Below are 72,089 nucleotides of genomic sequence, written 5' to 3'. Positions count from 1 at the left end.
ATTAAAAGAAACGACACAAATGTAAAAAAATATAAAAAAAAATGAAAAACTATATACTAATTTATTGATTTCGGTTAGTGTACTTTTGTATTTGATTTTCATTCGATTTTTCACATTTTTCGTGCTTTTCACGTTTTTCATGTTTTTCGTTGATTTTAATTATGTAAATAAAATTTTATGATTGCATTTAATTAGGAAAATATAAGTATTGTAATGGTTATTACATTCCATCATAATTGTCAACCAAACATGGTAATAGAATCACTATTCCATTCCATTACATTACAACTTTGATTACATTACGACATTGATTACATTACAGCATACCAAACGGATCCTTACAAATTAAGTGTTTTCTAAAAAAATAAACTAATAAGTGTTAGAAATATAATATTTTAAATGTTAGTAAATATTATTATTATCAAATTTGAAAGTATTTAATTATAAGTGCACACTTTAAAAACATGGATAATTTTGAAAAAAATCATGTGATTATATTGATTTAACATAAGTTTCTATGTTTTTTTTAAATAGTGATTGTCTGTTAGTAAATCACACGAAATTAAGAAATTCCGCATAACAAAGGATAAAATCATCCAAAAAATATGACCCTATAAAAGGTCCAAGTGGTTGAAATTTATCCCTAATTTTGTTTGCTCTTCCTTTCCAATTTGCAATAATTCTTTAAACCTTAAGGGCGGTTTGTTTTGGGGGTTTTAGAAAAGGGCAAGGGAATGAAGATGTTCTATTCATTTTGTTGGTGTTTATTTCATCAATTCAATCATTTTTTATACCATATGTTAGTTTTGAGTTTACTCCTAACTCATCTAATTTCATTCCCTCCAACCCCCTAAAGTTTTCCATTCCATTTTTCCTCTCTCTCACTAAGAGGACGTTTGGTTCACAAGGGGTAAGGGAAAAGGAATCAAGAAATGGAAACTAAAAGAAAGGAAAGGAATAACCATTAATTCCCCTATGTGTTTGGATATGTTTAGGAAATGGAATGGGGTAAAGGGAATCCAATTCCCTAGAGGGCATGGGGTAATCACTTAACCTAAAGTGAGATAATGGCTTAACCTAAAGTGGGTAAAAGGAATAAGTTTTTTTTTTTTTTTTTTGTAAACAAACAAGAAAAAAGGGAAAGAAACCCTCACATTCTCATTCCTAAAGACCTCAAACCAAACGCCCCCTAATTTAAATATCTACTTTTCTTATAAAATTTCATTCTAGTCTCTACTTTGTTTTTAAATTTTTTTTGGTCCATATATTTATTTATACTTTTTTAATCCTTAGATTAATTTCACTTTTGATCCTTATACTTATATATTATTTATTTATTTATTCTCAAAAAATATTTTTGACTAATTTTTATTTTTATCCTTATATTTTTTTATTTATATTTTTTATCCCTAAACTAATCTCACTTTTGATCCTTTTACTTATTTATTTTTATTTTTTATCCTAAAAAATATTTTTGACAAATATTTTTATTTTATCATATTATTCGGTTTTGGTATTTATTTTTAATTATTTTAAAATAATTATTTTATTTTTAAAATAGAATATTTATGCATTTTCTTTGATTTATTTTATTTCTGTTTCTTCAGTTTCTTGCATTAATCTCGACAGCCTTTCTGATAAGGTTTTCAGCAGTACGGATAACCTCCTTACAAGCTCTCCATACTAGATTCTTAATTTTGTTAGGTACCTTCAAACACCATAGTTTTTTCCAATCCCCAAACCCTCCATTCTCTCTTCTATGCAGCAGCATTTTATAACAACTTCTCACAGAATATTCACCATGATGCTCATGTGCCCAATACCAGTCATGATTAGCTGCAACCTCAGACAATAGAATACTCAGTATATTATTTGCATCCTGAGTATTAAACACAACCCGAACAACCTCAACATCCCAAGCCCGCCTTCCTACAAGAAAAAGAGCAGATACAGGTTCGTATGCCAGATTACCTGGTAGTATTGACGTTGGCCTGCCATCAGGATTCTTTGTAATCCACTCATCTTTCCCAATTAGCAACGATTCTCCATTGCCAATACATCATCTGCAACTCTGAAACATCAATTGAGCCGCTTCCCAAATACTGCTCCAGATATAACTCGGATTACTTCCCTTAGGAGCCTGTCGAAAATCACAATTACGGAAATATTTCACCTTCAGCAATCTCGAAACCAAAGCATTAGGATCAGATAAAATTCTCCACCCCTGTTTACTAAGCATTACCAAATTAAATTCCCTAAGCCTCTTAAACCCCATACCACCCTCTTCCTTAGGTTCACACAGCCTATCCCAAGCCAACCACTGAATTCCAGAACTTCCATTACGCCACCAGAATTAATTAAACATTCTCTCCAGCTCTCTACAAACCCCAATTGGTAAAAAAAACACATTCATAGCATAATTCGGCAAAGCCTGTAGACTGGTCTTTAACAAAACTTCCTTTCCAGCTCTAGATAAGAACTTATTATGCCATGATTGAATCCTATCCCATGCTTTGTTCTTAATAAATCGTAAACTGCTGATTTATTACGCCCCACCATTGACGGAAGTCCCAAATACCGACCTTGATCTCTCGTCTCCTGCACCCCCAAGACCTGACAGATTGCATTCCGCACATGATCCACCACACTACAACTAAACAAGATGGCAGATTTATCAAAGTTAACAACCTGTCCGGATGCAAGCTCATATTCATTCAAAACTTCCTGGACCGTATTACATTCTGTCACCGTTGCACGGAAGAACAGATAGCAATCATCTGTAAAAAAAATAGATGGCTAATCATAGGGGCACCTCTAGCAATCTTACAACCATTCCACAATCCCTCACGCTCATTTCTTCGAATCAGCGCACTTAATCCTTCTGCACAGATAATAAATAAATACGGTGAAAAAGGATCCCCCTGCCTAACCCCCCCTATACGGTACAATTGGCCAATTTCTTGCCCTTTAGTAACAACTCTATATCCCACAGTAGTTAAACACATCAGAATTAAATTGATCCAGGCATCCGCAAACCCAAATCGGATTAGCATGGCTCGCACAAAGCTCCACTCAAGATGGTCATACGTCTTGCTCATATCAATCTTTAATGCAGTAGTACCAAATCTCCCATGTGTCTGTCTACTAAGATAATGTGTTGTTTCAAAAGCAATTATGATATTATCAGTTATCAAGCGCCCCGGAATGAAAGCACTTTGAGATTCATAAATTAAGAGATGAAGCAACGGCTATAAACGATTAGCAATGACCTTAGCTAGAATCATGTACAGAACATTACAAAGAGAAATTGGTCTAAAATCCTTCATCGTTTCCGGTTGCTTCTTCTTCGGGATCAAAACAATATTCGTATCATTTACATGAGGTGGAAGACGGCTTGAACTAAAGAAATTCCGATAGAATTGAACCACATCATCACTAATTAGGGACTAGAAAGTCTGATAAAATACAGGATTTATACCATCAGGCCCCAAAGCTTTGTCCAGATGCATTCCGAACATGAATTTCTTCACTTCTTGATGAGTGACTTCACGCACGAGTTCAGCATTCTGCTCCTCATTAATAACAGTTTGAATATTCTCCAACATATCCAACGAAAACGAATTCGCAGATTGAAAAAGTTCCTGAAAATAACTTTTCATAACATTGTTAAGCCCATTATCCCAATCATGCCACCTTCCATCTCATCCCGCAACTTCTCAACATGATTCTGCTTTCTTCTCCCATTCACATAACTATGAAAAAACCTCGTGTTAGAATATCCCAACTTCAGCCAATGTGCCTTAGAACGTTTCTTCCAGAATATCTCCAGGCGGCCTAGAGTTTGGAAATAGATGTCCTGCTGCTCCTTAAAATGTCGCAGCCCTTCCTGATCCCGTTGGCTTCTAAGGCGAGCCATATACGACTTGGCTTGACTTAATTATTTCCACAATGAACTGATATAGTCCTTGCCCCACTTCCATAACTCCTTACTACATACCTCAATTTTATCATGTACATGCACATTGCCACTTTTCCGTCAAGGCTCCTCTATAATTGATCGACATCCACTATCCTTCAGCCATAAATTCTCAAATTTAAACTTTTTAACCCAAACTTTCTTACTACGATGTTGAAGTGACAATAAAAGTGGTAAATGATTAGACGAAGTAAAGTTCAAAACCTTTACCATAACATTCAGGAACAACTCAAGCCACCCAGAAGACGCCAGAGCACGGTCCAAACGCTCTTCCACCCAGTAAGACGTTCCTTGACCCTGCTCCCATGTAAACGGATAGCCAATAAAGCCAAGATCCACAAGACCACTCTGAACAACCACGTCACGGAATCCATCTATCAACCCTTGAGGGTGCGACCTCCATCCCCTCTTTTCCTTCTGGGAAAGAAGATCATTAAAATCCCCCATACAGCACCAGAGTAGATTCGACTGCCCAACAAGTCTACGTAGTCTACACCAAGACTCTTGTCTTTGTGCCCTCTCTAAAACCCCATAAAAGCCAGAAAAACGCTACTCGGATTGAGAGGCCAACAACATACAAACATCAATAAAATTCTTGTGCATGTCAATTATCTGAACCATATCAGCATCTCTCTAAATAAGGCCAAGCCCACCACTTCGGCCTACCGAATCCACACTAAAACACTTTGCAAAATTCAACCTTCTTCTAACGGCATCCAAACGATTACTGCTAATCTTTGTTTCTAAAAGAAAAATAACATCCGGTTTATGTTGACGGAAAAGATCCACCAGAACGCCCACTGCACGTGAGTTGCCCATCCCACGGCAGTTCCAGGCCAAGATGCTCATAATACTTGGCGGGCCTGTCTAGTAGAGCCCGCCCCAAGCCTGTTTGTTAGGCCCAATGGAATATCAGCACTTAATTTCTCACTCTCCCCATCTTTGGGGCTCCCATCCATCCTCATTCTCTTCACTTCAGCCACTACCATTCCCTCCAAATTGTCCTTATCACACCCTTGTCCATTATGGAAAGTTATCTTCAGAATAGGTCCACTACCCTCTCCACTATTCTTATCAACCACCATAACCGTCACCCCCACTATCTGATTTCTCCCGATTACCACTCTCCCCCATATTATGGTGCTCCGCCCCATGAGCCACCCCTGAACTGCTGCCAGTTTCCACCTCCTTACCGGCATAAAAACCCTGAATGGGAACCATAGAGTTAACAAGCCATCAAGCACCTTTGGTGAGTTTCTTTTTACTATTTTGAGCAAGCATATATGACCCATAAGGTTTTTCAAGAACACCATTTGCTGATCCGTACATCCTCGGGCAAGCATACTCAGTGTGATCCAACAAACCACACGCAAAACAGAACCTTCGAATACGTTAATACCGGAAATCAACCCAAAGCCACTCACCCCCTAGGCCTTTTTAACTTCATGCGACACATAAGCGGTCGACTCACATCTAACGATACCCTGATACGAAGAAACTCCCTCTAGATACCTTGAAAATTATTCGGATTAGAAGAAATAAAACCGCCAACATAATTCCCAATCATAGTAGCAACCTTCTCAGACATAAATCCATGCAGTAAATTAAATACCTGGATCTAAATATCAATATAAAACAAAGGAACAAGAGACGGTGAATCGTTCGGACTCATACGGTGCACCAGCAACAACTTATTGTCAAATGCCCAAGGACCATTCTTTAAGATTCGACGAATATCAATCTCATGGGAGAATTGAAAAAGAAAGATGTTGGGATTAATCGAACGGATATAAACCCCTTTCCCTGGCTTCCACAATGCAACCAACAGATCCTTCATAGCCGGAAAATCAACTGGTTTAACTGTTAGAAATCTCCCTACTAAGCACCATCGCAAATCCAACTGCTCCGCACTGAGATCCCCATCATCCACAGTGAGGCCGCCCTCCTCCTCGGCCAGATTCAGATTTGCATAAGCAGTTTCCAAATTACTCGTTAGCGCCATCAAAAATCTTAGCAACAAAACAATCTTGCTATAGAGAAACAAGACAGAGCAAACTTGTCATATAAACAAGACCATGTAGCGAAATTAGTATTAATTGTCCCTATTATTTTTAAACTTCTTGCTTTTTAATTTAAATTAGTATTTTTCAATCATTTCAAGAAACAACTAGCTCCATTTTATGTTTTAAATTACCAATATCACATAAAAAAAATTAGAATTTTATGTTAATTTTTAATTAAAATTTATTATTCAAACTAAATTCATTACATATTAATGGTTGTTGTTTTTAAGAAACTTATATGGTTGTTTGATAACACTTACAAATTAAGTGTTCTCTAAAAAAATAAAATAATAAGTGTTAGAAATATAATATTTTAAATGTTAGTAAATATTATTATTATAAAATTTGAAAGCATTTAATTATAAGTGCACACTTTAAAAATATGGATAATTTTAAAAAAAAAATCATGTGATTATATCTATGTTTTTTTAAATGGTGATTGTCTGTTAGTAAATCACAGGAAATTAAGAAAATCGTCTAAATTGATGACGTAACAAAAGGTAAAATCGTCCAAAAATTATGACCCTATAAAAAGGTCCAAGTGGTCGAAATTTGTCCCTAATTTTGTTTGCTCTTCCTTCCCAATTTGCAATAATTCTTTAAACCTTAAAATTGATTGAAACTGAATCGATTTATCCTTAATCTCTAACCCCTAATTTCGTCTGTTGTTCTTTTCCAATTTACAATAATTCTTGTTGAATGAAATTTAAACTCGTCATCTCATAATTCTCACTTGTCGATTAGTTAGTGACATGAAGTTCACTATTATTCCAACTAGAGAACTCGGAGTATAACATCACGAACGAAGGTGAAGATGGGGTTTGTAAGATGTGCTAGATATCTGAACTTGTATGCTTGTAGATTCCTCAAGTGGATTGACCCACCAACATGCGTTAGAGAAAGCGAAATATTGCAAGAGCACAAAATGGATGATCACGAGGGGTGAAATTTGTGAATGTCGGATTCGTGAGACTAAAATGCATTGTGAAGTAAAAGACCTTACAAAGAAATACGAAGTTGGAGATTCTGACAATACGAAACAAGAAAGAAATAGTTGTCCTGCGGAAGGAAATGGATAATTACAGGAACGAAGAAATTATTTGGGTTGCAAAATTATTTAGGGTTTATTGTACTGTGCCTATTAATAGTTATGTGTGGTTTATTGAATAGTGATGGTGGTAAGAATTTGGGAAGAAAAACTTAGTTTTGCATGAATGAAAATGGAAGTGTTTGTTTGGGGAAGGTTTGTTTGTGAAGAAGTGCTGGTTAGCGAAAAAGGTTTAGTTATATATTGTAGTTCTTTTTTGTAATTGAAAAGAAAATTTGAAAAATATAATGGTTATTTATTTTGTTGAATGATAATTTATTTTGTTATTTTTGGTTGAAATTGGTATATATTGTATATTGACTCAAATTGGTATAAATTTCTATACATTGCACTATGTCTCAAATTGGTGTTTGAAAATTGGATTCATAACTTGGTATATATATAAATTTGTATAGATTGCAATATACCTCAAATTTGTGGAAATTGGATTCATGACTTGGTCCGTTTCTTAGAATTCCACAAAACAACGCCACCAACTATACTAAAATATAGCCACTAATTGCATTGGAATCAACTGACAATGTGTTTTAGTCAGCATTGTTATATCCCTCAAGGACGGTTGGAAACTTTGGTAATGTAATCCAAGTTTCATGGTTCTTTTAAGGTATCTCATGACCCTTTCTATAACATTCCAATATTCAACACTAGGTTTATTATTTAATTTGCACAATAATACCCATGACATAAGCTATGTCGGGTCTAGTACAATAAGTGGCATAGTGGAGGCTATCAGTCATGCTAGCATACTCTGATTGTCTCACACTATCTCCAATGTTCTTAAAAAACTTTACACTAGGATCATAAGGTGTGCATGCAGAATCTTCTCAATATAGCGAGATTGATCTAAAAAGACTCCATTTTCAGACCTAGTTATCTTGATGCCAAGTATGACATTTGCTTCTACTAGATCTTTTATGTTAAAGTTTTCACATAGCGTATACTTCACAACATGAATATTAAATCCAAATATCAACAATTTATCAACATATAAACATATAATAGTGCAAACACCATTTTCATATTTATAGTAGATGCATTTATCATTGACCTTGAAGCCATTTGAAATAATCACATTGTCAAATTTTTCATGCCATTGCTTAAATGCTTATTTTAGATCATACAAATATTTATCTAACTTACGCACTTTATGGGCTCGATCATAAACTACAGAGCCCTCGGGTTGATCCATATAGATTTATTCTTCCAATTCACTATTCGAAAAAAGCAGTTTTAATATCCATTTGGTGCACAACAGGATTGTGTACAGAAGCAATAACAATCAAAATATGAATAGATATAATTCTAGTGACAGAGCCCTCAGATTGATCCATATAGATTTATTCTTCCAATTCACCATTCGAAAAAACAGTTTTAATATCCATTTGGTGCACAACAAGATTATGTATAGAAGCAATAACAATCAAAATATGTATAGATGTAATTCTAGTGACATGTGAATAGGTGTCAAAGAAATCTACATTCTCTCTTTGTCGAACGCCTTTAGCTACAATGTATGCCTTATACTTATCAATTGAACCATCAAGTTTCAGTTTCTTTTTTAGGACCTATTTACAACCTATTGGTTTGTAGCTTGGTGGTAAGTCTACCACGTGCCAAGTTCTGTTTGACTCTACTGAGTCCATTTCATCATTGATGGCTTCTTGCCATAAATCAACATCTAAAAAGATCAGAGCTTATTGGAGGGTAAGTGGATCCTCCTATATTGGGAATGCATAAAAGTCAGTACCAAAGTCTTTAGAGACTATAGGTCTTTTAATTCTTCTAGGTTTGGATTCCACATTCTCATTATGCACTATATATCTAACAACATGCATGTTACTAGATGATGCACCCCCACTATTTGTCAAGTTAAAAGGAAATATATCTTCATAAAAATCAGGATCATTTGATTTCAAAATAATATGTGCATTCAAATCATAGAACCTGTATGCTTCATTATTCACAGGATACCTAATACATATACACATTCACAAGTCCTACTAGCAAGTTTGACTCTCTTAGGGTCAAGAATTCTAACATAAGCCAAACATCCCCAGTTTCTAAAATAGACAAGTTTGGTATTCTATTTTTTCAAAATCTCATAAAGAGATGTTTTATTTATTTTTTTACTTAGAGACTCTATTAAGCACATAGCAAATAGTCAACAAAAATTTCCCCCACCAATGGGACGCAACACCTTAAACTAAGCATAATAACTGTTGGTCCCTTGTAAGGTTGAAAATATAGTTCCAAGGGGGGGTTAGGAACTATTTTACCTTTTTTTAAAATAATTTGGGCAGATTTCTTTTCTTTAAGAAAAGTTTATATAACAGCGGCTCTTAACACTCAGCAAGACACTGGCTTAGTCAACTGGTGACTAGGACAGCTTCGTTGCTTAGGTCAGGAAATAGCACTTAGAGTCTATTCCTGAACCAACTTGTTGGTAGCGCACAACTCAGCTTGACCTCTCTTACTTGGTCAGTTTTAGTTTATTTTAAGCAAGCAATATAAATAAGGAGTTAAGGTTTAGAAATACTTCACTCAGCAGATTTATCCAGGTTCGGCTTCTTCTAAGCCTACGTCCTGTCCCCGGAACACTTCTGAGATTTCAAATCCTCTACTGAGCTCTTTAAAGGTAGAGCCTCAAACCTTTTACAAAATCAGAAACTGAGTATAACAAGAGTACCTTCCTCTATACCTCTACTCACTTCTATTCTAATTCACTAAGTACTAAAACCGAGTACTCAGCTTCTCCTTTCTACTTCTAGAAATGATAAAGATTTTGTCCTAAACAACAATTGCTAAAACACCTTAGATGATTGAAAAACAATCACTCTAGACTTTTACACAAATGAATAGACTTTGTAGTGTAAGAATTTGCTTTGCTTTTGATGGAGAACTTTTGTATACGTTTGGTCAGCGAAACGACTTTTGCTCAAAGTTCTCTGTTGAATGTGGATTCTGAATGCTCTATTTATAGAGAGCTGTGAGAGCTTCTGGTTATTTCGAATTTCGAAATAACCGTTGGAGGGAAACGGCTACAGGTCGTTTTCACTCAGTCTGCCAGTAGTTCTCTTAGCCAATCAGATTCCAGCGTCTTCTGTTCTTCGGTCAGTGTGACAGTATGTTCCTCCATTTTGGGTAACGTCAACCAGACAGCTTGCTGTGTCTTCTGATCTTTACTTAAAGAGGAAATACTTTGTCTGGAAGCTGTCTTATGGTCAGCGGCTGTCTTGTACGTTTTGTCGAGACAGCTCAGCAGCTTCATACCGAAGTTGTCTACGTGGATCTTCTCGATCCTTCTTTACTCAGCATGCGTTTCATTACTTCAACGGCGACGTTTTGGGAATACGCGGGCTGAGTGATCTTGGTCTTGTTTGACTTGGGCCTTGACTTCCGTATAGGGCTTGAGCCTTATGATCTTTATGTCTTATGATAAATTATAAACTCAACATTGAACAAACACATTAGTGACAATAAATCAAAGCATTTAAACTTAGTGTGTTGTAGAATATTTATTTTCACTTAATTAATTTTGTCAAATCAAAATCTTGTGGAAAGGTGTTTCAACAAACTCCCCCATTTTGATGTTGGCAAAACTAATCAGCAAGGAATTCAGTATGAGCTCCCCCATGATAGTTGACCTTTTTAATTAAGTGAACTCCCCCGTAAGGGCAGAACTACTGACTTAGTTTTATTCTAAACATTCTAAGGTTTAACTGAATAAGTCTAAGATCAGTTTTCAGGTATAGGTCAGCTTATGGGTCATATTCTATTTTACTCAGTATTCAGCGGAAGTAATGTATAGTGACAGAGCGCTGAGTAATTTATTTGTTCAATGGTTTATATTTGACAAGTTCACACATTTATATGCAGCATGCATTCATATAATACTTAGCATTTAAAGGATGAATAATCAAAAGTTAAATCCGAATGCAAGTACTGTAGAAATAACAGAAGTTAGGCATATTGTTTAAAACAAGAAAAACAAACAGGATAAACAAGACAGGGCAAAAAAAAAAACAATTCTTCTTCCTAACTTCTAACTCTCTAGATTCTAACTTAGAGTTCCTTCTCCTTAGTTGCCACTTTTCTCCCCCGTTTTGCCAGCATCAACAGTAGGCAAATTGACGGTAGGGGCAGGAGACTTGGCCTGATCTTGCAGCAGACGAATTTGACCTTCCAAGGAATTCATGTGGTTGACCATAGTCAACATGAGTTCGGTCATTCTGGTCATTTGAGCCTGTGTTGGTTGCTGCGTCTGAACAGAGGAGAAGTGATTGATCAAGGCATGGATTTCATGCAGAATATGGTGAGTGACAGGTGGATGAGAGGACTGGTCATGAGTAGCTGGAGGATGAGCTTGTTCTTGAAGCAGATTGTTAGCTGAGGCGATGACACGCCGTCCTGACTCAGTAGCACCTAGGTGTGCAAATTTTGCAGGAGTGGGCTCGCACTGAGTGCCTTGTGTAGTAACAAGACTACGAGGCGTGTTGACCTCAGGTGCTGAGTTGCTTTGAGTTTGAGGTGGGAGTGGAGCTTCTTTTGGACTCGCAGGGGTTTTGGCTTGTTTCTCACTTGGAGGAACAGAGGCTTGTTTTTGTGGAGACCTCTCTTGGGTAATGTGGGGCTCAAGAAAAGGTTCTTCTTCTGTTCTCAGTTTCTTCTCAGCTGACTCAGCTAGGTCCTGATCAGCTTTCCTCTTGTTTCTTTCCATTAGCCTTACCTTTCTCGGGACAGTACGAATATCCTTCGAGCAGGCTCCCTTTTTCTTCTTCTTCTCAGCTTCAGCAACCTCAGATGGCACAGTAGAAGTATACTCAGTTTGAGGTTCATTGGTCGGTTATGTACCCTCATCAGGTTGAGCAGCTTCAGCCATAACATCATCTACTATATTCTTCAGATTTGTCAGATTTTCCATTTCTCCAATGGGTTGCTCAAACTCAGCCATAAGATCCTCCTCCTCAGTGGTTTCATTTTCGTCATATCCTTTCAGGGGTTGGCTATGTGATAGTCCATTTAGCAGACGTGCAGTGATAACAGTTCCTGTTGAACTTATTTCACCAACAGTCTCTATGTTCTTGTCCTGTATTATCCTTGTGATGAGAGAACCTAAACGGAGCTTCCTTCCACTTCTTTGAAAAGCACCGACCAGAAATACAAGCATATTGAAAGGAGTGCTGGTCAGCATATGCCAGATGAAACATTGTTCAAAATTAGAGGCGTATGAGGGAGAGCTGAGTTTAGGGAAGATGAAGTTGGTCAGCAAGAAATGGACCATCTTCTGATTTTTGCCCATGCAGGTGTTGGGTACTTCTCCTTTGTAGTCTTTGGGCTTACAGAACCCCTTCATCTTTTCTGCGATGGCTTTTGGTATCGGCTCCTTTGTTGTCCTGAACTGGATCCCTGTATTTGGTATTTCTAGCAGTGTTGCTAGATATTCAGGGGTTGTCACTATCTTTTGACCTTTAATTGTGGTTTCTAGGTAGTCAGAGTCATCTGCATCAACGTGCAGGTTGGAGTGGAACTCTCTTACCATCGTAGGATAGGTTTGTCCGGAAAGAGAGAAGAGACCCTTCCAGTTGTTCTTTTTGATCCATTCACAGAATGGTGTCTCTGAAGAGATGAAATCGGAGTGGAAGTATCGACTCCTTAGTACCTCTTGATTCTTGGCGCAAGAAGGTACCTTGATCATCTTTCTCATGATGCTGGTTGAAGGACCAGCCTGGTCAGAGGATTTGAGAGTTGGAGAGAAAGTGCTTTCGTTGAAAGACATTTTTGGAGTTCTAAAGCTCTTAGGTGTTAAAGGAAAAATTCTGAAGCTTTCTTAAAGTTCAGTGCGCATGTAAAGAGGGTAGTGGGTTAGTATCCACTATTTATGGATTTTTAGTTTAGGGTGCCGTTTGAATTTAAGCCGGTTTTGCCCTTGGGTTGTCCAATCGGCAGAAACCCTGACACTTATGACGCTTTTAAGACGTATTCGGCGCATGCGCAGTACAGGTGTCATTTCACGTGTGGTGGCATTAAATGCTAATAAGTGCTTTTACTCAGCGTTTGTTGATATAAACGTTTCATATTCTGAGTAGTCAGTTTTGGTTCAATGGATAGTTTTAAGTTCAAGTTCTAAACTAATTTACTCAGTGTGCAAGATTACTCAGTATTGTATATTCAGTCAGCTTCAATGACATACTCAGCAAACAATAAATCATTCAGCATGTAATTCACTCAGCATTCAATATTCATTTAGCGCAGAAGTTTACTGAAGAGGATTAAACATACCGATTGCTTCTCTCAGTATGCTAAATTGCTCTCGTGCTAGAGGCTTTGTAAAGATATCAGCAAGCTGCTCATCTGTTGGCACATGAGTCAGCTTAATTTCTTTCTTGAGTACATGATCTCTGATGAAGTGATGTCTTATGCTGACATGCTTCATCCTGCTGTGCTGGATTGGGTTCTTTGAGAGGTCAATTGCACTTTTGTTATCGCATTTGACTTCAATTGTCTTTGTTTGAACACCATAATCTTCAAGCTGTTGCTTAATCTAAAGGACTTGAGCAACACAGCTTCCAGCAGCAATGTACTCAGCTTTAGTTGTGGACAGGGCTACTGACGCCTGCTTCTTGCTGAACCAGGATACAAGACAGCTTCCTAGGAAATGGCATCCTCCAGAGGTGCTTTTTCTTTCCAGCTTGTCTCGTCCATAGTCAGCGTCAGTGTATCCAATGAGTGTGAAGTCATGAGTATTTGGATACCACAAACCTGCATTTACTGAGCTTTGCAAATATCTAAGGATCCTTTTTACAGCTATGTAATGGGATTCCTTAGGGTTAGCTTGATATCTAGCACAATAACATACTGAGAACTGAATGTCCGGTCTACTTGCTATTAAGTAAAGTAAAGAGCCAATCATACCTCGGTATAACTTGCTGTCTACTGACTTACCATTTTCATCAGCACAAAGGACAGTGTCAGTGCCTATAGGAGTGGATATTGGCTTACAATGTTCTAGTTCATATTTCTTCAATATCTCCTTGGCATATTTAGCTTGACTGATGAATATGCCATTCTTTCCTTGCTTAATCTGAAGTCCGAGGAAGAAGTTGAGTTCTCCCATCATTGACATTTCGAATTCAGTCTGCATTTGTTTGCTAAATTCCTTGCACATAGATTCATTAGTAGCACCAAATATAATGTCATCTACATATATTTGTGCCAGCAGGGTATCTTTACCCTTTCTCTTAATGAATAAGGTTGTATCAGCTTGACCCCTGACGTAATCTCTAGTCAGTAAGAAATTGGTCAGCCTCTCATACCAAGCACGTGGTGCTTGCTTGAGGCCATACAGAGCCTTTTTGAGTTTGTAAACGTGGTTTGGGAACTTAGAATCCTCAAACCCTAGAGGCTGATTGACGTAGACCTCCTCGTTTATTACTCCATTAAGAAATGCACTTTTAACATCCATTTGAAACAGTTTAAAGTTCATATATGATGCATATGCGCATAAAATCCTAATTGCTTCTAGCCTTGCCACTGGGGCAAAGGTCTCACCGTAGTCAATACCTTCTTGCTGACTGTAGCCCTGAGCTACAAGTCTTGCCTTGTTTCTGACTACGTTTCCTTGCTCATCTAGCTTGTTCCTGAAGACCCATCTCGTTCCAATGGTCTTTTGGCTCCTAGGATGTGGCACTAGCTCCCATACATTATTCCTCCTGAACTGATTGAGTTCCTCTTGCATGGCATTCATCCAGAATTCGTCATCCTCAGCTTCGGCAAAGTTCTTCGGCTCCAGTACTGAGACAAAAGCTACATTACCGAGATACTTCCTTAGTTGATTTCTTATCATCAGCGTATTTCCAGCTGAGTCAAGAATTGCATTTTCTGAATGCCCTCTTGGGACTCTTATCTCCTTTGGTAGATTTATGTCTTGTTCTATCTGTGTTTCAACATTCTCTGCAGAAGTAGATGGGTCAGTGAAAGTAATTTTAGGTTCACTCTTACTCTTGGTCAGCCGTTTTATGAAGGACTCAGTAGCTGGTTCTTGATCAGCAGGTGCTGAGTTTGGTTCATCTTCTGTCAGCGGCTGGTATCTTCCTGCAGGGTCAGTTTCATCGAATTGCACATGTATAGATTCTTCTAATACTTGAGTTCTCTTATTAAAAACTCTGTATGCTTTGCTGTTTGTTGAGTAGCCTAGAAAGATAGCCTCATCAGCTTTTGAATCAAATTTGGCTAAGCTATCTTTGGTATTTAAAATAAAACACCTATAGCCAAAGGCACGAAAGTATCCAATGTTGGGCTTTCGTCCTTTCCAAAGTTCATATGGGGTTTTCTTAAGTATAGGTCTAACTAGAGCCCTATTCAGAATATAGCATGCTGTGTTGACAACTTCTCCCCAAAAATACTTTGGAAGCCTATGCTCATCCAGCATTGTCCTGGCAATCTCAACCAGAGTTCTGTTCTTCCTTTCAACAACCCCATTTTGCTGAGGCGTTCTAGGAGCAGAGAAATTGTGGTCAATGCCGCTGGCTTCACAGAATTCAACAAACTTTTGGTTCTTGAATTCTCCACCGTTATCACTACGGATATGAGCTAATTTTAGGTCTTTCTCATTTTCAATTTTTCTAACCAAGTTTGAAAATGTCTCAAAGGTCTCATCCTTACTGGTCAGTAGGATAACCCATGTGTACCGAGAGAAATCATCTACAATAACCAAGGAAAACCTTCTTCCACCCAGACTCAGCGGCTGGACTGGACCAAAGAGATCCAAGTGTAGCATTTCTAACGGACGCTTAGTTGAGACAATATTTTTACTTTGAAAAGATTGCTTGGTTTGTTTTCCAGCTTGGCAGGCATGGCATAATTGATCTTTTTGAAATTTAAGTTCAGGCAGTCCCTCAACCAATTGCTTTCTTGCTAATTTGGCCAGGAGGTCCATGCTTACATGACCAAGTCTCCTGTGCCATAGCCAGGAATTTTCTTCCTTTGTGACTAAGCATACAGTTTTTGAAAACTTCTTTTCTAGGTTTAGCATGAAGACATTGTCTATCCGAGGGGCAGTTAAGATTAACGCATTTGTTTTTCCCTCATATATTTTACATCCAGTATCGTCAAATATAACTTTTCTCCCATTATCACATAGCTGAGCTACGCTGAGTAAGTTATATTTGAGTCCGCTGACTAGGGAGACAGATTCAATAGTGGGATTACCTCCAACGGTGCCTGATCCTACTATCTTACCCTTTTTGTTGTCTCCAAAACTTACGCTTCCTCCTCGTTTACGTTCAAACATGATGAATTGAGTTTCATCACTCGTCATATGCCTTGAGCATGCGCTGTCAATATACCACATTTTTTACTTCTCAGCACATCTCAGGCTTACCTGCATTGTGATCAGTTTCCTTTAGGTACCCAATTCTTTTTGGGTCCTGACTTGTTAGGTTCAACAGGTAAAGCATCATATTTTATTTTGTGGCGGCATATATTAACAGTATGGCCACTTTTTCCACAGAAGTCACAACTGACTTTCTGTTTAGGACTCTTTACTGACTTGTCAGCACCCCAGTGCTGAGCGTGCCAGCACACCTTAGTGGTGTGTCCTAACTTCCCACAAAAGTCACACTGGACTCTTCGCTGGGGATTTCATCTCTGCTGAGTACCTTGGTACTGAGTACCTTGATACTGAGTTCTCAGAGGAAAATTGTTTTTGTTTGGAACCTTTAGTTGGTTCTGAATGGTTGTGACATCCTTCCTCAGTTTCTTGGAAACTGACTGGACTTCAACGACAAACTCATGAATGGTTTTCATATTTTCATGCAAAACTGAGTTGTCTTGAAGAAGGTATCTGAGGTCACTTAGTTTGACCTCTTCCACCTCATCACAACGCCGGCTGAGTGTTTTAATCTTTTTGTTACACTTTTTGACAAGTGTATAAAGATCACTCAGGGCATTAACCATTTCATTTCTGAGTTGAGAGAGTGAGATTACCTCATTTGATTGCTCTTCATTATCTGTCTCATCAGATTGATTAGCATGCTCGGAAATGCATGGCTCAGCAAGTTCGTCAGCCATGAAACATATCTTTGCTGACTCTGTGGCCTCAACTTCAGTTGATGAAGAATCATCGCTGTCACTCCATGTCGCCACCATTGCCTTCTTTTTGTCTTTCTTCAGAGTTGGGCAGCTTGACTTGATGTGTCCGGTTTGATGGCACTCAAAGCATGTAATGGGCTTCGAGTTGTCCTTCTTGAATTTGCTGTCACTTGAGTCAGCCTTATATTTGTCAAATTTTCTATAAGGCTTTTTGGAGTATTTGTCATTCTTTTTGAACAGCCTCTTCATTTTTCTCGTGAACATTGCCATCTCCTCATCGTCAGTTGAGCCATCATCAGTTGAGTCGGCTTTCATGACAAGTGATTTTTGCTTCTTGTCTTCGGATTTTTCCTTCACCTCGAAATTCTTCATGGATATCTCATGGGTCAGCAGTGAGCCGATGAGTTCATCATATTTATAGGTGGTTAAATCCTGAGCTTCTTCAACGGCTGTCTTCTTGGCTTGCCAGTCCTTAGGAAGACTTCTGAGTATCTTCTTGACTTGTTCTTCCTCAGTGAAGATTTTTCCAAGTCTTTTGAGCTCATTTATGATGTTGGTGAATCTTGCATTCATCTCAGAGATCCCCTCATCATTGTTCATTTCGAACAGCTCATACAATCTTATTTGCTGGTTGACCTTGGACTCCTTCACCTTGTTGGTTCCTTCGTAGGTCACCTCCAGCTTCTTCTAGATCTCCTGTGCGGATTCACAACCTGATATTTTGTTGTATTCTGCAGCATCCAGCGCACAGTGAAGCATATTTATAGCCGAAGCATGGTTTTGTAGCTTCTTGAGATCATCCTCTGTCCATTCAACCTCAGCTTTAACAACTGACTGGCCAGCAACAACTTTCACAGGTACAAACGGGCCTTGGACTATAGATAGCCAGGCACTCATGTTTGTAGCTTGAATGAAGTTCTTCATCCTATTCTTCTAAAAGGTATAGTTTGACCCGAAGAATAGGGGAGGCCTGGTAATGGACATCCCCTCAGGTAATATCTGAGTTGTCTGGTTTCCAGGGAGAAACCGAGTGCTGTTTTCACCCATGGTATGGATCAACTCAAGGTTGTTAGACCTTTAGTAATGAGCTATTAAGCTCTGATACCACTTGTTGGTCCCTTGTAAGGTTGCAAATATAGTTCCAAGGGGGGGGGGGGGTTAGGAACTATTTTACCTTTTTTAAAATAATTTGGGCAGATTTCTTTTCTTTAAGAAAATTTTATATAACAGCGGCTCTTAACACTCAACAAGACACTGGCTTAGTCAAATGGTGACTAGGACAGCTTCGTTGCTTAGGTCAGGAAATAGCACTTAGAGTCTATTCCTGAACCAACTTGTTGGTAGCGTACAACTCAGCTTGACCTCTCTTACTTGGTCAGTTTTAGTTTATTTTAAGCAAGCAATATAAATAAGGAGTTAAGGTTTAGAAATACTTCACTCAGCAGATTTATCCACGTTCGGCTTCTTCTAAGCCTACGTCCTGTCTTCGGAACACTTCCGAGATTTCAAATCCTCTACTGAGCTCTTTAAAGGTAGAGCCTCAAACCTTTTACAAAATCAGAAGCTGAGTATAACAAGAGTACCTTCCTCTATACATCTACTCACTTCTATTCTAATTCACTAAGTACTAAAACCGAGTACTCAGCTTCTCCTTTCTACTTCTAGAAATGATAAAGATTTTGTCCTAAACAACAATTGCTAGAACACCTTAGATGATTGAAAAACAATCACTCTAGACTTTTACACAAATGAATAGACTTTGTAGTGTAAGAATTTGCTTTGCTTTTGATGGAGAACTTTTGTATACGTTTGGTCAGCGTAACGGCTTTTGCTCAAAGTTCTCTGTTGAATGTGGATTCTGAATGCTCTATTTATAGAGAGCTATGAGAGCTTCTGGTTATTTCGAATTTCGAAATAACCGTTGGAGGGAAACGGCTACAGGTCGTTTTCACTCAGTCTGCCAGCAGTTCTCTTAGCCAATCAGATTCTAGCGTCTTCTGTTCTTCGGTCAGTGTGACAGTATGTTCCTCCATTTTGGGTAACGTCAACCAGACAGCTTGCTGTGTCTTCTGATCTTTACTTAAAGAGGAAATACTTTGTCTGGAAGCTGTCTTATGGTCAGCGGCTGTCTTGTACGTTTTGTCGAGACAGCTCAGCAGCTTCATACCGAAGTTGTCTACGTGGATCTTCTCGATCCTTCTTTACTCAGCATGCGTTTCATTACTTCAACGGCGACGTTTTGGGAATACGCGGGCTGAGTGATCTTGGTCTTGTTTGACTTGGGCCTTGACTTCCGTATAGGGCTTGAGCCTTATGATCTTTATGTCTTATGATAAATTATAAACTCAACATTGAACAAACACATTAGTGACAATAAATCAAAGCATTTAAACTTAGTGTGTTGTAGAATATTTATTTTCACTTAATTAATTTTGTCAAATCAAAATCTTGTGGAAAGGTGTTTCAACAATAACAACCACAAACTCTGTTTGTGACATATTCTTCCTTTCCGCCTTTCCATTCATCTTTGGTGAATATGGTGCAGTGGTTTCATGTATAATTCCATATGAGTTATAAAAGTCAATAAACATGTTAGAACCATATTCCGTGCCTCTATCACTACGAATTCTCTTAACTTTCCCATTGCATTGATTTCCTATTTCAACAACAAATAGTTTAAACATGTCAAGAGCATCAATTTTATTTTTCATCTCAGAACAATCATCAATAAAAATTATAAAATAACGTTTATCATTTTTAGTCAATTTTCCATCTAATTCACATATATCTGAATGAATTATTTATAGAGGCTTAGAATTCCTAGTCACAAATTTATGAGGTGTTTTTGGCTTGACTACAATATTTGCATTTTTTATTATTGTAAAAATACCTTTGCAGAATATCATCCATGTGAGATGCCATTGGGATTAGCAAGGGACACTCTGATATCAAAGTTAGTATTATATTCGTGAATAATAAGAATAGTCAAAAGTGTTCAGAATCTAGTTCGTGTACCTTAGGTTCCATAGAGTTGGAGTATTTATAAATGTTTTTATAACCTTTTGGCATTTAATGGATGTATAACTGAATAGGGTAGTGGAAATAACATAGCTATATATAAAAGAACAAAGGATTGTTGAGTTAAATGGTCTAGTGGAGCGAAAAGTGGGAGAGAAAATAGGGTAGTGGTGAATATGTTATACTGATCTGGCGGATCGGTCGGACGGACGACGATGGCGGCACACATGTGTATGTGATGGTCAAGCATCATGTAGGTACCCAACCTTTCATAAAAGTGGAGTACCTCTTAGGACACACTCAAGTATATAAAGACCTTCTTTATAAATAACACTTCAAAGTGATATTTAAGTATTGTGAGATGTTTTATATTTCATTTAACGAAGACAAAGCTTTAAGATTTTTTTGATAAATTCATCTGGGTCAAGTAACATAGTCTTCAGTTTATTAATAAATTTTGAAAGGTCTAATGTGACAATTGAATAACTGTAAAAATAATTCGTTCATATTATCCATTAAATAAAAGTAAAAATTGATATTTCTTAAAAGGCTTAATACATCATTTTGTTTCATGAATTTGTTCAAAAAAGTTGATTGCCCCCTGAACTTTTAAAATGTCTTGATAGCCTCCTGAATTTGCATAAAATATTCATTTAGCCCTCTGAACTTACGTAAAATATAATCAATTAATCACTCGGTTGCAAAAAAAAAAGTAAGTTAAATGCAGAATATACATTGTACACGTGTTAAATTGTTATTATATAATTCATAAAATAAATTAAAAAAAGAATCGTATACCCCAATCTTAGTCATTTTACTTTTAAAGATGTATGTAATACATTTTCCACATTTAATTTACTTTTTTTTTTGTAACCAAATGATTAATTGATTATATTTCACGTAAGTTTAAGAAACTAATGGAATATTTTATATAAATTAAAAGAATCAATCAGGTTTTTTTTTTCTTTTTTTTTTTAATAAGTTGAAGAGAAAATGATGTATTAAGCCTTCTTCAAAAATAATTTATACTACTGTCTAGTGTGAAATCTGAAAATCCTAGAAAATATTAGGTACCCTAGTCCCAAGTTTAATTTTGGAGATCTTTAAGACATATGAATAGAGTCCCAGTTGTCAATTCAGCAGGACTCTCTGGAGTTTGGTGACTATTTCTAAATAACAGTGAGAGGTACAGTTTTTTAACGACAGAGGACAGTTGTCTGCTGTGTGAAGAACGCCTCACACTCTACGTCAGTTTTCTATTGCACTGTTTTGAACTCTGTTGTCACAGCCTGGTTAAACTAACGGTTTACAGAGTCCATAGTGGACCTCGTTCTGTCCGTCTCTTGGACAAAAATTGAATTCAGTTGGACTTTTTATTATACTCTTTTGGTAACACAAAAGGGTTTCCAAATTACTCCAAAGTTTTAATCTTTTCATTCCCCAAATCTTTTGGGTTCTCGTCGTTCACTCTGACTCTTCCCTGGATACTCCTACAGTGCTCGAAAGGTATGCTCTTTCTTTACAATCCTTAGCTTCTCAGAATACTTTTTTTTTTTTTTAAGTCTAGCTTGTTGTTTTCGATTACTTATGTGTTAATCCTTGAAAGCTTTTGCTCTTTCAACATTTTTCCTATCACTTTCTCAGCAGCGAGCCGTAACTTTAGGGCTTAGTGAGATTAAAGATGTGAACTTTTTTTTTTTAAACTTCTGAATAAAATTTTAATTCCTAATGGGTTGTACGTTTTTGTTGTTTCAGGTGTTCTTATATTGTTATGGTCGCAAGAGTATACAAGGTCCGGTATTTACACTGTATCTGACTGTTATTGATTTTTAGTTTCCTGTATATATAGTCGCTTGAATACTGCTTTTTAACTTAGTTTTGCCCATTTTGATAGTGCATGATGTTTGGCAAGAAAATAAAGCTCTAATCTTATGCTGGACCTGTATTACTGTACCATTTACATTGCTTCTTAGCTGTTGCTGGATTACAAGATTTTGAAATGTTTGCAGAATAGAAATTTAGTTTTGCTTCTTCATTGATACTGGAGTTGAATTCCAATTGCTTGCTCCATTGTATAGAAATTTAATGCTAAAGTTGAACATTCGTGCTTTTTCTTAGCGTCGCCAGTAGATTGTATAATGATTATCATAAGTACTTTCTCCACATGGGGAACTAATTAGTGCAAATGAGAGTATATGGTTGGTTCCTGTATCCTTTGCAGTTGTTTGAAAAACTGGCAGATGATGGTTAAAATTGTAAATTTACATATATTTTGTTATTTACATCCGTTGGCCCGTTAGTCGAGCACATACTTGGGATTTCATACTATTGTCCTTTCCTTGTTGTGAACACTTTGATATGTGTCCATACCCATTAGTTTGGGTGTGATCATCTTAAGACCTTGTTTAGCTAGCTTTAGATTGCTTAACAATGCTTAACATGAGGATATGCTGAATAGAGATCTTATTTCCGATTCTGGCAAAAATTTCTGAATTTTTGAAGTTTGATGAAGTTTCTTCAACTTCATGCGAGCAAGAGTTATAACATAGGTTTGGGTTTGTGAATCTTATCCTAGATAGAAATTATTCAGTTGCTTTGAAACCCAATGCTATACATAGTTGAGGAATTATAAGAGGGGAATCTGTAACACAAAGTTTCATGTACATTAGCATAAATTATTAGTGAGATTGAAGGGTTTGTTCATAGTTCCAGGATAAAATTTTCTTGGATTGTAAATGAAAACAGGATAAGATAAAAATGAACTAATGGAGGATGCTATAAACCAGGTTCTTGGAGAGTTAGCATGAAAATATTGGTAGTTTCAATAATGGTTTTGCATTTGAGTTGAACTTTGTGAAAATGTGGAAAATGATTAAATTCACATTTTATGAAGAGTTGAGAAACATACTCTCTGGCTGTTAGTGTATATTATTAATATCTACTTTAAGTTGATTATACGAGTAATATCAAATACGGTATCATGCTCCGTCACATTTTTATATGTAAATGGTTTTCATTGCCTTTGAAGTGGTTTGCCATTTATTTGTTTATACCTTTTAGATAAGGGGATGATTTGTTAAATATAAAAGATTTGTACCAGATACGTTTATGCCATCCTTGACAGGATATCAATGTATTTTTTGCCTTTTTCCTGTTTTATTAAGTTTGTTGTATTTTATGAAGTTGCATCATGATATAATCCACTTCTAGAGTTATCCAATATTTTTGAGTAATACATAATTCTTACATCATATTCATAACTTCTTGCTATGAAAAAACGCAATTGTTTTCAATGGTTTTGAATTTGATATTACACTATTGTTCCTTTCATGAGTGCTATCCCGTCAGATGCATTTATGCTATGCAAAATGTCATTGCCACTTTCTGTAAAAACCAACTTTGAAATTATCTGCAAATATTATATGTTTTATCCATTTAATGTTCTTCCTTGCCCTACTTTTAGTTCAACCGCTGTTATTCTACTTGTAACATGAGCATCTGGTTCTACAGATTACATCTTGCTTGTTGCCAGACTTAATCACCTTGCTATTACTTGCCTATTGCCTAAAACCATTACTTTTTATGTGGTTACTCGGTTTTGAAAGTTATTTTTCTGCTTAGATATGTATATTGCTTTCCTTTCTTTTCTCCCTTCTTTTTGCGACCTAGATCAGTCATCAATTCAGGATTATCGAGGTTGGGACTGTATCATAATTACTCCTCCAAGGACCCTGCTCACGCAAGATCAACTAGGCAGTGATTGTTTACGGAATATTTCATATTTCTAATGTTGTCTCTTTTGCTACCCCCCTGACATGGTCCACAAGTTTTCTATTTATTAATGTTTGTTAACAGTAATAAATGTAGATTGGTTGCTTAATGAGGCTTATGTTGTTTCTTACTTCATCCTGTGGTGATAAATGTGTTTCTTAGCAGATTTTCTCAAGGTCTTGGTGAGAAATCAGCTAATGCCTTGATTTATATCTGGCACAAGTTTTTGGAAAAAAAAGAGATTTCCTTTTTATTTGTTGTAGGTAGATCTGATTCATAAGTTCAAGGTTGATTAGACACTCTTAGGTGGACTCTCTCCCAATTTAGGTCTGCTGCATGCACTACAAGTCGAATTCTAAACCTACGCTAAATGCTTGAGACCCTTTCTTTTCAAGCCGACCTTAATTGGTAAAAAGAAGAAGAAAAAAAAAGGTTTCTTAATAACTAGTCAAACATGATTTGCGTGTATGATTTTTGATGTCCAAGGTAAAGAGGCTGAAAATTTTGCTTGGTTCAGGAAATTTGTAATATCAAATAAATACAATTTGAAGAATTGATTAGAATGCCTGAACACGGTTGAGATTTGAATTTGGTTGCAGGTAACTTGCTAAGTAATCTATTATTAGATCGTGCTGTTCAATAGGTAGAGAATCTATCATGACTATGTTTTACTGTCAGTTCAAAGATGCCATCATGCTTACGAGATTGTTCTTAAAAGTGTGGAATGCCACTTAAATTTTCATGGTTAGTAGTGGTGCTTTACTTTTATAAACTCTGTAAGAACAGTTCTTTTTGTTGCAGGGACGGGAAGTGTAGACAAGGGAAATTTATCGTAGATATATCAAACATGAGTGAACCAAACCAAATGATTAATCCTGATGCATCAGCAATTGTCCCTTTGAAGCGCAAGCGTGGTCGCCCACGTAAGCATCCAAGGCCAGATCTTGATCGTGTGGGGAGTGCTCATGGCTCAAGGGCTCAGAATCCAAATCACAGGGAAATATCCCATGGTGCACCTGGATTTGCTGGGGTCAATCGGAGTAATCCCCATCAAGTAAATCCAGTTATCAATGCAAGTGATTACATGGTGGGTCAGGCAGTCCATGGTGTTATTGAGGCAACGTTTGATGCTGGATATTTGCTCACCGTCAGGGTTGGTAACTCAGCAACCACTTTGAGGGGTATTGTTTTTAAGCCTGGACATTTTGTTCCTGTTAATGCAGACATAGATGTTGCCCCAGGTGTTCAGATGATTAGGAGAAATCAGGTTCCTCTCCCTAGAGAAAATTATGCTCTGGTTCATGGCAATAATTCTCGGTCCAGAGAAAGAAATGGAACTGTTCATGCAGCTCGAGCTGCTAATCTAGTACCCAGTAAAGGCAAACAGGTGCCTTCAGTGGTAACTGAAAGTTCTCCTGGGATATCGAGAGGCAATTTGGTGCCTGTTGTTCTCCAACCCGTTAATTTATCAAATGGGGCTGCTGGCGAAGCATCCTCTAACACAACCTTACGGGTCCAAGTAGCAGCCTCAAAAGGCAAACAGGCTTTAGATGCTGCAGATCCATCAAATGGATCGACACCAACGAACCAAGCGCAGGCAGTTGAAACGCAGTATATGCATTTCCAATCTCAGCATAACCACCAGGAAGTGCCTTCTAGCATACAGCATAAAGCTCCTGTTCCCCAAGGTCGAGTAGAGACGTTGCAAGAGTCTGAATCAAAGGGCATGCCTTTTGAGAAACTGCTAACAGATATCATCAAGAGAAATCAAGCCCCGTTGCAGTCAACAGATGCTAATACCAGCTCAGCTGCAAAATTGTCTGCTGATGATTCTAGCACTGCCTCAGACGATTATGATGATGACGACGACGACGACGACGAGGACACTGATGATGATGACGCACTTTCTGTTGAGCCCCTGCGAGCTGTACAGCCTGACGTTCGTAATCAACCTGCAGTTGGGTCAAGACAATTGGAGAACTACAGAACTGGCAAAATGACAGAGCTGTTGCAGGTACTACGAGTTCACAATGGTAACTTCGAATCAGTGATTATATATGTTTGTAAAGGTTAATGGAATATAATCTGATATCTAGCTCTTAAGAAGGTTTTGCAGGAAAACATGACTGAGAAGCCAGCAGCACAGGTACAGAACTTAGCTGCAGATCCTACACCAAAACCGAACCAGGCAATCTGAGAAGCCTAGAAAATGCGCAACGGGATGAAGACTCAGGCCACTGAAATAAAATTTCACAGGCATCAAGTGTCGGAAGTATCTCTGGAATTTGCTACGGGTTGCTGGTCATACATAAATTGTGTAGAAAGCTTTGTTATCAGAATTATAAAAATAAGATGAAGGGAATCTATCTATGTTTAAGAGACGAGAATGGCTTAGTTGATGTTTTAGTGTTTAGAGTTAGATGGTTGTGAATTAGTTAGTTGATGTAGTAGCTTCAAGTTTGGCTGGTAAAAGTTCATTTTATAGAGCCTCTTTAATATTGGTTCATGTTTGCACAACACAAGAATGACGAAATCAAGAGGAAGCATTTTCTGTTATTCAAAATTTGAAAATACACAACGTTTGGGATCATTTTGGCAGAAGTGGATTCAGATTGAATCCATAAGTTTTAAGGTTTTTAAGAATTCGTTCTTATACATTGAAATGTTTGAATAATTAAATAAGTCTCAAATGATATGTCATAGCATAATATAGGTTTAATGTTGCAGGGGCTTTGAGTTTGGTTCAAAATAGAATTTAGTCCAAAAAATTGATAATTTAGTCTAAAAAATTGAAGGACCAGCTCCCTAAATATGTGTTCAGTGGTACGAATAGTTTTTAGAAAATTTGCTCAAATTAAAATTAAAATTAAAATGTATATATGTATATCACTATAAATTTAATTGAAATGTATATCCATTTTATACCGGTGTCTCAGATTTCGGGGATGTGGACAACCGGGTTTAGATGATAATATTTAGGGGCGGATACAGGAAGGGGCTTGGGCCCCTCTAGCTGTTGGAACCACCATGATGAGGGATAGATCCGGTCCCTCCTATTTTCACAAAATTTGACGTTAAATTGGTGATTTGATTAAACTTTGATTGATTATTTGGTAAATTGGGTATTTGACCTAGTTTTAATCGAGTATTTGATAAATTGAGGATTTTGATGGGGTGTTGAATTAGCAGCTCTAAAATTCACCAAGAATGGCCAAAAGTTAGGCCATTTCTGTTAGGCATTCCCTAAATTCAAATTTCTAATTTATTTTGACTTGTTAGGCTCTCTCTAAATCCAAATTTCTAATTTTTTTGGCCTATTAAACGCTCTCTAAATCCAATTTTTTTATTAGACACAATTTTTTTTTACAAAGTTTTATATTGGTACTTAAAAATTGGTTACTGACTACTCAGATTATAACACATATATAGAAAAAAAATTAAACAATTTCGATTTAACAATTTTTTTTTAACGCATGCACGTGTAAAATCGGTCTCAACCGACAAATCATATATTCGCCACTGATAATATTGATATGGTTATAAAGCTTAACGGAGATTAACAACATACTTCCGAAGCATGCTGACCGAATCAGGAGAAACTCAAAGATTAAGGATGAAATCAGTAAAAAACCTGTGAGCAGTTACGTAGAAAGACATGTATCTGCTGAAGAAGGGAATGTGGCCGCCAAAGTGAGGAGTGCTGGTAGTGGACAATTAGGGATCCTATTAGAGGAAAATTGGATCTACTAGGAAACAGTTACAGAACTCCCTGCAGTGGATGGAACTTACTGAGAACGTGGGCAGTTACTACGTGTAGGTAGTGGGAACCGACAATTATCGGCTCAAGTGGAAGAGTATTAAAGGGGAAAAAATCGAAAGGAAAAGGATCCAACTCAACTCAATCAACAAAATCAAATCAAAATCAAACCCAATCCAAATGGAATTCAAACAATTCTCCAATTATGAACTTTAGCTAAATCTACAGCCTTAGTTTATTCAATTTGATCAACTTTCAATTTGTAAGTTCTAGATATAGTCTTCCAAAAATTCAACATTCAATCTTATTCAATTTGATACAAGCTATTTTACTTTCATCTTCTTTGGCATTATTTCAGTGTGGTCATAATCAGTCTTCTAGATTCCACTACGAACTCTAGGCTCTTTTATGTCCTTTAGGCCTTTTACACTTTCCTTTGATTAGAAGTTAGATCCAACTTACATTTTATAGTTTTTTCACAAAGCTATTGACACGCTCGCACACCAACCACCAAAGGCGTTAAACAATTTAGCATGCTCGATGGGACGGAGTTGAAATGCCGCCACGAAGAGGTTCGAAAGATAATGTTGCTGCATCCGTTGATGCAGACCTAGTGCCTTGAAATGCAAGATAGGGAGACCATCCAGTGGAGTGTACTGATGAAACAGAACAAACATTCCCAGAATTGGAGGATGTGGGATATGTTCGCCCAAGCAGAATAAGGGAAAGTGCCATATAGATTCCTGAGGTGGAGAACTTCTTGACTATTGCTAGCGCTTTGCATAACCTACAGAAGACATTGGACAACATGAAAAAGCTCATCATTGAGGGCATGATTCAGAAGCAAACAATAGAAACCCCAGTAGGAACCATGAGAGTTTAGGTGAAGACAAACAAAGTTCCTTCTCCTGCCAAGAGGAAGGAAGATGTAATTGTTGGTCCCGTGTGATTAGTTCCAAGGGGGGGGGGGGGGGTTAGGAACTAATGTAACTTTTTCGTTAATTAATCTTGCTGATTTGATAATTTTAGTGAGTTTATTAACTCAGCTTTGGTCAGCTTAGCTGATCTTAGTGTAAGACAACTTTAGTCAGATGTTGACTAAGACTGTTTCACTTGTGAGTTGGGAATTGACACTTTTGTGGTCAGCTTCCAACTCAGCACTCTAATTTACTCAGTGTCAGCTTTAAACAGTTTATATGCTGAGTAAATATAACAAGCAACATAAGCACGCACACACACACACACACACACACACACACACACACATATATATATATATATATATATATATATTAAGAGAGTTAGAAATTACTCAGTATGACTTATCCTGGTTCGGCCTTTTCGCCTACGTCCAGTCCCCAGACTCCTCCGGGCTTTTAGAATCCAATACTGAGCTCTTTAAAGGTAGATCACAAACCCTTTACAAGCAATTGAGTATGCAAGAGTACCGTCCTCTATTCGTTTACTCAATCCTACTGAATGCTATAACCGAACACTCAGATTTTCTCTACCACTGAGTACAAAAACCGAGTACTCAGCTTGACTCTCTCAATCTTTACAATTGATAAAGAAACTGTTCTTTCTAAAAGAAGAACACTTTAGATGAATACAAATTCACTCTAGCTTTTACACAGAATGTGAAAGTTGGTGTAAGATCTCTCTTTTCTATTCGTGTGCTTTGGTTTTAGCTCTTTTTGGCTTTCTATGATCGGATGTCTATTGTACTTGTGCATTTGATCCAAGAGTGATCTTCGTCCTTTTATAGTTGAGATCAGAGGTTCAAATGATTTGAATTGGATCTTTCCGTTGAATCCAAACGGCTCTATCTTCAGACAACATTCTGGTCAGCTTCAGTGTGCAGGCCAATCTTGTCGTCTGAATCAGGCAGATGTGAGGCTTGTCTTTTTCTGCTGGTTTGTCTTCTAGTGGAAGTTTGTCTTTTAGCAACCGGCCAGTTGGCCCATGTCTCTCGAAACCGTTACCTTGCAAGATTCCAAGGTTTCTATTATTGGTGCAGACAGATGTCAGAATTTGTCTTTTAGTAAACAGACAAATCATGCTGTCCTGAAGAACACTCAGCTTGGCTCTGTCGTAGCTTCTTGTTCTTTTTTTCTGAGTTGCCTTTACTCAGCTTCCGTGGTCAGCTTGGTCTGCATGCCTTATTTGTATAGAAGACTTTATTCTTTGATACTGAGTTGCGTTCCACTCAGCTTCTTTATCTAGCTTTATCTTCAGACTTCTGTTCTGAAGGTGACTTATCTTCTACGATGCTGAGTTGCTCTTTACTCAGCTCGTGCTGTGCTGTTTGTGCTAACTGTGTCCTGTCTTACTTTTTATTTCTGTTTACATCTATATTTATAATCAACATTGAACAAACATATTAGTACAATTAAATCAAAACACTTAAATTTAATTGCCTCTTAATCATGGATTAATTTAAATAATTTTGTCAAATCAAAATCATGTGGAAAGGTGTTTCAACAAACTCCCCCATTTTGATGTTGGCAAAATATTTAATTAAGTTTAATGGAACTCAGTTTTGAGATTCCCCATGATTGAATTTCATTCTTCTGAAGTTACTCCCCCGAAAGGGTTGCATCTGTTTACTTAACTTAATTCTAAACCTTTCAAGATTTAATCGAATGAAATTAAGACATGTTTATACTGACTTAGTTCAATTTTAGACCTTCCAAGATCTAATTCAGATGAGTCTAGGTCAGCTTTCAGAAGAGTTCATTTGTTTACTCAGTTTTGATACTTAGTCAGTTTGGGTACCAGAGATAACCTAAGGATGTATTAGAGCTAAAAATGATAGTGTATACTAAGCATTTTAACTTTTTGTTTGTTCATTGTAATGTATCAGAGCAACTTCTTATTTGAGTATCTTAAGACAGATCAGCTTAAAGTACAGTAAGTAAGTAAGCATCACATAAGATATAAAAGTTGGAGTGAAGGATGCCAAAAAAGTGTAGATAGTCAGCACAATAAGATAGACATGCCAAAATAGATTACAAGTCAAGTAAAACAGATAACACTATTTCTTCCTATTGACTTGTACATGATGAGCAGGAATTCCTTTGCCTTTGGCATTCCCTTGTTGCTGACTTCTTGATCCAGATGCTCCTCCCATATGCTGAGTTCCATCAGCTTGCGTTTGTCTCTCCCCCGTTTTGCCAGCATCGGGTGGAGGAGGAATAAAGGCATCGGTTTGAACGGCTTGAGCCAGCCTGGAGGAATACTCTTTCAGTTGATAAATACTCTCCCGAAGACCATCAAAAATGGCGACACCATCATCGACAGTTGCACTTGGTATTCTGATGGCGGCACTGATCATATTCAGCAAATATTCCTGAGATTTGCTCACCCAAGACATAGAATCTGTCAGTATGGGGAAAGATTTATGAAACATCCTGAGTAAATTTGCATCATAGTACTGACGTTGACCGTTAGTGTGCCTAACATGTTTCCAAACAGCTTGGGTGTATCTCAGAAGCTCACTGGTCTTCAGTTGGTCAGTGTCCATTTCTGCTTTATTCAGGTTGAGTACACAGACAGCTTCACTTATCTGTTCAATGGAACATTGGGAGGTGGAGGAGATTAACTCACTGGTCCATTTCTGTTCAGAACTGAGCTGGCTGAAGAGTTGATGAATCTCAGCAGAGGTTGCATATGCTGAGTGGGCAGCATGAAGATTGTTGATTTGCCCTTGAAGGGAATCCATGCGCTGCACCATCTTTAGTTGAAGTTCTGCCAGCTTTTCAACAGATTCTTGCTTGGACTGCTGAGCTTGGAAGGTTGTCACGACACTTAGAAGATCTTTCAGTCCTTTGATTTCAGCTAAAAATTGTGTGACAGATAAGACTTGGTTTGGCTCAGCATGACTTGATCCAGCAGCTTCAGTATGAGTCTGATTCAGATCCTGAAGCAAGGATTGAGCAGAGTCAATAATTCCTCGCCCAGATGCAGTTGCATTCAGGTAGGTGAAAGTGGGAGGATTTTGCTCAGCGGCCGGAGTGGTTTGGGGTTGGTCAGAGTTGGAGTTGCCAGCATGGTCAGCAACTGGACTTGTATTTTGATTACCAATAGGAACTGACTGGTTTTCAGGCTGTGTGGATGGATTTGGAAGGGGATGATTAGCAGAAGCATTCACTAACTCAGGATCAGTCTGCAGCTGACCAGACGGTTTAGAACTGACCTTAGTAGGAGGTTCCTTAGCTGGAATAGCAGAATCATCGAGTATTTGCTCGACAGGAGTTTTGGGAGCAGCTTGTTCCTCCGCATAATGAACGAAGACTGGCTTTTCCTTTGGCTTTTCAGGACATGGTTTGTTGAAGAAATTGGTCAGAGCAGCAAGTTGGATTTCTGGTGGAGAGTCATCCAGGATATCCTCTACAGAAGACTTTTGAGCCTTTTTCTTTTACGGTTCTTTGGAGGAGAGGGATCAGCGGCGATTGTCTCAATATCCTCACTTTGCTCAGCCTCTTCAACCTGCTCAGTGTTCCTAACTTGCTCAGCATCACCTACAGGATTAGCATCCTCAAATTGATCAGTGTCCTCAACCTGATCAGCATCAGCTTTATTAGTTGGCTCAGCATCAACTTTATTCTCTGCGTCAGCATCATCATTAAACTGACCGCCAAGATTTTCAAAGTCATCACCTTGGTCAGTAGATGATTTTTCAACATTATCCTCCTGACTTCTCACAAAGTGTGAGTCTTCAGGTATGACGAAGTCAGTAGGAAGTGCTGCGATCGGTTTGGGTTTAGAGGACTTCTTCTTCTTCTTCAGGGGCATCTCAGGAGTATCTTGACTCTCTTCTTCAGGCTCAGCTTGCCTTTTGAGTTTGCCTGCTGACTTAGGTGTTTCCTGACCTTCCTCTGTAGCAACTTGCTTTGACCTTGACACAATTCTAAACTTCTTTGGGACATCAAGTACATCTTTTGAACAGGTTTGCAGAGCTTTCCTTTTTCAGTCAGCATCAGCCTTTTTCACTTGCTTTCCTTTCCTGGTCAGCATACCATTGTCTTCCTCAGCTTCACCTGCTACCTTCTTTCCCATTTTTCAACTTTGTTGGTTGGTCAAAAGCCAAACCAAACAGGATACCAGCAATGATTTCAGTTCCCCAGACTTCGATCTCTTCAACCAAACTGACTTGATAATCCTTGAGGATTTTGGTGATGAGGGATCCTAACCTAAGCGTACCAGAACTTCACAGAAATCCACCAATGAGAAAGACCGGCATGTTTAGAGGCTGGTAGGTCAGCATGTGCCAGATGAAGCATTGCTCGAAATTCGTTGCTGAGGAGGCACATTTGACTTTTGGAAAGATAAAATTGGTCAGGATGTAATGGGCCATCTTTTGGTCTCGACCCATGCAAGTACTAGATACTTCTCCTACGTAACCAGGAGGTCTACAGAATTCAGCTGGGAATTTAATCTTACCATGGTCGTTTGTGGTTCGAAGTTCTGTCCCTTTGTTCTTCAGCTTCAGCAACTTAGCCAGATAGGGAGGATTGATGAAAATCTGCTTTCCCCGGACCTCAGTGACCAAGTAATCCCTATTATCGTTGGCTACTTTCAGGTTGGTGTAGAACTCCTTTACCAGTTCAAGATAAGTAGCCTCACGAATGGAGAATAGTCCTTCCCAGCCGTTCTTAGATATCCATTCACAGAAGGGTTTCTCTGCTTCCACAAACCCTTTTGAGAACCAACGTGAATGATCAATCTTATCCCCCTTAACGTGGTTGTATACTAGTGAGTAGGTTCTGGGTTTCTTGCCTTTGTCCTTCTGAGTCTCCTTCGACGAGCCAGCTTGGTCAGTTTTGGGGTTTTTGGCGACGGTGCTGACCTGAGTTTGGTCAGGCTGACCACCTTCTTGGGATTCTGTTGATGTTTCTTCATATTCCTCCTGAGTAGAAGATGAAGGATTTTCATCGGAGTGATTCTGATCGTAATCAGCTCCGGAGAGATTTTGGGAGTCAGACATTTTCTTACGAGTTTTTTTAAGGATCTGGGATATTTGAAAGTTGGAAATAGAATGCCAGAGATTTTTTGAGCGTAGTGGCTATTCAATACGCGTGCTAGCATTAATTACGCAACGAAACTTCACTCAGCATTTGGAATATCAAACATTTTGGAACTTTGAGTAGTCAGTTTTGTGTGGATGAATTGTTGAGCGTGCTTAGTAACACAGCATAGGAATAATCTCTCAGTATGTATGTCTACTCAGCATAGGGTGATTTTGACTCAGCATGCAATGATTACTAATTTAGCATAAATCACTCAGCATGGTAATCACTCAACATTCAATTAAGCACATAGAATTATTGAAGAGGATTAGACATACCGATAGCTTCCCTTAATACGTTCAATTGCTCACGAGCCAAGGGCTTCGTAAAGATATCCGCAAGCTGTTAATTTGTTGATACGTAGGTCAGCTTGATCTCACCCTTGAGTACATGATCTCTGATGAAGTGATGCCTTATGCTGACATGCTTCATCCTGCTGTGTTGGATTGGATTCTTAGATAAGTCAATGGCACTTTTGTTGTCACATTTGACCTCTATTGTTTCTGTTTTGACTCTATAATCCTCAAGCTATTGCTTAATCCATAGGACTTGGGCCACACAGCTTCCAGCAGCAATGTACTCAGCTTCAGTTGTAGATAAGGCCACTGATGACTGCTTCTTACTAAACCACAAAACCAGACAGCTTCTTAGGAAATGACATCCTCCTGAAGTGCTTTTTCGTTCTAGCTTATCTCACCCATAGTTAGCATCAGTATATCCAATCAGTGTGAAGTCACTTGTATTTGGATACCATAAACCTGCATTAACCGAGCTCTGCAAATATCTGAAAATTCTTTTTATAGTTATTAAGTGAGATTCCCTGGGGTCAGCTTGATATCTTGCGCAATAACATACTGAGTACTGAATGTCAGGTCTACTGGCAGTAAGATAAAGTAGAGAGCCTATCATACCTCGATATAACTTGCTGTCTACTGACTTACCTTTCTCGTCAGCACAAAGGACAGTGTCAGTACCCATTGGGGTTGATATGGGTTTACATTCTTCCATATCAAACTTCTTTAGCATTTCTTTGGCGTAGTTAGACTGACTAATGAAGATGCCATTATTACCTTGCTTGATTGGAAGTCCAAGAAAGAAGTTGAGTTCGCCTATCATAGACATTTCGAACTCAGTCTGCATCTGTTTACTAAACTCTTTGCACATAGAATCGTCAGTAGCACCAAAAATTATGTCATCTACGTAAATTTGTGCAAGTAGGGTATTTTTACCCTTTTTCTTAATGAACAAGGTTGTGTCAGATTTGCCTCTGACATAATTCCTGGTCAGCAGGAAGTTGGTCAACCTCTCATACCAAGCTCTTGGAGCTTGCTTTAGGCCATACAGGGCCTTTTTGAGTTTATAAACGTGGTTTGGAAATTTTGGGTCTTCAAACCCAGGAGGCTGACTCACATATACCTCTTCGTTTATAAAGCCATTAAGAAATGCACTCTTAACATCCATTTGATATAATTTAAAGTTCATAAAGCTGACATAGGCACACAATATACGTATAGCTTCTAACCTAGCAACGGGTGCAAAGGTTTCACCGTAGTCAATGCTCTCCTACTGACTATAGCCTTGGGCTACAAGTCGGGCTTTATTTCTGACTACATTGCCTTGCTCATCTAATTTATTTCTAAAGATCCACTTAGTTCCTATGGTCTTTTGATTCCTAGGTTTAGGTACTAAATCCCATACCTCATTTCTTGTGAATTGATCAAGCTCTTCTTGTATAGCGTTGATCCAATATTCATCGTGCTCAGCATCAGCGAAATTCTTTGGCTCATGCATTGAGACGAAGGCAACATTGCTGAGATACTTCCTAAGCTGATCTCTTGTCATCAGTTTGTTGTCAGCAACATCAAGAATGGACTTTTCCGAATGTCCTCTTGGAATTTTTATTTCTTTGGGCAATGTTGAGTTGTTTGGAACAGGTGTTTCTACAATCTCTGCAGGAATAGATTGGTCAGCAAAGGTTATTTCAATTTCTTGCTTACCTTTGGTCAGTCCTCGTATTGATGACTCAGAGGCTCCATTTTGATCAGCGGAAGCTGAGCTTGGTTCATCTTCATCGAGCTGAGTTGACTTTCCTGCAGGGTCAGCTTCATCGAACTCAATATGGACAGACTCTTCTACAACCTGAGTTCGTTTATTATACACCCTATATGCTTTGCTGTTAGTTGAGTACCCTAAAAAGATCGCTTCGTCAGCTTTAGCATCAAATTTTGCAAGATTATATTTTATGTTGAGTATAAAACATTTACACCCAAAAGCACGAAAGTAGCCAATGTTGGGCTTTCGTCCTTTCCAAAGTTCATATGGGGTTTTCTTAAGAATAGGTCTAACTAAAGCCCTATTGAGAATGTAGCATGCTGTGTGGACAACTTCACCCCAGAAATACTTAGGAAGCCTATTTTCACTCAGCATTGTCCTAGCAATTTCGACAATAGTTCTGTTCTTCCTTTCAACAACCCCATTTTGTTGTGGTGTTCTAGGAGTAGAGAAATTGTGGTCAATACCACTGGCTTCACAAAATTCATCAAACTGTTGGTTTTTGAATTCTCCACCATTGTCACTTCTAATATGAGCTACTTTTAGGTCTTTGTCATTTTCAAGTTTCTTAATCAATGTTGTGAACATCTCAAATGTTTCATCCTTGCTACTCAGCAAAATGATCCAAGTGTACCGAGAGAAATCGTCTACAATGACTAAGGAAAATTTCTTACCTCCTAAGCTGAGTGGCTGGACAGGTCCAAAAAGATCCAAGTGTAGTAATTCCAATGGTCTCTTGGTTGAGACAATATTTTTACTTTGAAATGACTTCTTAGTTTGTTTACCTTGCTGACAAGCATTACACAATTGATCTTTTTCAAATTTAAGTTTGGGCAATCCCTCAACTAGTTGCTTTCTAGCTAATTTGGCAAGAAGGTCCATGCTTACATGACCAAGTCTTCTATGCCATAGCCAGGAGTTATGCTCTTTAGACACTAAGCATATATTTTTAGAAAACTGTTTTTCTAAACTCAGCATGTATACATTGTCTACACGAGGGACAGTTAAAATCAATTCATTTGTTTTTCCCTCGAGTATTTGACACTAAGTATCATCAAATACAACCTTTCTGCCGCTCTTGCAAAGCTGAGCTACACTCAGCAGATTGTATTTGAGACCTTTAACTAAGGAGACTGACTCAATAGTAGGGTTACCTCCGATAGTACCTGAGCCGACTATCTTACCCTTCTTATTGTCTCCAAAGCTTACACTTCCACCTCGTTTAAGCTCTAGTGTGATGAACTGAGTTTCATCACTAGTCATGTGCCTCGAGCATGCGCTGTCTATATACCACAGTTTTGATTTCTCCACGCATCTCAGGCTCACCTGCATTTTAGACTATTCATCTTTAGGTACCCAATTCTTTTTGGGTCCTCGTTTGTTAGCATAAACAGGTGCAAAGTCATATTTTAATTTGTGACGACATACTTTTATAGTGTGGCCACTTTTACCACAGAAGTCACAGTGAATTACCCTTTGAGGGTGATGTTGAGTGTGGTCAACATTATTGTGCTGAGCATGCCAACATATCTTAGTGGTATGTCCTTTCTTTCTGCAGAAGTCACATTGGACAATCCGCTTATTGTACCAACACACTTCTCTTGTGTGCCCCTTTTTCCCACAACAGTCACACTGCGTGAACTGTTTATGCTGACTAGTACTTGAGTACTCAGCATGGGATTTATTTTTATTTGAGCCTCTTATTTGGCTCTGTAGGGTAGTGATATCCTTTTTCAGTTTCTTTGAATCTGATTGGACCTCCGAGACAAACTTATGCATACGTTCTATGTTACTGTGCAAAGTTGAATTGTCTTGGAGAAGATATCAGAGGTCATTGAGCTTGACCTCTTCAATCTCATCACACCGCCTGCTGAGTGCCTTTACTTTCTTATTGCACTTTTTAGTTAGCGCATATAAATCACTCAGGGCATTTATCATCTCATTTCTAAGCAAAAGTAAGGATGTTACCTCATTATTGTGCTCCATCTGGTCAGTTTCATCAGAGAGGTCAGCTTGCTCAGAATAAGTGCGGTCAGCATCATCGGCCATGAAGCATATATTTGCTGTTTCATTTGCATCAGCTTTTGATGAGGTTGACTCATCACTATCACTCCATGTGGCTACCATAGCCTTTCTGCTGCCCTTCTTGTCTTTCTTTAGCATGGGACAACTTGACTTGATGTGCCCAGTTTGGTGGCACTCAAAACATGTGACAAGCTTTGAGCTGTCCTTCTTATATTTGTTGTCGCTGGGCTCAGCTTTGTATTTGTCATTTCTTCTGAATGGCCTTTTGCTGTTCCTATCATTCTTCTTGAATAGCTTCTTCATCTTCCTGGTGAACATTGCCATTTCCTCATCATCAGATGAGTCAGCTTCGGTGGAGTCAGCTTACATGACAAGTGATTTTTGTTTCTTGTCTTCTGACTTCTCTTTTTCTTCAAAGTTTTTCATTGATATCTCATGAGTCAGCAACGATTCGATCAGCTCATCGTACTTATATGTAGTCAGGTCCTGAGCTTCCTCCACTGCAGTCTTTTTAGCCTGCCAGCTTTTGGGAAGACTTCTCAAGATCTTCTTCACCTGTTCTTCCTCGGTGAAGTTCTTTCCAAGTCTTTTCAGCTCATTTATAATGTTGGTAAATCTAGCGTTCATCCTCGAGATGTCCTCATTATCATTCATCTCGAACAACTCGTATAATCTCATATGCTGATTTACTTTTGATTCCTTGACCTTGCTTGTGCCTTCGTAGGTTACTTCAAGCTTTTTCCAAATCTCCTGTGCTGACTCGCAACCTGAAATCTTATTGTATTCTGCAGCATCTAAAGCACAGTGAAGCATATTGATAGCCGAAGCATTGTTTTGAAGTTTTCTAAGGTCATCTTCTGACCACTCAATTTCACTCTTAACAACTTTCTCATTGTTAACAGTTTTATATGGCATGTATGGGCCTTGAACTATTGCAAGCCATGCACTCATGTTTGTGGCTTGAATAAAGTTCTTCATCCTATTCTTCCAGAATGTATAATTAGATCCAAAGAATAAGGGAGGCCGACTAATTGATAATCCCTCAGGGAGTATCTGTGTTGTTTGGTTCCCGGGAAGGAAACGAGTGCTGTTCTCAGCCATTTATCGGGATCAGCTCAAGATAGTTATATCTTTGAGTAGTGAGCTTAGGCTTTGATACCACTTGTTGGTCCCGTGTGATTAGTTCTAAGGGGGGGGGGGGTTAGGAACTAATGTAACTTTTTCGTTAATTAATCTTGCTGACTTGATAATTTTAGTGAGTTTATTAACTCATCTTTGGTCAGCTTGGCCGATCTTAGTGTAAGACAGCTTTGGTCAGATGTTGACTAAGACTGTTTCACTTGTGAGTTGGGAATTGACACTTTTGTGGTCAGCTTCCAACTCAGCACTCTAATTTACTCAGTGTCAGCTTTAAACAGTTTATATGCTGAGTAAATATAACAAGCAACATAAGCACACATACACACACACACACACACACACACACACACACACACACACACACACACACACACACACACACACACACATATATATATATATATATATTAAGAGAGTTAGAAATTACTCAGTATGACTTATCCTGGTTTGGCCTCTTCGCCTACGTCCAGTCCCCAGACTCCTCCGGGCTTTTAGAATCCAATACTGAGCTCTTTAAAGGTAGGGCACAAACCCTTTACAAGCAATTGAGTATGCAAGAGTACCATCCTCTATTCGTCTACTCAATCCTACTGAATGCTATAACCGAACACTTAGATTTTCTCTACCACTGAGTACAAAAACCGAGTACTCAGCTTGACTCTCTCAATCTTTACAATTGATAAAGAAACTGTTCTTTCTAGAAGAAGAACACTTTAGATGAATACAAATTCGCTCTAGCTTTTACACAGAATGTGAAAGTTGGTGTAAGATATCTCTTTTGTATTTGTGTGCTTTGGCTTTAGCTCTTTTTGGCTTTCTATGATCGGATGTCTATTGTACTTGTGCATTTGATCCAAGAGTGATCTTTGTCCTTTTATAGTTGAGATCAGAGGTTCAAATGATTTGAATTGGATCTTTCCGTTGAATCCAAACGGCTCTATCTTCAGACAACATTCTGGTCAGCTTCAGTGTGCAGGCCAATCTTGTCGTCTGAATCAGGCAGATGTCAGGCTTGTCTTTTTCTGCTGGTTTGTCTTTTAGTGGCAGTTTGTCTTTTAGCAACCGGCCAGTTGACCCATGTCTCTCAAAACCGTTACCTTGCAAGATTCCAAGGTTTCTATTATTGGTGCAGACAGATGTCAAAATTTGTCTTTTAGTAAACGGACAAATCATGCTGAGTTGCCTTTACTTAGCTTCCATGGTTAGCTTGGTCTGCAGGCCTTATTTGTATAGAAGACTTTATTCTTTTGATACTGAGTTTCGTTCCACTCAGCTTCTTTATCTAGCTTTATCTTCAGACTTCTGTTCTGAAGGTGACTTATCTTCTACGATGCTGAGTTGCTCTTTACTCAGCTCGTGCTGTGCTGTTTGTGCTAACTGTGTCCTGTCTTACTTTTTATTTCTGTTTACATCTATATTTATAATCAACATTGAACAAACATATTAGTACAATTAAATCAAAGCACTTAAATTTAATTGCCTCTTAATCATGGATTAATTTAAATAATTTTGTCAAATCAAAATCATGTGGAAAGGTGTTTCAATAGTAATGATTATGGAAGAAGCTAGGGGCAACCTGAGAAGTACCAGATACCACCACTGTGAGAAGACTGCAGCCATAAAGGCACTAGTAGTGGAGGCAAGAATCCTGTTAGGGCTAGATCTAACCAGCATGTTGCACCAACTTTCCACCTTCAAGCTCACACGAACGTGCAAAATGGACCCTAATTTTACAATCGTGAGGATGAAATGACTCATGACTCAGGGTGCATGAAGTACAGAGGAGAAGTAGTCCATGTGGTGTTTCTTTCGGTCCACAATTTAGTGCTCATCAAAACTAAGCGGGAAACCCAACTATGAATATGGAGATAATGAAGGACATGTCTAGGAGTTGTATGGCCCTGGTCCCAGACAGCTGGGAAGATCAGAGTTTCACAAGCCTTACTCAGTGGCCATTGATCGTGAAAATCCTTATCCCAGAGGACATCGTATTCCTGACTTTACTCTTTTCTCTGCAGAAGAAGTGCAGTCTATGTTAGAGCATGTGGTCAGATTTACCATCTAATGTGGGGAATTAGCTAACCATTTTAACTTTGATTACTTTAAGTTAAGGTTGTTCCCTAATTCCCTCACTAGATTGGCTTTTACTTGGTTTTCCTCATTGCCCCGGAACTCAATCTTCACATGGAAAGACATGGAGAGGCGATTCCATACTCAGTTCTACCGTGCCGAGCCAGAGGTTTGTGTAGCAGAAATGTCCAGGATGTCGCAAAGGAATTGAGAGATAACTGACAATTATATTGCACGGTTCAAACTTATGAGGAGTCGTTGTAGAGTATTCCTTCCTGAACACGAATTCGTGAAGATGGCTCAAAGAGGACTGGATATTGAGCTTCGCAAGAAGTTTCGGGGTATGGAGTTCGGAGATTTTTATGAGTTAGCTCAAAAGGTGTTAGAATACGAGGACTTATTGCGGGAAGATAATTATCGAAAGAAAACTTCAATGAGATCTTATTGCCAAGAGACCAACAAGCTAGAGGTAGCAATGGCCGAATTGTTGAATAAGGGGGCAAAGGTGTGCCCAGATCACTTTCGTCCCAATGAGATAGACCCGAAGAAGAATGCAGTTCAGTACACTTTTAATGTGGAGAAAACTGAAGAGATCTTTGAGTATTTGGTAAAGGAGAGGTTTATTGTCTTTCCACCAAATTATAAAATGCCTGGCAGCGATGAGGTGAAGGGGAAGACCTAATGTAAATACCATGATGCATGGACTCATTCCACAAGATCTTGCTGGACTTTCAAAAATCTCATACAAGATCGCATTGAAAAAGGAGTACTGAAGTTCCCAGAAAAGAAAAAGCCAATGATCATAGATGAGGATCCATTCCCGCCTATGACCTTAGTAAATATGACTTCTTTTGATCTTAGTCAGGTTTTAGACAACTGAAGGAGCCGAGTAGAAAGGGGTGAAAGATCAAACAAGTACAAAACTATACCTAGTAAGGACCAAGGCAAGTGCTGGATGCCGAAAAGGAAGATCAGTGTCCACGAAAGGCCGTGGTTCCTTCTCCGATAAAAGCCAGTAAGGAGTGGCAGGTGGTGAAGCACAAAAAGTTCACTACTCAGGCCACTAGGACCTAGAAACGCAGATTACAGAGAAAGAAGTTAGCTGAGAAGTACAAAACGAAAAAAAGAAGAGAAGGTGTGGAGGCCCAAATCCCAAACTGCAAAGTTCCCATAACTGATAGAGATAAGGATAGGTGATATCGTAATTCCAATCAATACAACACTTACCTTACCTACTGATTTCCGTGGAGAAAGTAGGAGGAATGAGTACACCATATAGGAGCCAGAAATGCAGGAAATGACGACAGAAATTGGAGCTTGGGAAGTTTTGAAGGAAGTGCCTAAGATCAGTAGTAGGGTCACGATTCAGGCTCCATCCAATGGGGGTCCCAAGAAGGCTGTGTTCGAGAAACCTTTTGTCCAGATGACCCAGCATATCAAACCATTGTATATCAAAGCTCACCTCAACGAAAGACCCACTTCCAGGGTTTTGATAGACAATGGTCCAACTATGAACATAATGTCATAAAAGATGGTGCAAGCTCTGGGGAAAAGTAACCAAGATCTTATTGATACCGAAGTCACGGTGTCAGCCTTTAATGGAGAAGTTACTAAGTCCTTGGGTATTCTGCTTTTAGAGGTAAAGGTGGGGACCAAATCAGACTTGTCTGCCTTTTTGTGGTAGATTCTCCAGCCAACTACCAAGTTCCGTTGGGAAAGGATGGGATACACTCAAATTGGTGTGTGTCATCTTCTTTACATCAGTTCTTATTGTTCTGGAAAGGAAACGAGGTGGAGGTGGTCTGGGCAGATGAGAAACCATTTGTAGCAGCGTCAGATGCTATAGATGCCAAGTTTTATGGAAGAGATTTCGATCCAGTCAGATTTGTTGGACAGAGCAAATTCGGTTTGCTATAGAAAGTTTTAATGGTTCCAAATGGAGACAAAGGAGTTTTAAGGCAAGAAATAGCTCTAGTTGTGCCAAGTGAACATCAAGACCTTTCAAGAAAAAATTTCGCACGTTGGTAGGAAGTTACAACAAGCTTTCCGTAAAATAGTTCTATTTTAGGCAGAAGGTTGTAATTCCACACTTTAGGGGGCTAAAAAATATCCTCAATTAGTTCAACGTCCCACTTCTCGAATCCTGATATCATTAAATCACTAACCCACACATTATAGTAGCTTTCTTTAATATGGGAGATAGGACAAAAAAAATTCCTATTAAGAATTCAGGACTCATATCACACGTTAATCATCTCTCGCACCTATCCTCCATCTACATCCTTCCATAATAATCGACATTGACTTCCAAATGCTCCTCCAAACAAGGCTCTAGTTATTACCCTCATGAGCCGTCCAAAAGGTCCTCTTAAAAAAATATTTAGCTTTGAGGATTTTACACGCAAGCGCATTAATATTTAATTATCTCAAATTACTTAATCAGTCACCATTAATTCAAATATAATTTTAGAATTAATCAAATATTTTTCCAGAAAAAAAAGTGAATGTTCACTATAATGATTAGGGTAATTAATTTATTAGTCCCTATATTTTGATAAAACACACTATTTAGTCCCTGTGTTTTCAAAAACACACGGTAAGGTCCCTAACATTTTTCTCGGTGAACTGTTTAGTCCTTCTGTCTATTTGTTAGATTTTTTACCGTTTATGAATTCAGAAATGACTAAATTACCCTTTACTAATTATCAGTCAAAAGCAATTCACACCTCTATGTCTTTCTCTCACAAAAAAAATGAAGAAATAATTGAATCCCTAACCCATAATCGAATCACTTATGCTCACTCTTCCTGTTTGAATTAAAATTGCTTTTGATTTTGAGGTGTTTGGTTCTATGATTGATATGTGGTAAAAGGTAGTTAAGACATTATATTTTTATTTTAAATAGATTTTGATTCAAATTCAAATTGACTAACAGAATCTTCATGAGAGTCTAACGATATGGACTAAATAGTTCACTGAGAAAAACATTAGAGACTAAACAATTCATCGAGAAAAATGTTAAAGACCTTACCGTGTGTTTTTAAAAATACAGGGACTAAACAGTATGTTTTGTCAAAATATAGGGACGAATAAATTAATTACCCTAATGATTATAAAGTAGTCCATAATAAACTAAAATCTTGCTAAACTAAAATAGGAAATAATTTTCAATTTAGAGAGAAGAAAAGCAAGAAAGAAATTTGATTTAAATATAAAAGCCGGAGAAGAGAAGCTCTTCAAATCAAACAAAACAACACAGAAGAGGAAACGAAAGGTATTCTAATTTCTTTTCAACCCCAAACACATCAATCAAACATTCCTCAGATCTCTCCCTAAAATTCTCTACTCTTTTCCTCTCTGTATATATTTTGTGTGTTCCCATAGTTCGATTCCATTTACCAGTTATAGAGAAGAAGATTAATGGGTTACAAAAGCAGAGCAGTAGCTGAAACAGAGACTTGTTTAAGCGAGGCCTTTTTGTTTGCTACCATGTGTATAATTGGACTCCCTGTTGATGTTCATGTCAGGGATGGCTCTGTCTACTCTGGAACCCTCCACACTGCCTCTGTTGACAAAGACTTTGGTGCGCTTCTTTTTCCTTTTCTTTTTTAAAAAAGAAAAATTGGGATTTATTTAAGAATATATTGAATTGTTGATTTTCTTAATAAAAAATTTAATGGGTTATTAGTTTAGTGAATAGTTATATCTTTCTACTCAATGTTATTGAGAAATTTCCATGGTTGTGTGGATGGGATCGGATTGGATTCTGATCTGGGTTTATGCCTCTTCTGTATTATTGTTCTTGATGCGATCGATAAATTACCATTTTTATTTTTAGTTTACTCGTGAAGTTGAAATAATTTGAGGGGATAGAGAAATGTTATTTTCTGCAGGCATTGTTCTGAAGGAAGCAAAATTGGCTAAGAAGGGGAAATGTGAGACAAATGTAGCCAGTGGGAGTATAATTGAAACACTTGTGATTCTTTCAGGTGACCTTGTTCAAGTTGTTGCCAAGGTAACAATCTTTTTTTTTCTTTCTTTCAATATTTTGATCCTCGTTGTTAATGTGGATTCAACATCGAATATGCTGCTTATGCATGGGCTGTGTACAGGGAGTTCAATTCCCACCTAATGGTGTAAATAGAAATGTAGCCAGTGAATATGGAGAAGCTGCGACAAGAAATGTACCTTCTGAGATTGTTGAGAGTAATAAGACTTCTATGGATAGAAAGATAATCAATGATAACAGGTATTGTCTCACTGCATTTGGCTTATAGATCATAATTGTCAAAAACTAGTTGCAAACTGATATTATGAAATATTTTTCTATCATACTACATTCTTAAATAAAAAAAGAAAAAAAATTTCCAAGTAAACTGCAGCTTTTTTTTTTCATTGCATGCTTTGTTTTGCGAGAATGATTGCAGTTGTTAAAGATTCATGTGCAATGGAATTTTCTTTTAGTACTTGAGTTCTTGAACAGATAACAAAATTTTAAAAAAAAGAATTACTTAAAGATTCTGGTGCATTGATTCATCTAGAAACTCAGAGAAGTAATGCCTGTGATATTAAATAGTTAGCTATAAACTATATTAATTGAACTATGAACTATATCAATCAAAGTACGCACTCACCCTATCTATTGAAATAGGATCTCCGCCAAAAACCAGATTAGTACGGCTAATGGTTCCATGTTAATCAAAGCTGCAAGGGAGCACGGGGACAGAAATTTTTTACCAATTCATACCGGAACTGCCATGGAAGTTGAACATGGAAAGAGAGATGGATTAAACAATTGTAAGGTAAGGTCTGTTTAGTCCATGCTGGATTTGTTTTGTGGTTCTAATTGGATAGGGAATGTGTTCTGGAGTCATGTTTGTTATGCCTAATTATGTAGGAATGATTAGAACATGTCAGCCCATCTAGGTTTGTTTAAATCACTACTAGCTAAACTCATTAAGTATCTTGAGTGACAAGTGTGCTCGTTAAATATTCTAGGGTTCTGTGCTAACAAAACGTATCATAAGATGAATCCAATAGTGGCTTGGATGATCAAATAGGTCGACATAGGTCCTGAGGGGTCTTCACCATTCATGTCTGAAGTTTAAAGAAGCCAACATGGATATCTAATTCCTGAAGTGAGATCACATTTTCCAAGGGGTGCATGTGTTTTCAAGAAAGAAATTCATTGATTTCACTTATTCCTTTTGTTCTCTTTTGTTGATATATCTGTTTCATCACAGGGTGGAGAAGCTACTGATGTTTCTGTTATTGGAAGGTATGGCTTGCTTACCTCGTCCAAGTTTTACCTTATAACTTGCTGGTTGCATGGATGGCCTCATTGAATTTGGGTTCTTAGCATACCGCATCATTTCATTTCATTACAAGAAAATGCAGCTCTGATAAGAATTTCTTCACAATTGTTCTGTATGACTAATTGCTTATATTCATCTCTTGGATGAGTCTATAAGAATATAGACTGATAGGCATTTCTTTGTGCGAATGTATTTGGCTTTGGATGTTTTACTCCAAATTATTTCCTCATTCCAATTCCTTCTAATTTTTGTGTCCTGTCAAATTATTTTTCTGACAGACAGATTGGAGAGGACAGGTCACAAGGGGATCAGGATCATCATTCACTGAAATTTGAGCTTCAAAGGGAAAAGAGTGTATGTATTGACAAGCGTAACTTATTTACTTGTATAAAATTCAGGAGTATAAGAACTCCAATATTTTTATGGGGGATTAACCTTTGCAATTATTTATGCAGGATGATGAAGCTCAAAGCTCAAGTTCAACCTGTAAGTTTACATGCCAAATGCATAATTTGATCAATGCCAATTAGAAGAGTAAAGGATAAATGCTTGTGTATATGGCAGAGCTTCCTTAAATAAGTTTGATGATGACAAAAATACTGAGTGTATATGCATTAGGTTCATCCCTTTCAGATGCAAAGGCTGTTGAGGAAGGGCAAATGATGGTGAAGGTACTGCCCAATGGAGTTTCTTGTGATCTTCCTCCTACTAAATTGGATGATCAATGTTGTGGGGGGTCTGCGTCTCCAAGCACCTCTTCTTTGAACACTGTTTGTTCAAGCATCTCAACTTCCTCCAGTCCACTGGTTGATGTAATCTCAGAATCACATTCTGGTTCGCTAGCTTCTTCAGCTGATATGGTTTCGCCACAAAGTTCAGAATCCACTAAAAGCACAAAGGTTAAAACCATTTTTTATTTCTTTTCTTCTCATATACCTGCCCGGATGATCTGATGTAAACACCACTTACTAGATAAAAGTGCCTCATAATTGCATTGCAGTACACAATTCATAATAATTTCTAGCATAACTATATGTTTGTGTGTGTGCTAACTCAAGAACTTCATGGCTTTATTGAATTCAATTATCATAATTAGGACAATAATTTTCTTCAAAAAAATTGGTTGTCTGTATTACAGGAATTCAAGCTCAATCCAGGAGCAAAAATCTTCTATCCATCTTTTGCAACAACTGCGTCGGCCACTGCTGCAATTCCAGCAGCTGCAGGCATGGCTTATGTTCCAAGCAACTCTCCTATGGTTCCTGTTGCTGCTGCTGCACAGCCAGAAGTTGGAACTGGCCCTTTTGCTCCTCGGCCTTCTATCCCTGCTAAGTTTGCTCCATATCCCAACTTTGCAGCTGTAAATGGTGTCAGTGGTCCTCAATTTTCACAACCTGTACGCATTATTGAACTATATTTTTCATTTAAGCATTTTCTAATGTTATTTTAGTTTCCTGCTTCGATTATCATCTATTAGCTGGTCACTTCCATAAACCAAATATGTTTTGTTTCATATCTGCCACTTGTTTCCTATTTTTGGTTTTAGGTTGAGAACTCAGGATTCTATTAGATGAGTTTTACACCATGAATTATAGAAGAATGCTTTTATTGGAATTCAAGAATTTCTCAGCGCACTAGAAATTTGTCAAAGCAATTGATTAGTTTGTCTTTATCTGGCTAGATTATAAGAGTCCGACAAAGGCTGATCTCAGAGACAATTCCATTAGTTAGAAAGTTTTGGCTTTTTCTTCATTAGTGATTTACTTTGGAAAAACATACTAACAATGTCTTTTTACTATTGTAGCACCATAGCAATATAGTTTCTCCCTCTATCCCAACTGATGCTGAATGTCAGTAACTCATTCATTGGTTTCATGCTGATTGCAGTTCTTATAGAGATTACTTTCTGGTTACAGATTGTTGGACACATGGGGAGCAGGACGCAGCCTTTGAGATATGCTAGTCAATACCATGCTGTTCAAGCTACGCCAGCCTATGTGCCTCCAAATTCTCAAGCTGTAAGTAAAAGGAAGTGGTCTTTCTTCTGTGCCTAATTTTCGGATTCTATTATTGTGTCAAGAAACTCTTGTCTTCTTATTTTTGCAGCCACTTGTTTCATGTGATACTTACACTGCTTTTTTTCATATAGGTTATGGTTGGACGGCTTGGGCAGCTTGTCTATGTGCAACCAGTTCCTCATGTAAGATATGACGTATGGAGCATATATAATTAAAGCACATTGATGTTTTGTAGTTTCCATGATTTTTTGAAAAATAAATAAATAAAGTGCCATCTAGTTCTCTCCTGTATACTTGGTATTCATTCATCTTTTGGCATTTACACCTCGGGCCCAAGCACAGAAACCGTTAGTTCACAACCTGTGGCACTAACATGTCATAGTTTCCTCTAATTAAGTTTCGTGTGGACTCGCAATAATTGCAATCTACGAAGTATCATTTTTAGAACTTTTAAAAAGTATATAACAATATCGCACACTCTTACAGAGAAAGAATCTATATAAAAGCTAATGCAACAAGAATACATTTATGGACACAAAAAAAATAAAATAAAAAAAGAGCACGGAGTCCAAAAAAGAAAACGTGAAGACAATTTAGAAGCACAAGTTCACAAGATAACTTTGTGAACTTTTCATAAAGTACTTATATAGCTGCGGAGGTGTTATTCCCCATATGTAGCTATTCTATGTGCATTGTAATAAATATCTATGGGAGGGGAAAGTTCAAGTGGTTCATTTATGGACACTAAAGGATAGTTGCTTAGAAATATAATGGGTTAGTATCTCTTTTCTGTGATTAATTATTGTTGCATTTTACTAAGTTACTGTTTGATCATCTAAAAAATGGTACTAGGGGGTGATCTCAATGGACACGTGGGTTCTAGGCGAGATGGGTTTGAGAGTGTTCATGGAGGGTATGGTTTTGGAGATAAGAATGAAGCAGGAAATGATATTTTGGAATTCGCATCAGCCTATGACTTGAGTATCATGAACACATGGTTTATGAAGAGAACATCCCACTTAGTGACTTATCGGAGTGGCGGTAATGCGAGCCAAATTGACTTCTTCTTAGTAAGGAGTGCTTGGAGAAAGAGTTATATTGATTGTAAGGTGATCCCTGGTGAGAGTACGACAACCCAACATAGAGTAGTGGTGCTAGATTTTCGAAGTAGGAAATGTATAAGAAAACAAACACCTCAAGTAGAGACTAAGATTAAGTGGTGGAAATTGCAAGGGGAGAATCAACAAAAATTTGTGGATGAGATGACCAAAAAAGATATTTGGACTTGCAATATGGATTCAGATATAGATTCAATATGGAATAAGATGGAGCATAGTATAAGGGAAGTAGCGAAGGAAGTTCTAGGGGAATCTAAAGGTAGCATGCCACCGGGTAAGGACACATCTTGGTGGACAGAAGAAGTACGACAAGCAGTAAAGAGTAAGAGAGAATCCTATAAACTATTGGGGAAATGTAGGAGTGACGAGAACTACGAAAAATACAAAGAGGCTAAAAGGGAAGTAAAGAAGGTCATACGAGATGCTAGAGCAAAGGTGAATCGGGATCTGTATACAAGATTGGATACGAAAGAAGGGGAAAGAGACATATATAGAATTGCTCGGATGAGAGATAGGAAGACGCGAGATCTCGGAAAAGTTAAATGTGTGAAGGATGTGGACCAGAAAGTCCTAGTTGGAGATAATGATATCAAGGAACGATGGAGGTCCTATTTTGATGACTTATTTAATGGAGATCGCCAACAAGATGTTGGAGATATAAGTATCCATCACGATATGATAAATCATGAATGCCTGCGGAGAATTCAAAAGGGTGAAGTCAAAATGGCATTAAGTAAGATGAAGTTGAAGAAAGCAGTAGGACCTGATGGCATCCCTATTGAGATTTGGAGATGTTTGGGAGAAAGAGGAATCGAATGGTTGACGACGTTCTTCAACAAAATTTGGAGAAACAATAAGATGCCATCAGAATGGAGGAAAAGTACCTTAATCCCTTTGTATAAGAACAAAGGCGATGTCCAAGATTGTGCCAACTATCGGGGAATCAAATTAATGAGTCACACTATGAAACTTTGGGAGCGAGTGATTGAACAAAGGCTAAGGAGGACGGTGAAGATCTCGGAAAACCAGTTTGGCTTTATGCCGGGAAGATCAACTATGGAAGCCATCCATCTAATGAGACAATTAATGGAGCACTATCGAAATAAGAAGAAAGTCTTGCATATGGTTTTCATTGACTTGGAGAAAGCATATGATAAGGTACCAAGGGAAGTACTTTGGTGGGCCTTGATAAGGAAAGGCATTTCGCGGAAATATATTGACATCATAAAGGACATGTATGAGGGAGTATGCACGAGTGTACGTACTAGTGTTGGGAAAACTGAAGAGTTTCCTATTACGATTGGAGTGCATCAAGGTTCCGCACTAAGCCCATTTCTTTTTGCCATCGTTATGGATGAACTAACAAGTTCACTTCAAGATGGTATACCATGGTGCATGCTGTTTGCAGATGATATTGTGTTGGTTGATGAGACGAAAGAAGGAGTGGAGATGAAGTTGGAACTATGGAGGCAAACTCTAGAATCTAGAGGCTTTAAGTTGAGTCGAAGTAAGACAGAATATTTGGAGTGTAAGTTTAGCGGCCGTAGGAGTAGGGAGGCAGGGACAATCACCCTAGATGGGAGAGTTGTTCAGGCCTCGGATTGCTTCCGGTATTTAGGATCTATTATCCAAACGGATGGAGAAGTAGATGGAGATGTTGCCCATAGGATTAAAGCTGGTTGGTCGAAGTGGAAGAGTGCTACGGGTTTCCTTTGTGATCCCGGCATGCCTAATAGATTGAAGGGAAAATTCTACCGGACGGCAATTAGACCAGCATTGTTATATGGTACGGAGTGTTGGGCAGTGAAACACTGCCACATCCATAAGATGTCGGTGGCGGAGATGCGTATGTTGAGATGGATGTGTGGTCACACGAGAAAGGACCGGGTGCGTAATGAAATAATTAGGACAAAAGTAGGGGTTACATCTATTGAGAATAAAATGAGAGAAAACCGACTAAGGTGGTTTGGCCATGTGAGACGTAGAGCGCTTGATGCGCCGGTTAGGAGAACCGAAGAGTGGCAAAGGGATGTAGTGGTGAGGGGTAGGGGAAGACCTAAGCAAACTTGGAGGAGGGTGATCGAGAGTGATATGAGTTTATTGGGAATTGAGGAAAATATGGTAGTGGATAGGACGGAGTGGAGGGAGCGAATCTGTGTCGCTGACACGACTTGATTTTCACGGTTTTATATGATGGTTCATGTTAGCCGACCCCGAATCATTTCGGGACTAAGGCTTTGTTGTTGTTGTTGTACTGTTTGATCATCTACAATTGTTGCTGACATGTGACACTTCAAAGTCGCATGCTCACCGCCTAACAACCATGTTCTTATTGTAATTATAAAAATGGCATTGCATTACAGAGCCAATGCTTCTCATGTGCATCATTGTATATCATGCATTTTTGTGTCCATATCTTGAAGTAAAAGCAGTTGCAAGTTTTCTATTGAGGATTCTATCTTAGTTGCATTATTCACATATAACTTTGTAGGCATTTTTATTTTCTTTTTAGTAACCCCTGGATTTCCCATGGTTTATGGATAATATTTCTTGTAGTTCTCTGATTGATTGATTGCCTATTGTTTCATATTGAAGGATTTGGTGCAGAGTACAGCAACTGTTTCACCTTTATCTGTACGGCCTATGTTGACTTCGCATCAGGTCCAATATCCTAAGCACCAAGGTAGAAAGCAGACTTTCATGTTTCTCATGCATGATTTAGTGTTTATATGAATGAATTGTGGGGTTTCCAAAAACCACAGTTATGCAAGACGTTGAGATTCCTCATTTAGAATATCTTGATTTTTAATGTTGCTATTACCAAGTAAATAAGGAGACATGCGGTAAGCAGATAACTATGAACATAAATGCTTCTACATATTATTCTAAGAAGGTAAAAGAGTCCTACTTCGTGTGCATGCAAAGGTTATGAATAATTTCTGGTTCAGTTAGGTGACTTTAGAATTCACCACCGAGGAGAAGAAATCCCTCAAGGTGTGTCTTGTTAATATAAACATTTATTTGCTAAATTGTGCAGTCGCATACTGGGGCATAAACTGTATATTTGGTCACGAATGCATATTCAGTCCTGATGCCAATCTAATTCATTTCCTGCATTTGAAGAAATTGTCTTACCAATGCTTGAATAGTTTCCAGCCATAATGATGTCCTGTAATTGTGCAGATACCGAATATTGCTTATTATTGTCTTATAGATTATTTGAATGAATTGTGATGTTATTGCAGGAAGTGCAGCAGGGCAGGCTTTGCAACTATGTGCACCTCCACCTTTTCTAGCTTCTGGGCAGCAACCTCCATTCGCTATGCCTAGCCACATTCCTCTTCTGCAACACCCGATTCCTGCTAATCGTACAATTCCAGTTCCAGGACCCAATTCTCTCTTTGGCACCAAGTTTCCATGAACATGTTTGCTGCTATTATCACAAACTTAATGATTCTTTTACATGAGTGAGGGAAAAAAAAAAAGTTTTGGTCTATAGGGTTTAGAAAAGCATCTGGAGTAGAGATGTAGTAAGTTTTTTTTTATCTTGGTATAGGGTAGGTAAATTTTTCTCATCTTGTTTGTTGATGCAAGCCCTGATTTAGGAATGAAATTTCTGCTTTTTAGTAAGGAAAGCTTTTTCCAGGTAAATGGGAGATAGATTAAGTGAAAAAACAAATAGACAGCCTCCAGCTGCAATGTTTTGGTACAGATTATATTGAGGCAATTAATTCTTTTAATATTAGCAGGTGATTCGAATAATATGCAGGCAGCATATCTACTTCGTTCTATAACATATCAGCTCCTCCATGAGAACCATAAATTATTTTTGCAATGCAAGAATGAGCATCATAAATTCACTTTTTTGTTTTTAAATTTAGAATTTGTTTTTCTGTCATTTTAGCTTCATCGATATATATGTTTTTTTTTAGTTATTCTTATTTACATTTGAAGAGAGATTTAGGGTAAAATACACAAGTGGTCATTCAACTTTGATCGTACTGATACTATGGTCATTAAACTACAAAATGTAACATAGGAGTTGCTTACCGAGTTTTTACTAATATAAAAGTCGATCTATTCTAATAGAAGTACCTTCATGATCCCTAAGCATCCATTTGGCCACATTAATTTCTTCCAAATTCACCTGATCGACAATAAGAGAGTCGTTTGCATAAAGAAAATGGCTAATCACAGTGTTGGACCATCTAATTTAATACTACCATGAATATGTTTGTTTCTCTTCTGATCCTAGCTGATAATCTCCTGCACATAAAAGATATAAATAAAGGGACAAAAGATCTCCTTATTTGAGACTTCTTTCGTTGATGAAAACTCTTAAAGTTGTACATTAACAAGAAAGGAGAACGAAAATGTATTAACATAGACCATACTTAAATAGATAAATTGCATTGGAAACTCCATTTGTGTAGCAATACCCTTCAAATAACTCAACTCAATCATATCATAAGTTTGTTCATATTCTTGCCTTTTAGTACAATGCTTCATACAATGAAAATTTTCAAAAAAAATAAAATAAGGGGATTGTCAATTATAGCTCTTCTTGGGACAAAAACAATATGGACTTCACTAATTCCATCATTTAAACACATTTTCAAGCGATTGGTTAAGGACCTTGTATAGAACATCACAGAATTTAATAGGTCTTAACTCCTCAACTCTAACCGGGTTGTTAACTTTAGGGATTGTGATTCAAATTCAAAGTGATTATCTAGTTGATCCACAACATAAGGTGTGTATCAGCTGATACACGCTACAAAAGATCATCCCAGTTGATCAAAAATCACATGGTGATCATCTAGCTGGTCCATTAAACAAATAAATTGAAAGAGATTGCTGGTCAATGGAAGTCAAACAATCTGGAGGCAGAATGGATCTGTCTGAGAATGAATAGTTGACCACGTCTGATAACAAGAAGCACCAAGTTGTAAATGAGCTACAAATACATCAACAATGAATGAACAAAGTTCATGACAAGAGAGAGTCATACATTTGAAGATTCCTCTGAAAAATGACAAAAGCTCAAAGCAGCTTAAATCAAACTCACACTGGTGTAGCTTAAAGAATCAGTCAAGAATGATGGACATGGTCAGAGTTGAATTCACGGACCTGGTCAACCAAGATCGCTTGAAGTCTATCGCATCTGATTTCTCGAAAGCAGAAGCCTTACACACACAAAATGAGAAGAAATAAGGTTTGTTAGGCTGCAAACCCACAAATGGCGGTTTATTGCAAAATAATGACCATTAAGAGTCGAGTCGCCTGCTAGGTTGAAAATCCGAAAGGACGGCCTAGGCAAGATTAAGACAACGAGAGAAAATGTTCACTTAGAAAATCTGAAAGTAATAACAGAGGTTAAATCATGTTGATGTACAAATAAACTTGTGTACCAAGCTTATTGTCAAACAAAGTTTGGTTTTATCTGTTAAAATGAATTTGCTTAGAAAACCTGATGCATTCACACTACCCTGTCATCAAGATGATGTCTAAGTAAGAGTTTGCATTAAAGAGCGGTAAGAAAAGAAAAGAGACAAAAAAAATCAAAAGAAAAAGAAAAAGAAAAGCGGAAACAGAAGTACAAATCACTTGCTTCTATCCTCAAGAGAAATCAAATGAACTTAAGAAGTCAAAGCAGATTCAAAAGTTCCCCAAAGCATGCCTTTGAGGTATCTTCCAGCATCAAGCCAATGACATCTCAATGGTCCTCCATCAGGGACAAATATGAACCCGGATCCACACATCCATAATTCGAGTGGACCACTCAAAGAAATCCTTTAAAGTGATCTCACGCCTTCTAAAGTCTGTGAACTGTAATATCCTTCCAAGAGCCTCTCATGAGGCCATATCTAAAAAAATAAAGAAAAAAAAAATGAATAAGAATAAAAGACAAATTGCTCGTTAAGTTGAAAACATGCAAAGGGCGGCTTAAGCAAAAGTCGAGCAACTCGCTAGATTGAAAACCTGTAAAGGACGGTCTAGGCAAAATGAAGAGTGAAAATCAAAATGAATAAAAAGATCAGAATTGAAGTGCCCCAGCGGTCATCAGAATCTAAGTGCCCCAGCGGTCATCAGAATCTAAGTGCCCTTGTGGCATGAGCTCTAATCTCTCTTACCGTCATCAGAATTAAAGCGCCCCAGTGGCAAGAAATCTTATTCTCGGAAGATCTAAGCGCCCTTTATTGTCATCAGAGTCAAAATTCCTCAGTGGTGACCATCATCGCAATCAAATCATATCAAATGGCAGGAGCTCCAATCGTCCTCCTCATCAGTATTATTATCATCACTTTCGTCCGTACACTCAGAGTTTGGGTAATGACCAGTCATGATAGAACTGGACGTGTCTTTAGTAATCGAGCACTGCAACCTACTGTTTGAGCCTGGACCACCTCCATATCAACCTATATCTCTAGTAGATCTTTCTGGGACTTTCCCAAAGCACATTGGAAGCCAATATATATCAAATGTCATACATTTCATACATTCTTACATGCATACATGCATTACATATATTTAAACAGGTTTATCGAAGAGAAAATTCTTCTGGTTCAAACACCAACAAAGTTATCCAACGAGGTCCGTCTAGACACGGGTAGTTGGCATTATCAAGTTACACAACAAGGTCCATCCAGACACGGGTAGTTGGCATGATCAAGTTACACAATGAGGTCCGTCCAAACACGGGTAGTTGGCATTATCAAAGTTATCCAACGAGGTCCGTCCAGACACGGATAGTTGGCATTATCAAAGTTATCCAACTAGCTCCATCCAGACACAGGTAGTTGGCATTATCAAGTTATACAACGAGGTCCGTCCATACACAAGTAGTTGTCATCAACAAGTTAATTCAACAAGGTCCGTCCAGACGTGGGTAGTTGACATTACCAAATTATCAATGAGGTCCGTCCAGACACGGGTAGTTGACATCATTATCAAATTATCAACGAGGTCCGTCCATACACAGGTAGTTGACATCATTATCAAATTATCAACAAGGTCTGTCCAAACACGGGTAGTTGACATCATTATCAAATTATCAACGAGGTTCGTGCAGGCACGGGTAGTTGACGTCATCAAATCATCAATGAGGTTCGTCCTTACATGGGTAGTTGATATCATCAAAGTTGTACAACAAAGTCCATCCAGACACGGGTCTTTCGATGACAACATCTTGGACGAGGTTAACCGTCTCCTCGAGACGCTGGGATTGTGTTGCAGGAGGCAAAGGAGGGGCGGAGCCAGAGGGGGCGGGGAGGGTCGGCCGACCCTCCGGCCTGCCGGAACACCCCTGAGAGAGGTGGTTTCAGAAGCTCCGGCCTGAGCTGCCATGGCTGGGAGCCATGGCCAAAGAAAAAGATGGGGCTGAGCCCCATCTGCTTATAAAAAAAATTCTAATTACTTCCAAACTTCACATCCCAACTCTTAAAAGAGGCAGAAATAAAACCAGAAAACATAGAAAATTTAAGGGATGAAACTAAATTGACAAAAATTGATGCACAGATGAATGGAAAAGAAGAATGGAACTGATTCTCTTCTTGAAGGAAGAAGACACTGCCAGGAGAGGATTTTTTTTTTATCTAATTACTTTTTGTGTTATATTATTATTTTATTTGTATCCCTGAGTCCATAACAAAAGTAAGATTGAGGAAATGTTTTCTTTATTATTTTTAATTATATTTTTATCTAAAAATGTTTTTTTATTATTTTTAATTGTATTTTTTAACGTTGTGTTTTTTATAATTTTTTAACGTTGTATTTTTTTTACGAACAGAAATACATCTAACGTTTACATGCAGCAGAAATTTTATCCTTAATGAATGATAAAATACAGTATATTTTTTAAATTTTTTCACGTTTAATCATATATTTATGATTTCGTATTAATGAATGATAAAATGACACATAGATGACAAGATTCACGATAGAGAAAACAATTTGATGAATAATTTCTCCAATTGACCAAACTTATGAACTTTATGGATAAAATTGCTCTTCACTACTAACTTTAAGGGTAAAATTGTTCTTAGTGTAAATGTTATGATATTTTTTTTATCCCTACTTTATATTGAAGTTCAGTTGTTTTGCAGCTTAATGTTTCCAATTAAAATTAAATTTACCCTTATATTATCAAAAATTTAAAATTTTTAATTTGACTACTATGAATCAAAGCCTTGAATCGTTATTAAGAAAAAAAATTCTTCGTATAGTGGAGCCCCTCCAGAGTATGAGCCCTGGCTCCGCCACTGAGAAAGAAGAAGAGAAGAAAAACAATAATAATATTCCAATAATTCCAAATGATCAAATTGCAGAGCTTGTTAGAGCTTACAATTACTCCTATCACGGGCGGAGCCAGGACCGGAACCTTGGAGGGGCTTGACCGTGCAATTTTTTTTTTTCACAATCACTTCATTTTCGATAGCTACGTAACACGGTAGATGGAATACTAGTTTTAGTTTTTTTAAGTTTCAACTTTAGTTTTTAAGTTTTAGTTAGTTCCAATTATCAATTGTATTAAACTCGAATCACTAAACTAAATATCATCAATCCAATTAAAGCCCTAAATATATTACAGTATCAGTTCAATTTAATCAAAACCCATAGATATTATCAATTCAATTAAAACACTTAACTATCACATTTATCAATTCAATTTAATCAAAACCCTTAAAATTTAACGTATTATCAATTTCATTAAAACCCCTAAACTAAATATCATCAATTCAATTAAACCCCTAAAAATATTTCATTATCAATTCAATTCAGTCAAAATGTCCTAAATATCATCAATTCAATTAAGGGCCTAACTATCACATTAACAATTCAATTCAATCAAAAACCCTAAATATTATCAAATTCAATTAGGGTCTAACTATCTCATTAACAATTGAATTCAATCAAAACCCTAACTATCAATTATCAATTCAATTTAATCAAAATCCATAAAATTAAAGCCCTAAAATAATTGAAAACATTAAATTAAATATTTACCTCTGTTGAAATAAGAAAATTTAAAGGTTAAATGGACATTAATAGTTAATGTTCTTCTTTACATATGTTGTTAAGTTGAAACTTGAGAGTTTGTGTATTGAAATAAATTAAATTTTATGAGTGAGGGACAGGATTTGGTCAAAGATAAAAGCAAATCTGATTTCAGTCATCAAAGTAATAAAGAGAGAACTGCTGCTACTTCTTTGAGAAAGAAAGGACGCATCAGTTGAAAGGGAGGACAAGCATGTCTTTTCTCTTTTTTTAATCAGAGATGAATGAAACGACGTCGTTTTGTTTATCCCTGACCTAAAAAAAATAAAACAGAAAGATGGAGGTTCCAGCCCCCATCTTTCTTCAGGAACGCCATGGCTGGGGGGCTCCCAGCCATGGCGACTACAAGTTTTACCAGGTGCGGAGCACCCCTACTGTGGGTTTTCCGGCGGGTCGGCGGGTCGGCTGACCCTCCATGCCCTCTCTGGCTCCGCCCTTGACTCCTATTATAATCCTCATGTCACTCAATATTACCACTATCTCACTCCTGAAGACAACCCCAATGCCTGTATTATTTGTTAATTAGGATTATTATATACTTAATTCTAGTAATTTAATTAATTAATTACCAACTTATGTTAAGTTTTTGCCCCATTTTAGACAACTCTTATATGGCTTTAGTTGGTGTCTTGAATTGTTCAAGTATATTGTATATACAATATATTGGTGTTTAATACAATATATAGAGGGTGCGCATACAAGTTTAGTGAGAATTAATCATAATTGATATTCTTCTTTTAGAATTCTTGTTTCTTTTCTTCCATTATATAAATCATTATAAGCTGTTTCACATAAATTAAAAAATACAAAATGGAGAGTAAGATTAAAAAATAAAAATATTATAACTATTGATTCAGCAAATGACCTACGGCCCATTAGGTCCACTTTGCCAAAGGACCCATCGAAGGCCTGGAGCCCATGACAAGGGCTTATAAATACGCCAAGGGGATATCCCCCAGAGGTACGCATATATTAACTTGAGCACTTCGACTGATTATTTTGCACCTCGCCTAGGACCTTTGACTGTCTTAAGCTTCGGAGTGTTTGCAGGGACCGATCCCCTCACAGAGACGGCATCGAAGGAAATCAGGCAACTCGGCGAGGAGCTCCCTGACCGGTGCGAACGCCCGAACCGATCACTGTAGTTCGCTACCTAATTATTTGGTGCGGTGAACGTGGACTACGAGTGATCTCAGTACTTCAAGAAATGCAAAAGAGTTGGTCACCAGAGCGGCTAGTTCCATGACAAACGAGCTACGTTCCGCGCCGACACTTCCCATCTCCCCTAGAAACCTGGCTCCTCTGATGGAAGAAATCGACCCGGCGGAGGAGGAAGTGTACAGTACCTCGCAACTTCTCAGCGCCATTCGCATCTTCCAAACCACCCAAGCCGTCCATACGGCGGCTCAGATGAAGATCATGGAGCAACAAAAGAGCTTGCAGGATGAAAACGCTAAAATATGGCAGTACCTCAAAGAGACGGTGGAGCCGCACCCAGCAAACCAAGCCGCGGGGGAGCCTGCAACCCGAAATGCCCCTACAGAAGACCAAGTAGCAATCGTGTCACCCGTAGGGAGAGCCGCGGGCCCTGAGTTCGCAGCGGATCCAAGTAGCAAAGAGTTGCTAGAGCTGAAAATCCAGCGTTTCCTAGACAAGCGGGCGCTCGGAGGAGTCATGGGTGGAAGCGTCACGTCCAGCAAAACTCCTTTGGTGCAAAGGATAATCGAGACCAGATTCCTACGAGACGGGAAGGCCCCTCGCCTGTCCCAATACACGGGAACGGAGGACCCCAATGACCACGTGGCTTCTTTCATGAGCACCATAAACCTCTATTCCAAGGACGAGGATATCATATGCAAGGTGTTTCCCACGACGCTCTCCGGAAGTGCGCAAGAATGGTATCAGGGACTAGCGCCCGAATCCATCGATTCGTTCGATCTCTTGAAAGACCTATTCCTCTCAAGGTTTGCCGTTGCCGCCAAAGTGAGAAAGATCAGCTCCGATCTCAACGGGCTCAAACAGCGAACCACCGAGCCCCTGTGCAACTTCCACTCCAGGTTCAACCACATGGCCTCTCAAGTCAAGGGACTTAGCTTGGAGGTAGCACACGACGTCTTGGCTAAAGGCACCTCCTACGAGCCCCTCAAGCAAAAATGCTTCAGAAAGATGCCTCGATCGTTCAAAGAACTGATGACCATGGCATAAACTTTTGTCACATATGATGACTGTGACCGCCCGATAGGCTATGAAGAGTCAGCAAAGGGTAAGGCCAAGGGAGACGTCCGGAGAGAGGAGAAGAGCAGGGTGCCAGGAGATGCCCGCGATGTGGGACGAGGACGCAGAGAGGATGCTCCTATGCCCTACCCCCTGCGAGTCGAGGCACCCACCTCGGACAGAAAAGGAGACAGGGTCCACAGGAAGGAGGTCCATTACACCTCGTCGCATGCCCCAAAGAGATACACACATCAGACCCCAGCGACCGACAAAGGCAAGACCCACATCGAGAAAGAATACTGTAAATACCATAAATCTTTTGGCCACTCGACGGAGAATTGTCACCAACTGAAGAAAGAGATAAACAGAGTCACGGAGCAGGGTGCACCGCCGAGGCTGCCCAGGCAAAGGGAGTAGAGCCCGAAACAGAAAGACACTAACTGAACCAAAGACAACAAGAGGCCAAGGTTCCAAGGGGAGATCCACATCATTCGATAAGGAACCCCAACATATGGCAATTCCCCGATTGCAGCCCGTAAGAGGAAAGCAACAGATGAAACTCTGACACTGCAGCTACCGCTCCGAACCATCCACACAGAGGCACTCGTCATTTCCATAAGCATCGCTAACTTCAACGTGCATCGAGTGCTCATCGGCACAGGGAGCTCGGTAAATCTGATCACTTGGACAACATTACGAGCCATGAAGAGTGTCGGCAGCACCCTCCGGGCAGGGACATTCCCTCTAGTAGGGCTGTCCGTGTTGAAACACCTTTCCACATGATTTTGATTTGACAAAATTATTTATGTGAATGATAAAAATATTCTAACACATTAAATTTAAATGCTTTGATTTATTCACACTAATGTGTTTGTTCAATGTTGAGTTCATTGATTTATAAGACATTAAGATAAAAAGCCTAAAGGCCCATTAGAGGAAGTCAAGCCCAAGTCAACAGATCAAGACCTCACGGCCCAGGAAGACAAAACGCAGTCGTATCAATTAAAACGACAGCTCAGCATGAAGAAGGATCGAGAAGCTTTCTAACAAAAGCTTCATGACGAAGCTGCTGAGTTGAATGACAAAGTAGTTAGGTCAGCGGCAGAACAGAACCAACTTGTAGATAAAGTATTTCTACTATGGGTAAAGCTCAGAAGACACAGTTAGCTGTCTGGAAGACTTTGCTATAAATGTCGAAACATTCTGTTCATCTGACGAAAAGCTGCTGAGCACTGCCGTAGACAAAAGATACAAGAATCTCATTGACCAATGACACTGAGCACGTCCAGAGTGAAAGCGACAGGAAGCCGTTAGCCTCCAACGGTTATTTCGAAATTTGAAATCATCGGTTCTTGAAGTGTCACTATAAATAGGCCTTTCAAATGCTTCATTCGATGCAGATCTTCAATCAAGTCGAAACGCTGACCAAATTCATACTTGAAGTTCTTTGAGAAAAGCAAAGCAAACCTTACACCAATTCCAATCATTGTGTAAAAGTGTAGAGTGATTTCATTCATCTAAAGTGTCTTAGCAATTGTTGTTTAGGACAAACACTTATCATTTCTAGAAGAATAGAAAGGAGAAGCTGAGTACTCGGTTATAGTACTCAGCGGTAGTTATAGGAGTGAGTAGAGGTATAGAGGAAGGTACTCTTGTATACTCAGCTTCTATTGTAAAGGGTTTCGTGCTCTACCTTTAAAGAGCTCAGTAGAGGATTCAAAAAGCTCGGAACGAGTTCCGGGGACTGGACGTAGGCGGAGAGGCCGAACCAGGATATGTCTGCTGAGTAACATATTTCTAACATTTAAAATCCTTTATATATTGCTTGCTATAAAACTGACTAAGTAACGAACATACACTGAGTTGAGTGCACTAAGAAGCTGAGTTCAGGAATAGACTTAAGTGCTATCTCCTGACTCAAGGAAAGAAGCAGACTTAGTCACCAGTTGACTAAGCTTGTGTCTTAAAATTACTTAGCGCCGCTGTGTAAACCTTTTCTAAAAGAAAAGAAGTCAGCCTTAACGGACAAAATTTTAAATAGTTCCTATCCCCCCCCTTGGAACTAACCTTGTCACGTTATACGAGACCAACAATCCGAAATTAAAGTATCTGTCAAAGGGTTCATCTCCCTTCCAACAGTTTTTTCCCAGGGCGAAGGCAAAGTAGAATGCATGGCCGAATGGGTAGTGGTGGACATCCCACTGGCCTATAATGCGATCATCGGGAGACCTCTGTTGGCAACCCTATGAGCCACGGTGAACATTTCTGACCTATGCCTGACCCTGCCTTATCACGATAACCAAATCACAATTCTCGGAGATTGAATGCTGACTAAAAAACTGCAATGGCAGGCGACACAGCCTCGCACGACTTTGTATGTAGAAGACGACCTCATGGACATGAGAGGGTATAATCCCAGGCCCATTGAGCTAGTGGTGGATTGTTCGGTCGGAGAGGACAAGACGCTGAAAATCAGGACCAACATGGCACCCGACCTCGTTGATGAAATCAAAGCTATACTCACTAAGCACGACAACATATTCGCATGGAGCACCGAGGATATCACGGGTGTATCCCCCGATCAAGCAACTCATAAGCTGGACATCGACCCCACCATCGAGCTGGTAAAGTAGAAGAAGCGTGTCCAGGCACAAGACAAGCAGACGACCATCAAAGCCGAGATCCAGAAACTTCTAGCTGTAAAATTTATTCACGAGGTGCACTACCCGGACTGGCTTTCTAATGTCGTACTTGTAAAGAAAGCCAGCGAGAAGTACCAAATGTGTGTAGATTTTACCGATGTCAATAAAGCATGCCCTAAGGATTGTTACCCGTTGCCTAACATAGATCAACTCATCAATCAAACTGCGGGACAGAAAAAAAAATCGCAGTTCGACGCCATAGCAGGTTTTCAGCAAATACCGCTGGACCCCGTAGACGCAGAAAAAACGTCTTTTATCACCCACATGAAGTCACTTACTGCTACAACGTGATGGCCTTCGGCCTGAAAAATGCAGGAGCAACCTACCAAAGACTGATCGACAAAATGTTCTCGCACCTCATCGGCAACACGGTCCAGGTTTACATTGACGACATGGTAGTTCTCAGCTCAAAAGAACAAGACCATCCTCGGGATTTGGAAAAAGCCTTCACAATTTTTCGAAAATTTAACCTCAAACTCAATCCAGAGAAATGCTTCTTTGGCATTCAGTCTGGCAAATTTCTCGGCTGTGTGGTATCGGAGAAAGGGATAGAACCAAATCCAGCAAAAATCGAGGCGATATTAGCAATGAGGACACCTCGCAACCTCTAGGAGGTGCAAAGGCTCAATGGGCGCCTCATCACTCTGGGACGATTCATCTCCTGTTCGGCACAATGCTGCCTCCCTTTCTACAAAGTGATAAAAAAAGGAACACCCCTTCACCTGGTCGACAGACTGCTAAGCAGCCTTCGACGCCATCAAAACTTTCCTCACCACCCCACCATTGCTATCGGCACCAAAACCAGGGAAAGACATTCATCTTTACTTCACCGCCGCAGAAGAGGCTGTCGTAATGACACTAACTGAGACAGAAGGGGACGAAGTCTTTCCTATCTATTTTCTCAGCAAGGTACTCAAGGGGGTGGAGATCCGATATTCGGAGGTCGAGAAAGCACTATTTACCATAACACAAGCATGAGAGCGCCTGCGACCATAATTTTAAGCTCATACCATCATGGTCAAGACAAACTACCCCCTGAAGAAGGCAGTACAGAAGCCCGAAGTCTCCGATCATATCACAAACTGGTCCATCTGCCTATCGCAATTCGACATCCGATTTGAAGCCCGTAGCTCTATTAAAGCACAAGTGCTCTCCGATTTTATCGTTGAGTTCACCGGCGCCATTACCACTAAAACAACCCCGAACACAGACAACAGTCCGATAGACCAATGGTCCATGAGTGTTGACGGATCTTACGGTCCGAGACGAGCAGGCACCGGTATAGCCATCCGGGGACCACACAATCTCCACCTACGATACACCATTCGACTGAACTTCCAAACCACGAACAATCAGGCGGAGTATGAAGCACTAATAACGGCTCTCCGACTGGCCAAAACCTTAGTAAAAGGGCACCTAACGATATACTCAGACTCCAAGCTCGTAGTATGCCATATCAACGGCCCTTACAAGGCCAAAGACCCCACCATGTGTCTCTATCTGGAGCTGGCGAAGACTCTCCTCTGTGACCTCGCAGACAAAGGGATTACATTCGCCTTAATTTTGATTCCGCGTGAGGAGAATGAGGAGGTGGATGCGATAGCTGCTCTCGCAGCTGGAGAACAGTCTGCTGGCGCAGACACTCTCATAGAAATCTTGAATGCTCCCGCAATAGAAGCAGGATATTCACTACCCATAAATCATGCGGACGCAGCAAGCTTAGGGTGGCGAAGCGACATTATCAACTAACTCCAAGATGGAACCTTTAAGGAGGAAAAGATCCGGGCATCACTCGTCGTACGACGGTATTGGCGATACGCCTTACATGATGGTGTCTTATATCGCAAGGCCTCCTGTCAACCCTGGTTAAAATGTATGTCGGAAGAGGAAGGGGATCATTGCCTCAAAGAAATACATAATGGAGTCTGCAAATCGCATCAAGGCGCGCGATCCATCATAAAAAAGGCCCGACTTCAAGGGCTCTATTGGCAAACTATGGATTCTGACGCCATCAAGATCGTGCGTAGTTGCCAGGCATGCCAAGTTCATGCAAACACCTACCATGCCCCGACAGCGCCATTCAGGGGCATCGTCACACCCTGGCCCTTCACCGTGTGGGGCATTGACCTTCTTGGTCTTTTTCCTATTGCCCCAGTGCAAAAGCGCTTTATGGTGGTCGCAATCGATCACTTCACTAAATGGATAGAGGCGGAAGCAATTGCCAAAATCACAGCGGACAATGTCATCTATTTTATCAAGCAAACAGTAATCTACAGGTTTGGAGTCCCTCACTCTTTCATCATGGACAACGAGCGACAATTTGATTGTGCCCAATTCCATGACTTTTTCTCGGCCTGGGGAATCAAATGACGTTATACATCAGTCGCTCACCCTCAGAGCAACGGTCTGATAGAGGTCAGCAATCGAACCATCTTACGAGGGATCAAAGCGCGACTTTTTGACAAAGGACAAGCCTGGCCGGACCATATTCCTTCCATATTATGGTCATACCGAACTACCCCACATTCAGGAACAGGAAGGACGGGCTACACTAGGTTCAGCTCGCGGCACTGGCGGTCGGTGAACCTTAGTCTTCTTCACTAAAGGCTCGGCCTCGGAATCTCCACTAACTTTGTTTTTTCCTTTTAGGTGCACGATTGCGCGTCGAGTCTCGCAGCACGAAATCACCCGCGGCAACGGGAGGCAGCCGTTTCAAGGTCCCTTGTGAAGAACCCTCAAACATACTCCTCTCTCCCCCTAGAAAAGTTTAAAAAGCAGGCAAAAAAAGTAGGCAAAAAAGAGACGGAGAGACGATATTGACCTTGAAGGAAAATAGACAAGTCTAGGCGTAGCGGAATAATAAAATTTTATCTATTTCCCTTTTCCAAGATCTGTTAATTGTTATTTCATATAAAGAGGGATAGAATGTAATACCTTTTCTGAAGAACTATCTACAGTTACAAACGAAGTGCCCACAACTCTTAATCCGTGTATCACGAACAATAAAAGAAAACAACACAGAAAAGATAACTAATCAGCAATCAACCTTAATAATAGCAATCACAATGATTGCCTCTAACAGAAATCGATACGAGATCAAAGAGAGAGTAAGAAAGATTGTAATTAGCCGAGACGGTTTCGGAACGGTTCCTCTTGCCCCTTGTATTTGTGTTGGTCGAAATATGGGATTAGGGAGTCTATTTATAGACTTCTCAAAACCCTAATCCCAGTTGTGTTATGTAATTAAATAATTGGAATCTTATTCGGAATAGGATTCCTAATTAGATAATTAAATAAACACTTTACTATTATCTAAATAATAACTAATTATATCTAGATAATTATTATTAATCAAATTAATAATTAATTAATGTTAGGGATAATTAATTAGAGTTTCAATCACATAAAAACTTCTAATTAATATTATCAGATAATCCTTTAATTTAATTCATAACCATAATCAAATTATAATTATTAATCAAATTAATTTATCCCTAATTAATCTACAAATTTCAGCCCATATATATAATGTCTCACTAATTACATTTTCGTCCTCTGATTCCAAGTCCCATATGCGACCCATTAGGTTCTTTATTGCCACTAGCTGTATATATCCTTTTAAATTATTCATCACGATTAATTCCAACATATATATAATGGAACACCGTCGCGAGCTGTTACTAGCAGAACCTATGATATTCCCCCAGAGCAATTAAGAAGTCAGGTTGATAACTGACGTTAACCTTTCTGTATTAGGTACAGTATAATATGATCCTTCATCAACTATATCTTGTCGGTCAATTCCTTATAACCATGGAACGTGTCAAGGTTACATATAACGAAGAGTCCGGTTTTACTTATATAGGTTGAATTCACTCTGAAAGATAAGTTAACTGAAATATTCATTTATACTCTTAACTCTATCACCTTGTAAGGATTTCAGTTAATTCACCACAAGCGGCCATTTGGATATATCTCCCACTTATCGGGAGTGACGAATGCTCAATCTGACATTAACTATTCTACAATTACTTTGTGTGATACCCAACCCTGCTCTCACACACCCCAGGCTCTCACCTGTTGGATCGTGCTCGCACAGAATCAAAGTATCAGACTCCATAATCCAGAATCACTAATTAACGAATGTTTGAGTCTGAGGATTAGTTATACCTACTAATACCAATGAGATGAACAATTGACACTTTTAGATAAATTAATCCATGCTGTTATCTCAAGTCGGGTCCCAATCCTAATGAACTCCTTCACCGGATCCATGTAACTGTCTAGATATCTAAATATCTAAAGCTTGTGAGATCAGCTTTCTATCTCGACAGAAAACACTGTTGCATGCAAGTCTCAACAGTAATATGCCAACCCCTATAACATATTACTTGACTTGGGTTGATTTTAAGTCTATTGGTCTATTATAAAGTATAGTCTCACTTCATGCTTGTATGAACACTTTATAACTACTTAAATAAACTTAGGATTACTTTCTTTATGAAAGATTTGTGCCTTTATATATAGCTACATTTTAATGCCATATATTTGATTAAACAAATGATTAAATAAACAATTTATTCATTAATATTTATATCCTAAAATAATTGTCTTTAGGACACTAAACTCCAACAGACCTCGCTCTCTACGTTGGTGGCAAGACAGAGTACTTTCGTGCCCACCCGCACAAAAAGCGACCCTAAAAAATGTGTTGCTTGAAGTAATGAAAGCCAGAGATCTAGGAAGCTAGAAAGAATATGTGCGAAGAATACTTTAGACCGAGAAAAAAGAAGTAAAAATGCCCCTTGGCCTCTTTTATAGCACTAGTCGCACCGTTTGAACTGACCAATGAACAAATTGGCGGCACATGGAAAGTTGGAATCATTAGAAGCATTTAATGTGCAATAGAAATGATGGCGCATGCATAAAACACTCATGGCCCCACAGGTACAAACCATCGACATCGTTTTAAGAACGGTCCGCTGCAAGCACATCGGCGTTAACACCTCGCATGAAATACTCGATGATAGACTTCCGGGGGGACTACTTGATTCAGAAAATGACCTACGTCCCATTAGGCCCACTTTTCCAAAGGGCCCATCGAAGGCCCGAAGCCCATGACAAGGGCTTATAAATACGCCAAGGGGATATCCCCTAGAGGTACGCATATGTTAACTTGAGCACTTCGACTGATTATTTTGCACCTTGCCTAGGACCTCTGACTGTCTTAAGCTTCGAAGTGTTTGCAGGGACCGATGCCCTCATAAAGACGGCATTGAAGGAAATCAAGCAACTCGGCGAGGAGCCCCCTGACCGGTGCGAACGCCCGAACCGATCACTATAGTTCGCTACCTGATTAACTATATTTAGAAAAAAATTGTAATTTCTTTTGATTTTAAGGAAAAAAACAACTTTTCTAAAAATAATAAATTAAATAAATAAAAGAAAACAAAAAAATATAAAAAAGGTTGTGCTTATTTATTTAGTCCTTTGTGGGAATGTGTGTCCAAGTAGTAAATACAAGTTTGAGGTGTTGGATTGAACAAGAGTCTCTTCCATGCGTAAGAGGCTTTTGTTTAAGTTTGTATGTGAATACCTCTCAGGGTACCCGGTACCCGTTACCCGTTATAATTTGTGGGATTTGAACCCCAACCTTTTGTTTTCAACCATTAAGTGATACACTAAGCTAAATTTATTCTTATTAATTAAGGTTCAACTTGTTCAATTTTTAGATAGATGATTTATGTGGACTACTCATGACTCCCTAAGGGGTTTGGTTGCTGAACATTGGAGTAGCAGTCATGTTTCACTTCCCCCGGTGCAGCTGCTTTGTCATAAACTTAAAACATTGAAGCCTAAATTGCATATCTGGAACAGAGAAGTGTTTGGAAGGGTGGAAATAAATATTGATGCTGCTCAGTCAAGGCTTACTAATATCCAAAGAGACATCTCATTACATGGTCTGAATGAAAATTGGCGAACACTTAAGACGGAAGCTCAGCGCGATCTCGATCTTCAACTTCACCGGCAAGAACTGCTTCTCCAAGATAAAAGTAGAGAAAAATGGCTCGAGGCGGGGGATCAGAATTCAAACTTTTTTCACCGTTCGGCTAAAGGTAGAAAAATTCAATCATTAATGGACTCTCTTCTCATTAACGGAGCTCTGGTTGATGATGAGAATATCATTTCTCAACATGTTGTGGAATACTTCTCCACTCTTTTTACAAGCAACAGGCTATCTATCGATCAGGCTTCTATTGTCGACCCACGATAGAAGAGATCCGCACTACGGTTTTCAGTCTTAGCCGTGATATCTCACCGGGTCCAGATGGCTATGGGGGGTTCTTTTTGTTGGGGTTTATGTCCTATAGACAATTGTTTTAGATATAAATATTAATGAACAAATTGTTTATTTAGTCATTTGTTTTAATAAGATATAGTATAACTAAAACTATATATAAAAGGCATAATCTTTCATAAAGAAAGTAATCCTAAGTTTATTTAAGTAGTTATAAAGTGTTCATACAAGCATAAAGTGAGACTATACTTTATAATAGACCAATAAACTTAAAATTAACCCAAGTCAAGTAATGTGTTATAGGGGTTGGCATATTACTGTTGAGACTTGCATGTAACAGTGTTTTCTGTCGAGACAGAGAGCTGATCTCACATGCTTTATATATAGAGATATCTAGACAGTTATATGGATCCGGTGAAGGAGTTCATTAGGATTGGGACCCAACTTGAGATAACAGTGTGGATTGATTTATCTAATGTGTCAACTGTTCATCTCATTGGTATTAGTAGGTATAACTAATCCTCAGACTCAAACATTCATTAATTAGTGATTCTGGATTATGGAGTGTGATACTTTGATTATGTGCGAGCACGATCCACTACAGGTGAGAGCCTGGGGTGTGTGAGAGCAGGGTTGGGTATTACATAAAGTAATTGCAGAATAGTTAATGTTAGATTGAGCATTCGTCTCTCCTGATAAATGGAAGATATATCCACATGGCCGCTTGTGGTGAATTGACTGAAATCCTTGCAAGGTGATACAATTAAGAGTAGAAATGGAAATTTCACTTAACTTATCTTTCAGAGTAAATTCAACTTGTACAAGTAAAAATGGACTCTTCATTATATGTAACCTTGACACGTTCCATGATTATAAGGAATTGACCAAAGGATATAGTTGATGAAGGATCGAATTATACTGTACCTAATGTAGAAAGGTTAACGTCAGTTATCAACCTGACTTCTTAATTGCTCTAGGGGAATATCATAGGTTCTGCTAGTAACAGCTCGCGACGGTATTCCACTATATATGTGTTAGAATTAATCAGGATGAATTAATTTCAAAGGATATATACGGCTAGTGGCAATAAAGGACCTAATGGGTCACATATGGGACTTGGAACCAGAGGACGAAAATGTAATTAGTGTGACACTATATATGGACCGAAATTTATTAGTTAATAGGGATAAATTAATTTGATTTAATAATTATAATTAGATTATGATTGTAATTTAAATTAAATGATTATCTGATAATATTAATTAGAGGTTTTATGTGATTGAAACTCTAATTAATTATCCCTAACAATAATTAAATAACTAATTGGATTAGTATTATTGTCTAAATATAATTGGTTATTATTTAGATAATAATAAGTGTTTATTTAATTATCTAATTAGTAATTCTACTCCGAATAAAATTCTAATTAATTAATTAACTAAATACAACTAGGATTAGGGTTTTGAGAAGTGTTGTCCTCTGAACAGACTCTAACAAGTGCACTAGATACAAGTAATAAAGTGATAAATAGAGTATCGTCTCCACAGGGATTGATGACCAAATTTTACTAGAAAAACCTTGCAGAACAGGGTGTTCGTGGTGTGTGAATTCTTTATATTGAGAGATATTTTGAATGGATAACCAAGTAAATGATTCAACGTATGAAAATGAGTGTTTGATAATGCTAAAAGGTGGAACAGGCTAGGCCACAACAGAACATGTTACTTTCAGTCTCTAAACATCCTATTTATTCATGAATGACGTAAAGTGAAGTCAATGTCTCTGCTTTAATGCTCACTTAAGTCAACTCTCGTGTGTTCTTAAGATTCTAAGATGTACTACAACCTTAAGCGTCCCTAAAGTTGGTTCTTTCTTGCATTACGATTGAAACAACATTCCTATTAAGAAAACCCTTGATACAACCCCCTAACATTCCTGCTTCGGGGTTTGGACGTTTGAGAAATAGTTCCGTGAAGATGAAAGCAGTTCCATATCATTCATCTAACACTAACATACATGCATACAGCAATGGAGTGATAACTTTCTCAAACACAACATAATATATCACCATTCATTCATAAATAAGAAAATAGAAGACTTACATAACAGGCCCTAACTGGCCGAACCCGTTCAAAACGACTACTCACTCATGCTAAAGAGTGAACAACCTAAGTTGCATCTACAAGACTCCATTGATGAAGTCATAATCTTCCCAGAGAGCTTCTCTCTC

The 72,089-nt window shown here is 38.5% G+C and overlaps 2 protein-coding genes across 4 annotated transcripts; both read left to right on the top strand.

Moving 5' to 3' along the window:
* The first annotated feature begins 21,606 nt into the window (after positions 1–21,606).
* On the top strand, positions 21,607–26,581 carry LOC136219073 (protein METABOLIC NETWORK MODULATOR 1). 3 transcript variants are annotated; one of them, XM_066006298.1, is made up of 4 exons: positions 21,607–21,760; positions 22,010–22,046; positions 24,827–26,039; positions 26,130–26,581. In XM_066006298.1, the coding sequence occupies exons 3-4, from the start codon at positions 24,873–24,875 to the stop codon at positions 26,220–26,222; spliced, it is 1,260 nt and encodes a 419-aa protein (XP_065862370.1). In that variant the 5' UTR covers positions 21,607–21,760; positions 22,010–22,046; positions 24,827–24,872; the 3' UTR covers positions 26,223–26,581. The 3 variants fall into 3 exon arrangements, with proteins under 3 accessions (XP_065862370.1, XP_065862372.1, XP_065862371.1); XM_066006300.1 differs by having other exon boundaries at positions 21,608–21,760; positions 26,133–26,581; XM_066006299.1 differs by lacking the exons at positions 21,607–21,760; positions 22,010–22,046 and adding an exon at positions 24,649–24,668.
* Positions 26,582–44,330: 17,749 nt separating this feature from the next.
* Positions 44,331–53,389, top strand: LOC136219072 (uncharacterized). The gene is made up of 13 exons (XM_066006297.1): positions 44,331–44,720; positions 45,031–45,152; positions 45,250–45,386; positions 45,789–45,939; positions 46,381–46,415; positions 46,731–46,806; positions 46,908–46,938; positions 47,071–47,351; positions 47,591–47,848; positions 48,369–48,470; positions 48,602–48,652; positions 52,184–52,271; positions 52,834–53,389. The coding sequence occupies exons 1-13, from the start codon at positions 44,558–44,560 to the stop codon at positions 53,007–53,009; spliced, it is 1,671 nt and encodes a 556-aa protein (XP_065862369.1). The 5' UTR covers positions 44,331–44,557; the 3' UTR covers positions 53,010–53,389.
* Positions 53,390–72,089: the final 18,700 nt, after the last annotated feature.

This window comes from Euphorbia lathyris, chromosome 2 (assembly GCF_963576675.1).
Source record: "Euphorbia lathyris chromosome 2, ddEupLath1.1, whole genome shotgun sequence".
Lineage (NCBI taxonomy): Eukaryota > Viridiplantae > Streptophyta > Magnoliopsida > Malpighiales > Euphorbiaceae > Euphorbia > Euphorbia lathyris.
This window is presented reverse-complemented; position numbering and strand designations above follow the sequence as displayed.

Excerpts from the sequence above, each read along its gene's own strand:
- LOC136219073 (XM_066006298.1), top strand. The coding sequence starts at position 24,873 with ATGAGTGAACCAAACCAAATGATTAATCCTGATGCATCAGCAATTGTC. Across the intron at positions 26,040-26,129 it reads AAATGACAGAGCTGTTGCAG|AAGGTTTTGCAGGAAAACAT; the intron begins GTACTACGAGTT and ends CTAGCTCTTAAG.
- LOC136219072 (XM_066006297.1), top strand. The coding sequence starts at position 44,558 with ATGGGTTACAAAAGCAGAGCAGTAGCTGAAACAGAGACTTGTTTAAGC. Across the intron at positions 45,153-45,249 it reads TTGTTCAAGTTGTTGCCAAG|GGAGTTCAATTCCCACCTAA; the intron begins GTAACAATCTTT and ends GGCTGTGTACAG. Across the intron at positions 47,352-47,590 it reads AATCCACTAAAAGCACAAAG|GAATTCAAGCTCAATCCAGG; the intron begins GTTAAAACCATT and ends TCTGTATTACAG.